The following is a 71,728-nucleotide window of genomic DNA, read 5'->3' as shown; positions in this document are numbered from 1 at the left end:
AATTACCCTCGTAGTTTCCTCCTTTGGCAAATATGCCACTCTTAGAGCTCTGATTTACATTTAAATGAACCTAAGTTCTTAAATAAAAAGCAATAGTTAAGTGTCAAATTGCCATTTTAGGCTCAGAAGTTTAGGTCATGTTTTTACACTGTGATGGGTATTTTAGTGGTTCTGCACTTCAAAATTCTCCCAAAATTCTCCATAACGTGTTGACTGAAAATAGCCGTCTGACAGGTGTCTGGGGGTGTCCTCCGCAGGCAGTGGGCTGTTCACACCGGAGGGACCTGCTGCCTACCATTACGACAGTGGGACGGAGGAGGGACGTCTCCTGATGGCAAAGCTGAGCGCACGCCCCCGTCTTTCCCCAACTTACCCCCCCGCTGTCAACTGGAGCTCGTATGCCACAAGCATCAAGAAATTTCCAGGAGAAAACGAGACGTTTTCAGGAGCTGTCCGGCGGGACATATTCACTTTCAATGAACTCAGACACAAAGCTGGAAATTATACAGTTTGTCAAGGAGATCTCTGCTGTCATTTGATCTATCGGATGTCAAACAAGAGCAAAGATGAAGTTTATGTCCTGGGTGCATTTGATGGGCTTCATGGTTCTCTCATAAAATACCACTGGCAGGTAATTGGTTTTGTAGGTTTGAGTGTGGGTTATATGATCCTACATCCCAGCCATCCCAAAACACTTGTCCATTCCTGCATCGTGAAAACTCTTTTTTGCTATCAAATCCAGCTCTTGATTGTTGAAAGCTTAGCAGTATTTTGCCTTTCTGTGTCCTCTTCCCCATAGATCTGCACACTGCTCAAGTGCAAGAGCACAGACCTGAACACATGTGGGCAACCAGTGGAGATTGCGCAGACAAAGTTTGAGATGTTCTCCCTCAGCGGCACGTTTGGCACCAGCTATGTCTTTCCAGAAGTCTTGTACAGCGAGGTGCAGCTGGCTCCTGGGGAGTTTGAGGTAATGGGACACCCTGGAGCTGTTTGACACAAGGTTTTCCAGGAGGTGGCAGTGGAAATCGATATGGTAGCAAAGTCCCATCCAAGAAACACTTTATTTGGTTCTGCAGACAGTAACTCAAGAGGACATTTAAATTGATTAATTAATTTAATCATTACTGATAAGAATGTACAAATGCTAAGGCCAAGAGTCTCTTCAGTGTTTTCTTTAGCAAATAAGCCTTTGTACTTCAGGTCCCAAACATATAAATGGCAGCTTTCAAGGAGATATTTTCTACATGTTTCTACTGATGGGCATTTTAGGAAACAAAGAAATCAAATACTCTGATAAATTGTCCAAGTAAGAAAAAATATTAATGAGTATCATGCATAATAGCAGAGATCCTGTGCTGTTAAGCATGTTGAAAGGGATCTTTTTAGGGGTTTGTGGGGTTTTGTTGTTTGTTTGTTTGTTTGTTTTTGTTTGTTTGTTTGTTTTGGTTTTATATATATATATTTTTAATCACATATTTTTGCCAGAACATGTTTTCATTCGTAAGCCTAAGATTACATCTATGTAAGAGGCTAGATGAAAACTTAATTGGTTTGGAAGAGGTATTTATTAGCTTATAAGAGATGATGAAGGCAGTGAAAAAGACTTGAAAAGTTTTAAGGGAAACAAGGGAAATTTATTTGTAAGGTAGAGAATGGAAAAGAATTGCTCATCCTGCATATTTGTTTTGAATGGGCCTTCTGTGAAAACATACACATCAAAGGATTTATTGGTATGCTACAATATGATCATGGCCTAATTAAAAAGAAAATATATTTTCTTAACAAATACATCTTTATTGTTTCTAACAGAGGCACTTAAAAAGTTGCAGATGTTCACAGTCTATGAACAACAGTGATTTCAAATTGATCTGTAAAAAGTAACTAAGAAAAGCAAAATATGGCCAATAACTTGAAATTCTCAACTTCAATCTGGAGATTGTTTTAGGGTCTAAGAATCAAAAAAGATTTCAAATTAATGTCCTAGATACATATATAACTTTTGCCACCATGTATGAGTACCTAATGAAAAAGTAACAAATCAGTTATTCTTGCTCTCACCTTCTTATGAGGTGAAGAAAGTGATCTTTTTTTTCCTGAAGATGGAGTTGAAGGAAGTTCTAAAGACTTCCAGGTCCATGGAAATGTGGGAAGGCTATGGCAGAGCTAGAGAGAATTCTGTTTTGTTTTGTTTTCATTCTCATGATTGTATTTTTAAAGTGCTGCATCAAAATATTCAACATCCAAGGCCTATCCTTTCTGTACCATGCAACATTGCTACTCTGTTAGTGGACTATGAGTATCATTCTTTCTCTTTTCAACTAGGTGCTACGTGATGGACGTTTGAAAAGTAAACATGCCACATCGAAACCGCTTGTAACAGCAACGCTTTTTGGAAGGCTTTATGAAAAGGACCCACCGCATCCCCTGCGAACCTCCCCATAACTCACTCCTCAGCTGTTACACAGTTACCACAGACAGGAGGGGAATTTCCCATAGTGATCCATCTCTTTGAGAGCTGTGGCAGTTATCCTGTATCATTCCTGTTCTGCAATCTTGCTCAGCAGCAGCAGTAGTTGAGTTTATTTAGAAGAAAGCAATGTGATCGCTATTGTGTACCTAGATATAGGTATATTTTTTTAATAGTGCTTGAGCCAGTGCAACTATTTTTTTTAGTTTGAATACTCTGTCACATGAAATCTTTAATTAGAAATTATTGTTTCCCCAAAGATATCAAGTAGATCGCCAGGATGACAGTAGAAAAAAGTCCAATACTGAAATGTGTGAAACGTGAAGTTTGCTAATGTACTGCAGAACAAATCTTTGCCAAGGAAGCTTTTTTGGTCCCTTTTGCCCCTTCCTGGTTTTTAGACTGCATAAGCACTAAGTATCCGTGTCTCTCAGCCTTACACACCAACCAATAAGGCCTTTCTAATGCTCAGTGGGCTTTAGTCTCATTCTGACCAAGGGACTTAAAAGGAAAAACAGATTTGAAATGGTTTTAGGTGCAACCTTAGAGAGAAAAAATAATCCTCTACAGTCCACCCAGGTGCTGAGTCTGGCTGAGCTCCGTACAGCATGTTCAGTTCTGCAGTCTCTCTTAGTTCACACCACTTTGTACATGGCAGATATGTACTGCGTCCAATGCATTTCAGATCAGACTTACTGTGTAAACGTAGTATGCCAGCACCTTCTCCTGGGCATTTGGAAAATTTCTTAAAGACTGTGAAAACATAGGAAATAGGCAATGTTTTAGTACCTGAAACATATTTTACTATGTAGTGTGAGAAGTGGGCATTATCTGGGACTTCTAGCCATGGTATGAAAAACTTGGCAGTCATGGGCCTGATTTCTTTCTGTCGTGTTCTGCAGCAAACAGACCTAATTTGCACCACATATGCCTTGGATTGGTCCTTGGCCCAATGCTTATCTCATGGTCTTTTATATCTACTGCCTTTCACATCACTGACTTGCAGCCTGCACCATGCGTAGCACTGAGCTGCCCAAAATGTGGCCCATAAGAAATGTGCTGTAGCTTCCCACACCATGCACACCAACAGATGTTATCCAGAAATCGCTGAAATCACATGATTTCTGTTTTCCCATGTGCTCTGCTTCTCAGCACACAACTTTGGATGTTCCTTCCAGGACTTGTTTCATCCTGTAAATAAAACAGGTGAGCTTGTACTCAGGGGAGGGACTGTACTGCTTGGGAATAGTTATTCGAGACAGATAGGGCCTCAAGGTCATGCTTGCTGGTGGCTTGTTCAGCCCCTCACCCTTTTTGCACCTGGCTTGTGGTTGGAACCCAGACTAGCCTTTCATTTTGGTCAAGAGAGATTATGACTAACCCATGTCAGTACTAATCCCATGTGACTGCTGGGTGTGTATTGGGCATGGGGTCCAGAATTTCAGATGGCCATGCTGAAGGGTGAGAGATGATCCCCACTCCCCAAGCCAGTCTGGTGTACTCCAGGAGCTCCTTGTCACACACGTGAGGAGCAACAGTTTGGGAAAGGCAAATGAGAATGGCAAATGAGACTGGGAAAGGCAAACGATGGGTGTGACAGTCTGCCATGTTATCCCATTGACCAGTCAGGTCTGTTGGTTTGCTCTGGGGTTGGCACAGTCAGACACGCACAGTGGAAAGTGTCTCTGCAGCAGAGCAGGCAGGAGGAGCTTAGCCCTGGGGATGGTCCCCGTGGTGGTGCTTCCCCATCCATCCTCAGTGCTGCTCGCTCAGCTGTCTGCCCTAGGAGATATCAAGGAAACACTCCAAGAAAGGCAAGAGCGACCCTGACATGTAAGTTCCATGAGAAAGATCCTAAAAAGGCTTTTAGCTTGAAAACACGATTATCCCTGCTACTGCTGAATCCTGCCTTTTCCCTGTCTGCCTCAGAGGTACCTCTGATACCTGTCTGTTCCAGTCATGGTCACTCCTTGAGCTAGCTTAGGCCATGGTTCCAGCAGGGGTAGGGCTGGAAGAGGGAGCACTAGTGTGGGGGATGGCCACTGCCTCCTGCAGCCCTCTGACCACACAGGAGTTGCAAGATCTGCGAACTCGGGCATGGAGCCAGCATTGCACCTCCTCCTGGCATGCCCTGTGGCTCACCTCTGTCTCCACTTGGCTACACTGCAGGTGAAATGTGCTTTTATTACCTGGCTTAGAACTGCTCGTGTGGAAAAAAAATAGCAGTAGCGTGTGAACACAGTTTGTCTTCTGTTTTTGCAGTCAAATCACTTGATTAAAATCTTCCTTGACTGGTTGGCATCAATAACTTTACATGCTAATCTGCAAAAATGAAGATTCTGAGGATATTTTAGGGAGAAATGCTTCACAGATGCATCAGTGCCGCTTGAAACAAACAAATACTTTGCAAGTTGCTGGTAGCCCAAGTATTTAATGGTTTCCAAATGGATGTGGAATTTACAAAAAATCTTTCTGAAGCTGAAGGGGAATGCAATCAGGAGACATAGACTGGACAGAATTGTAGACATTCAGTATATTATTACCAGATTTATCTTTATTTATCAGGTTAAACTTTCCTAAAGTATCTCTACCAAAAGAGTCAGAGTTTAGTCAAGCTCCTGAGTTAGCGTTGAGATAGGGCTTCTGGGGTGACACCTAGATTTTAAAATAAATATTTTCTCTTTATTCAAGTGTCGAGTTTATGCCACATTTTGCTCCCTTGTTACTATTCAGGCTGTAATGATCAAACATAAAAATCTCTCACATATCGCTTGCTGGAATTTCTGAAGTATGGAGAACTTCCCCGATCCATGCAGAGCTGACCGTCTTAGGCTGTCAGAGTTGGAAATGGGTAGGATACAATTGATATTACTAGTTAAGTAGCTTTTAGGATATCAGGAAAGGACTCTCAAACCTCATCCATTAGGATGCAGAAGTGCAAGATTCTTTGAAAATGACACTAAAACTTAATTTGAAGAATGGTTGACCTGTATTTTTCAAGTTTTGCTGCCCAGCTTTCCTCTCCCTGAGAGGGTATTGAGGGTGCCATACGATGGACCACTTATTAATCCTTTTCTCATTTCTGATAATAAAGCAAGAATTTAACCAAGTAGAGGATGAATTTACACAGATTGTTGCAGCAGTCTTTGAATAACTCCGTCATTTTAATGCACAAGAACAATGAACTCTGATTTTGGGAGGAATGCAAAAACCAACCACATCTTCAGCTGAGGAAGTTGGTGGTCACAGTGACTAGATGAAATTTAGTTTTAGGAAATGTGAATATTTGTAATAAAGGCCAATTTCAAATGATGCAAATTACAGAAACATTCAGAATACAGAAGCAGAAAGATAATTAATAACCAATGCAACAAATTGCATTCACCTAGAACAGTTCCTGTTGAATGCATCAAGTAAGACTTAAGTAAGACCGGCAACAAATTTAGCGAACATTTAACTCTGAGTAGAATCTAATGTATGTTATTGTACATATTGATTTAAAGCAAGTAGACCTTGAGCAAAAAGAGAGTGAGAGAATCTTTTTTTAAAGAGAGTGGGACACTACAGCCATATCCTTGTATACCTATTTTAGTCATCATAACCTCAAGTTATCCATTATATAACGTGGAACAGCAAGGTGCAGCCAGAGATTGTGCAACTATTAGACCCAGTAATACAATACTAAATGTTTATGAACAACTCCTGTTATCATAGGAAAATTACTGGTGGTATGGAACACTGTTCATAGGTACACAGAATCAGTGCAGATATAGTGAATGATAGAGAGAATGATCATGACTTGATATGGCTTGAAGAATTCATACGTTTCTAATTAACCAAAAACCAAATTATAACCCCACCTCATCCAGACAGTGTTTGCAATGTCATTGTCTACCATCAGGGCAGGAAAGCTGAAAAAGAAAAATAACTTGCACAAGTCAATAAAGACAGCAGCAATTGTTATGAAGCTTACCAGAGCTAACACAGGAATGCTTCTCAAGGGCTTCTGATGGACTATGTGGACATGGAGCCCAACAGGGATATAATTCCAGTATATCTTCTAAAAATTAACCTGGTGACACTGTATACAAACAATACCTCCTACTGAAGCCACAGAGAAACGTAACAGCATTACCCAGTGTTGTCTACCTGTGGGTCAGACATGGCTAGAAATGATTGGTCTTGGTGAAACAGAAAATTACCATGTTGACAACAATATGTTAATTTCTCTTTCAGTTTCTAAAAGAACTAAGAACTAGCAGAAGCACTTGTAGCCTCCATCTGCAAAAGTATTGAAATGTTTCTGTTAGTTATTAATTACCATAAAGTTGTAAGTGAAATACTCCATTGTACGTTCAGACATTCTCATGGCAGCAGTGCATTTCTATGACAAATATGTACAATATAAGAAGTGCATTGTAACTACATGATTTTAACTTTGCCTATCCATCTTCATTTGCTGCTTCTAATGTTAACTTTTATGAACTCGTAGTCTGGTAGCTGTGATTTTGTCATGATGCAAGAGCAGTGAGGAGTGTAGGAAGCAGTAATATCTTTTAATGTCAGAAAAAAAAAAAAAGTCAATCTTCAGGAAAGCCTTTTGCAGGAAAGAAAAAAAGGACAATAAATCTTTGCAGACAATTGGTTGTCCAGCTCACATACTGCAAAACATAATAACATAAATGAAAAAAAACAGACTACCTTAGAGATAATCCTCAAGATCAAGTTATGACTTTTTAAACATACATTTTTGAACATTTACTTCTAAATGAGTGTTAGGAGTATGAGACATACTTGAATTTATCAGAGTTGAGTACATGAAAACATTAAGGTGAGGTTTTGATAGGATGATTATTTTTCTATTCTACAGCTCACCTTACTGTGTTTTCCAGCCATTTCAGATTGCTTTTTTGTATGCTCAAAAAAGACTATTCAGTTATAGTTTTAGGGTTCTTTAAGGAAAAGATGTTGTTTTTTTCAGGTAAACCTTCTTAGCAATTCTTGTCAAATTTATGAAAGGTTCTGGAAAATCTAAACCTATTGTGCAACATTTGTGAAAATCTTGGGCAAAATATAATAATGATAAGCAATTTCAAAGCTTTAGCATCAACTCCATTAAGTTGAGCAAAGAGAATACAGTGAACATTAGGCCTATACCATTGCCAAGTTATAATACTTGCAGACTCTGTAGCATACAGTTCCCCATACTTGTTAGAGACCTTTCTGAGATTTCCATATAGCATTTATTACTGTGCTGGCTAAGCTCTGCTATCTAATACCTAAAGCTCTCTCTTTTCTTTTTTCATTTTGTCTCCACTAAGCCAGAAATCTTGACTTAATGCTTTTTTCATTGAAGTCCAATAAAGTCAAAGGAGGACAGTGAGTTTGCTATACTACTACTGAAATCAATGGTAGTACATCAGTTTACATCTGCTGATTGTGCATCTGCAGAGACAGAGGTGTTCTGCATTTAGTTGTGGATTCAAACAGTCATATTCTGTGTTTTGTTTTGTTTCTTTTCTGTATGCCCTGCATGGAGGCTTTTGCACCACTTGACTGGGTTTTGTTGGGGCTGGAAGTCATCAGCTCTTCCCGGGAGAGTTCATAGAAATGGTGATACATATCGCTCCTACCTCAGCAGAAGTCAGGTGCACTGGCCCTGTAAAATCCCCAGTATCTGGGTTTGTCAGCCAGCTGACAAACTGTGCAAAAATGGATCAAAAATGTACAAGCATTCGTTTTCTTTTCATCTCCTACTTCGTTAGTAGTTGTTTTTTCCAATTTTCTCAGAGATGTTCTTTGAATTGGCTGCAATAGCTAGCCTAACCAAATTGCAAAAGTGCATTATAATTCATTCATGGAAACCTATTGTTCAAAAGGAGAATTATACTTTCCTAGGTAGAAATCTAGCATATTTGACACTGAGATATAAAAGGGAAGAGCAAGCTGTAAAAACATGGCCATTAATGGACAGTCATGCACTTCCTGTCACCTAGGTTGAAAGACAGAAAGCTTTGGCAGGTGTGGGTAAAAATACATGTGTGGTGTCTTTCATAACAGATATACCTCAAGAGTATCAGATGGCTGTATGTATAAGGACCAGAGCTATTCAAAACAAACAAACAAACAAACAACAAAAAACAAGCTTAAGTTGGATCAATCAACATTACCCAGCAACAGGCTTAAACATTCACTTTGTTGAAGACTTTCTGAGCCTATCTTCAATGTCCCACTAGGCATTTTAGATTGTTTATTCTTGCTAACATAACTTCTGTTTGCAGTGAATCTTCCAAGGTCAATCTTAGACTAAACAAAAAGCAGGCACAAAACCTCTCACCTTTGAGGGTTGTGCAACACTTACTGTAACCATTTCTGTGTTTTGCCAAGGGAGTCTTACAAGGCCAGTTGTTTCCCGCTGAGGCTTTTCTTACAAATAATTCCTCTTGTCTCATTAGGGATGCAACCTGTATCTGTCTTTGATTTGCCAAGGCTAATCCTTAGAAAATATCTTGATATCTTACGAACATTTGCAATCAGAGCACTTCCGTGGAGCTATCCTATAATGTAGATGAGGAGATGAAGTGCAAAAAACCTGATGTTTACCATAAACACTAATTTAGGTGGCTAAATTGAGATGCCAAAATAATTCATATTACAAAAATATTGCATACAGTCAAAATATGATTGTCACTGGCTTCAGCTGCAAGTGCTGACTACCTGTAAAAATGAAGTCCTGTCATGCACCCAGAAAATGAGGAGCATGTGTTCAGTGAAAGCTTCAAAACTTGTGGTATGAAATGACCCACCTAACATCTTCTGCTAGCAGATGCCTATACAGCATGTTTGAAAGGAGGGAAAGGAAGAAAGGGACCTGTATAAGGGGGGCATTTAGGGTATTAGTCCATGTGGGCAGCTGGGGCAACAAGGCTTGCAAGGCGCAGAAGGAAGGAGCAGCAACAATTGCAGATAAGAACAAAATGGACTTTCTTTTCACCAGCCCTCACCTGCATGAAAAAGAAGTTATGCAGGTTGATAGAGGCACATTTACACAGCTAAACCTCCTGTTACTGCCATCTGTTCCCTCTCAGTCTCAGAGGTATTGGGCAGGAGACAGCTAGCAAGCAGGAACTTGATAACAAACAGTAAATAAAATTCAAATTTACTCCAGTGCACCCTTATCTCCCTTCTGGTGATGGAAAAGCATATTCAAATGACATACAACAGCTGTTGAGAAATTTATTTATTTTTTGCTGAAAAATCAGGCTGCCCATGCATGTCTTCCTAAGACTAGGCAGCAGAGGGTGGGCATGAAAAGGCACAGACTCTGACCCTGGTAGTTTCTGCACTGGTTGAGTTGCTGTTCCTGCAGTGTCATGGTGCCAGCAATGCTCACACACAGCAGTGCTGCTTTCTCCAGCAGCAAACAGCTATGAAAGCAAAGGATAACACCGGCAGGTCCCTCTCCTTAAAAACTGCCCCAATTGCAGCAGCACCAGCATCTGCAGTCTGTTGCAAATGGGCAATTACAAACAGTCAAGCTTGTTCAATATTTCTAGGAAGATAGCATGTGGTCAAATCCAGTGTTTGAAAAAGTCAACAGAGAGCAATGTGTGAGAGCAGAGGCTCCATCAGTTTGCTTACTGACATACAAGCCTTTATTGGCAATTCTAGGCTCAATGGCTTCCAGCAGAGTGGTAGCACTTCCAGATCAGAATGTGACATTTCAAAACATCAATTTCACCAAGAATTCTCCCTCTTGTTCAGCCTCACAACACCTGTGCCACCTTGCCAGGGCCATACTTGCCGATCTCCCAAGCACACCCCAACCCCAAATCCCCAGGGAGAAGCTGCAGCCTGAGCCATGCAGGTCCAGACCTCAGTGAAACCTCAGGGGAGCAGGAGCTGGAAGGCATGGCTCTCTACCAACGCTGTGCACTAACTGGTGCACACAAACTGACCCAAAGTGGGTAGGTTCTCCTTCCTGGGATTACTTCTTTCTGGAATGACTCTCCTCCTTGGGTTCCACAGCAATACTACAACTCTTACTGTTTGAAGATGTGGATGCTGGTCAATGAGTGGTGCTTTAAAAAGCAACAAGTTGTAGTTCGGCCGCTTGCTGATTTGTAATTTGGTCAAGTTTAGGTATAGTTCTTCTGGTATGGTAAAAGATATTCAAATAGGCAATCAACAACTCTTAAATCTCTGCTACAAAGCATATAAATACCAGAACATTGCAAATAAAAAACAAACAGCCTTTCTTAATTTAGAGGAAATAATTTCTTTTTAATTGGTCTTGTTCTCAGATCCTGTGGAAATATTGTGGGTGGACTTCTTTTGAAAATATCCAGTCTGGATTAGACAAGTCAAATCTTCGAAGATGATAACTGAAATTGCTAAAGTTTGGCAACATTACACAAAATGGAAAGAAGGGCAAGAAACATCAAACTATCTTAGTGCTGCTAGCTCCATCTGTACTTTGGCCATAATAAACATTTGTGTTTATTTTGTATGCTTCTTTCCATGAGCCTGGATTTAACTTAGTTCAAATACAGTCATCTTTGCATATTCTAGTAGCTTGTGACAGGATAGATTTATTATCTGCTTATATTTGCTGAATATTTAATGTTTACATCATCCTGTTGACAAGATTTTTCCAGCAGGCTGTAAACCAGAGTCAGACCAAGTGAGCAGCTGCTCAGCTGTGGGAATCATGTGGGATGAGCCACTATCATGCTGTATCCACAGGCTGAACCGCTTCAGGATGAGAAAACAACTCCTGAGCAGGTAACGTCTCTGTGTCACACAGTTTGAAATACAGTAAGCTGCTAATTTGCTAGTCTGGGATATTGTTTTGTTTCAGAGACAAATCTTCTATGGTCAGCAGTAAAGATAATAGTAATTGTTCTGCACAGATCGCTGTGTTTTTTCTGTAATGAACCGCAATGGTACCAACAGCAATGAGGTTTAGGTGGTGGCTGACAGGATGATTTTAGAAGACCTTAATTCCCAAGAGAAAGAGAAGCCTAGCTGGGAGCAAAACTCTTTTCAGGCACAGCTATAAACTCAGAGTGAGGGTCTTTACTTTCTGTGAGGTTATTCCAGGGCCATGAGGATGCAGAATGACAAAGCTGGGATTGTACTTGCTCGCTACTCACTGCCTCCTGCTGTCCTGCTTTCTTTTTTTTTTTTTTTTCCTTTTCATGATAACAGTTCTCATTCCTCAGCCCCATTCTGTTCCTTCCCATTTCCAGTGTCCCTTGCACAGTCTCATCTGAGAAGGACAGAATCATTTTTAACACATTGCTCAAATTGGTTAATGGGTTTAGTGTCTGGCAAAAGTGCTATTTTCATTCTCCTCTGTCAGGTTTTCCATTTAAATTATTTCACGTTTTAAAAACAAATGAACAAAAAGTGAAGATGACCCAAGGTGTGCTAGACAGTGTGACATCTCTTTTTCTTGGTTTTCCAAAAATCTGAAGATTAATTATTGCAGAAATATAAATTTTGCAGAAAAGAAAGCCACAGCAGCAGTTTTATAAACAATTCAAACATACTTTGAATTTTGATGTATAACTGCTTCACTATATTACAGACTCAAAAGACTGTTGAATACTATTTATATGTGCTCTGAGGCCTCTCAAGAATAGAGCTTGATGTATTTATATTTGATACTATGAATAGCAAGTTCGAGCTGTTTTCATGATCCACATCAGCATTAAGCATCAAGAAAATGCCTGTTTGAAGCATCTGCACCAAGAACATGAAAGCTTCTTACCAGAATGTTCCATTTTCATATAAATCAGTTACTAATTTCGCCTGCTTAGTTACTTAATTATCATGATATCTTACGTACTGCTACTTTACATTCATTGCAGTAAACATATCATTAAATAACATCATCCCCATGCTCACAGCTTCCTCTAGGTCTGTCGTTCCTTCCTTTCTGATGTGTGTGGGTCCTGCAGTACAAGCTGGTGTATTCAGAGATAGCGAAGGCTAAGTGCTGTGCCCATAGGTTGGTGTTTAGTAGAAGAGTGAAGGGCATCTCCAACAACAGTCTATACAGAGACATCCTGCTGTGTAGCTCTGGCCTTGGGCAGCCTCCTGCTGCTGTGGGGCAGCTGAAGGCACCTGCTGGTCCCCACACCTGTCCCATCCCTGCCACGGGCAGTCACGCTCACCAACCAGCCCCAGTCACTCTCTGCCCTACACTTTGCAAACTACATGGTTGGTGTTTTGCAGCCCTTGGCCCTGAGAGGATTTTGGTAGGAGCAGGAAGGCCAACCAGCCCCATAGATGAGCCTTTTCTTCTTCAGAAGTGAAGTCAAGGTGAGAGTCCAGCCACACTGATATCACAGACAAAATAGTGTCACCAGGTCCCTTTCTCTGAAAAAAAAAAACCAACCCAGAAGTCACAGCTGGGTGCTGCCTGCTCACCTGCAACAGAGCAGAGCTGCTGAGGGTGGGGGGATGGCTCCACAGCCTCAGCAGGTCCCCCACAGTATTGGCCAGCTGCTGCCAGGTATCTGCTTCTGAAACAAACACTCCAAAAACAGCTGCCTTTCCAGATCATCCCCTTGAGTTTTGGGTACTGTGTCACTTGAAGAGGGGACGTGACAGGAGAGCAGTGTGTGTGCACGCATGGATGTGCTTTGACTAAGTTCCCACAATGAGCTGGCTACCAGACTTCTTTGTAACTATGAGTTTTGTACATAGTGAGGGAACAAGGATTTGATCCCTAAACTTTACCTTCTTGTAATATGTATGTGTCAGGATAGTAACTACCAAGGCCTAAACCTTCACTCCTCACAGAGAATACCTGACTCTGAGGAAGATCCACAACTATGAATCTCAAATGGGTGAAGAACTCTCTCAGAGACCAGTATTTGAGTGTCTAACATCACTTTGATATTTCCTCAGCTCTGACCTGACTCTTCTCCTCAAAATATCCTCTTGACTACCTCCAGTGGTTTCTCACTCAGCCTGATAGTTGTTTCTGCAATTTTTTCGTTAGCAAATTTTCTCCCCAGAGCAAGGAGAACCTTGTACTCAACACCCCAGTCCATTTATGAGTACAACCTAAAAAAAAGAAAATAACTGAGTTGTTTGCATTCATTTAGATTTTTATACACATAATATAATGAAGTAGTTAACCCAGGTCATGCAGCAGAGTTTGCAAGAAGTAATATCTTAACCCACATTTTCACAAATGTCCCTGAGGCACCCAGCATAACTGGGCTTTAGCCAATGGTCACCATGTTAACAGTCCTTTATGTTCAGCCATGCCACTTGAAGAGGAGACGTGACAGGAGAGCAGTGTGTGTGCATGCATGGATGTGCTTTGACTAAGTTCCCACAATGAGCTGGCTGCCAGACTTCTTTGTAACTATGAGTTACACTGTTTTAAAAGGCTGTGTGGTCCTTTGTTGATCAGAATACTGATGCTCTTCATCTACGACTCCAGTATATCCAGTAATAGCTGTATACTTTAAACACCTTTGTAGTAACCATATCTTGCAAATAGCTTTTAACTGCTCAGGCTGTTAGATTAAACCTGTTGTTCAGTGGAGGAATCAGAGCTAGGCTGGTAAACACATACCATGTCACTCTGCACACAATATACCTTTTCAAGGAGATCTTGCACGCTGCTGTAAACTACCTATACTTATGTGTTTTGCTATATCTCAGAAGTTTACAGAAGGGCAAGAACATGATGGGTTTTGTTCTGGACCTAGATAATCTCAGGCTGCTGACAATGTGACCATAACATCTAATCAAACAAGTAAATGTACTTCAAATTAGTTAAATTTACCTATAAATAAGGCTTGTTAAGCAAATACGAGTGATACAGTCATGATTTTGTTCTTAAGTGGGTGACAAAATAAACAGTTTGAGCTACTATTCACATTAACAGCTGTTCCTCAGGTGAGGGGCCAAGAGCTCAATTCATTGCACCCAACATCCTCCAGCAATATGCTGGGGCTTCTGGAGGCTTCTCCAGCTGTGGATTAAGTACACATCCACTCAAAATTTGTGTTATCCGGAGCTGTTATGATGGTGAAGAGGCTCAGCTGTCTTTTGAGACGGTCTTTAAAAGGACAGGGTGCCACTCAATCAGTACAAAACAAATGAACATCAAGAGCAGACTTCTACCCAGCATAAGGGGAGAAAGGTAAGAGGACAGGCTTTTAAAAGGACATTTCTTCATATTTCCATTGTATCGAATTTTAAACTTCATAATTAATTATGGAAGAGAAATGTTCTTCTTTCTTACTGAAAACTTCTTCAGTGTTCAGCTCATTTGGACAGTTTGCCATGAGTTTTGATTTATTTTGTTTCCATTTCATGCAAAGCCACACAACTGATCTCAGTTTACTCAATATTTTGCTTGGCAGTTGGAGCTTCTTTCTGTTTAACAAAAAAACAAAATCCCCTGAAAATAAGTTTCAAAGGGAGATAATATTTCTTTAGCCTAAACCATTTCTCTACCAGAGAATAATAGGGGAGTTATTCCACTTCAAAGTAGAAAACTAGAGATAGCACCTTAATTCATTTTGGTTGTCTTTTAGCTTGTTTTACTATATTTATTTCAATTATTTACATATAAAGCAAATGAAGATCAAAATCTATGTGACACATTTATCACTTGGATGTGCTTAAAACTTTTATCATTATGTCCAGTATATACAGTTAAATTGCTGTTTAATTATTTCTGCTGTGAAAATTGAAAATTTGCGCTAATAAAGATCCAGTTGGCTGTGCTTTCTATCTTGTGTGTAAATGTGCCAAAAGAAAGAATAATAGTCAGGAAAAGAAATATGAAGAGGTGGACAAAAAGTGAAAAAAAAAAAAATGAAGTGAGAGTTAAAGTGAGGTGGAAAAGAGCAGAGATGGTGTTAAACATTAGTAGGCAGAAAAAAAGAGGTACCAAGAGGCACTCCAAACAGTAAATAAACATACTCATGTTCCATGTGTCCTGTTTTCCTGAAAGTGCCTCTGGATGCACCGTGTCCCTGGCACTCAGGTGCTACTGCCTGGCATTACTTGGAAATCCCTCTGTATAATGCAGGCTGTTAGTGGCAGCTGCCAGGGTTTCACAAGCTATAGTTTATCATCTATATTAAGCTTCCTTCCATTTAGCTTCTAATGATACGGTGCGCTTGTGATAACATTTGTTCTGATATCAGAAAAAAAAATATTCTATGTGTTCTATTGAGAATAACCAGAGGCAGCAGAGTCCTGAAGCAAATGGGTTAAATTAATACTGGTTAAATTGCTGTGTCAGTATTTTTCTGACTTTAACAACCATATTATACCATAATGATAATGCTAGTGAATAGCATACGTTAATATTGTTTATTTTTCACAATAGTACTATTTTTCTGTTAATTAAAAGAAAAACAGATCTCTCAACAATGAATATTGCTTGCCAAGTGCTTAAGTACTTTCATTAGATTCTTTTGTAAAAAGGGAGACTTGCAGAAGGGACACATTATTGCATACAAAAGAGAAGAACAGCAATATTTGTGTCCTCAGATGCAGACTAAACCAATGTTCGGGAAATGTTTCTCTTGATGTTTGTGTCTTGGCTAAAAACAGTATTAAAATAACTAATAAACATAGCAAGGCTAAACTCATAGCACTGAAATAAACTAGAGCCCAACAGAAAAGATATTTGCTTATACAGCAGCTAATGCTTCAGAGTAGTCAGGCTCTTCCACTATATTTTGGCAGCAAAAGGGCAGAAAACTTTACTCTCCTCTGAGATATTTTTCTTACATCTCTGTTTACATCTAGAGCCTACAAGAATTTTGTAGTAAGACTCGACTTGATGAGGTAGTGCCATCTGCCGAAAAACTGAGGGCTCATGGAAACTTTTTAGTTTTGACCAGCTGCACAGTTATTGCTATGAGGACACAGCTGGAGGAGAGGCTGAGCTTGGGCTCCTCAGATTTAGCCTTCTGGTTTAGACCCGTGGATCATAGATTTATGTAACAGAACACAAGTTGAGGGAGCTTCAGAATCTAAAATTACTGATTTTCAAGAGCTAAGTGAGAGATAGAGGACTCCAACAAAACTTGATGAAGAAAACCAGGACTGTTTAAACAGAAAATAAAGAAAAAGACTTCACATCTGCTCACTAGAACAAGACAGGGCCCAGTGCTGACCCCTGAGAGCCAATGCTGTTCTGGTGTGAGGACAGGCCATTATGCAGTTTACATCCTCATTTCAAGGAAAGTCCAATTATAAAAGTGTCTTTCTGTTAGAAGTTTAATTACAAAATTATTTCATCCTTCATAAATAATGAAATGTGAATTTCCTACACATCTAGATAAATGAAGATATTTACAATTGTTTCATTTTTTTTTTTTTTTTTTTTTTTTACACTTCTTGCAGATCTCTTCATATAGAAAAGAAAAAACAGCTGTAAATGTATCTCAGCATTAGGAAAATCAGTACCTGTGCTGCATACCTATGTGGACTTGAGACCTTAGTAAGGATGCAACTGTGCTGTGAATCCATAAATGGCTCTGTGTAAGGAACAGCTGGTCAGAAAGTATCCGTGTTTCCATGTATATCTTCATGGTTTGCATTATTCTGGCCACACTGGTTGGAAATTTGACAGTTATCATCTCAATATCACATTTCAATCACCTCCATACACCCACCAATTTCCTGCTGCTTTCTATGGCTACAGTAGACTTTCTGCTGGGATTCCTCATCATGACTTGTAGCATGGTGCGCTCTGTTGAGCACTGCTGGTATTTTGGGGAGCTCTTCTGCAAGATCCATATGAGCATGGACATTATGCTGAGCACAGCTTCCATCTTCCATCTTTCCTTCATATCCATTGACTGTTACTATGCTGTGTGTGACCCTCTAAGACACAAATTAAAAATAAATACTTTTATTATCTTGGTCATGATATTGGTAAATTGGATGATCCCTGCTGGTTTTGCTTTTGGAATGATCTTTCTAGACCTAAATTTGCGAGGGGCAGAAGAGATTTATAATCATGCCCGTTGTGCAGGAGAATGCTTTGTCTTTTTTAGTGAAACTTCAGGTGTTGAGTCCTCCATTGTGTCTTTTTACATTCCTGGATTTGTCATGCTGTATATTCACAGGAAAATATACTCTACAGCCAAGAGGCAAGCAAGATCCATTGACACAATTAGTCAAAAAAAGATGCATTTTGAAACGAAGAATGACATTTCATTTGGCAGAGAAAGGAAAGCTGCAAAGACATTAGGCATAATAATGGAAGTGTTCCTCATCTGCTGGAGTCCATTCTTCTTCTTTACAGCAACCAATCCATTTATGAATTACGTGATACCTCCTATTCTCATTGATGCATTGGTTTGGTTTGGTTATTTAAATTCTACATTTAACCCAATTTTTTATGCATTTTTTTACACGTGGTTTTGCAGGGCATTGAAGATGATTCTCTTTGGAAAAGTTTTTCAACAGGACTCTTCCAGGACTAATCTGTTTTTAGAGTAACATTCTTTAAAAGCTTGGATTCATGGCTTTGAATATTTGTCTGGCATCTGAACTCCCAGATGCACTCATTTACCAAATCCAGTTCAAGGAAATAAACAGTGATCATGCTTTACATCTTCTTTCATTCCAGACTGGTTTTTTAGTTATAGCTATTTATATGCAATGCACAGGAAACCAATACTTCAGTTTAAAAAACTTACAGCAGTTTATATCCCTGCTCTTAATTATTCTGATACAACTGATTAATTTTTTGAACAAGGGGTGTTTATATTTGCGTTTATTTATTGTCCTCTAGAAAGAGGAGAAAAACCTTTCTTATTCAATTTCTAGACATCTTTGAGTATTAACCCAAAGCTTTTAAGTTTTGTCCCTCCCCTACAATGTGTGTGTAGAGGTAAAAAAAGGCCCATAACCAGCACACTCTGTGAAGACGGGACAGAGGAAAGTCATGCTACTCCTTCTGTTTCCATTTCAGCTAGTGCTTGTCATTTTATGAGTATGTCACTTAAAGGCTTTGCTGCTTAATGACATCAAAAGCATGTTTAACTAGATCAAAGGCAAGGGAAAATATGATGTACATAATAAAAACAAAAGGGAAAAGCAATGTCAAACCTGACAATGTCAGAAAATGATGCTTATCTAATTATAGAATCGTTAAGGTTGGAAAAGACCTTTAAGATCATGAAGTCCAACTGTTAACTTACCACCGGCAAGTCCAGCTGCCATAAAGGTAGACTCCTTTAAACGTTCTTACTTTTCTCTTAATTAACTTTAAAACCTGTGTTCATTTTCTGCTCTGTTCTTATGACATGCTGTATATTGTATCAAAAATCCAGTTGCTGTTGAATAGCGGTCATTTACCCTTGGACTTGTAATGCACCTTCAATACATCTGCATCAGTATCAGCATTAAGTCTGAACATCCACCTTTGACCTCAGAGAATTCCATTTATTCACATTAATAGTGAACTAATTTTGTCTTTTCTTGTAAGAAAATCAATACTACCTTTCCTATTTGTATACCTTTATAAATAATAGATTATCCAATAACAATGATAAATTGACCTAAATTAATACTTCTTTTTATCTGTTCTGTAATGTATAGGGAAGATTTTCTGTAGAAATTTCTGTGAAAACTACATATACAGCCAGCATGACAAAAAGTATTATTTCAGCCCATTAAATTACAAGATCGTAATCTTCTTCAAGATTATTAAATATTTAATTTCTAAGTTTCATTATAAATTATAATTATTAAAAATAGGATAGATAGAATATACTGGCCACTAAAATAGGTTTACAAAACAACACCTGTTCTTCACCTTTACTTTTAGCCTCTCCTTTCAAACACTCTTTTTGATATGACATGTATCTACCTTAAGTCACTGCAATAGCTCACCCATACATGAGGACAAATGAACTAACAGAAACAAAAATAATAGCCTTGGGCATACAGACATCTGGCTTTGTTTATCTCCTATTGATGTAAACCCTTAAGTTATATATATATATACACACATATAACTCAAAATCTCCTGGGACTTAAATGTAATCTCATAAAAGAAATATAAATTCCCACCTTTCATTAGTGTGAGCCAAGTCACAGAGGGTGCCTTTTACAGGCATTGCAGTTTTGCAGAACAACAAAACAGGAAAACATCTACTTAAAGAATCTATTGGTGGTATTACTAAAACAGATGCAGGTAGAGTTCGCCTATAAAACTGACTTCCAAACATTCTTTTTGAACTTTGGATGCTCTGTTTCTGTATTTTCTTAATTTCAGTTTGATACCTATTGGAAAAAAATCAATGGACCAAGCTGTTTTCCAAGTTCTCTATAAGTGGGTTAAATTACTGTGGAGAAGAGTATTTTTTCTTCTATTTCTAAATATGCTATCAGTCTCAAACAAGTTCTCAGGAAAAGTGGTGGTAGAAATGGGTCTGTTTCTTCCCAGATAAATGGAGTTTTCTGACCCTTGAAAATATTCACAGGTGTTTAAATTTATAACTACTGCAGCTGGACCACAGTCTATTACAGGAGACAAGACTTGGCTTATCTCCATTCCCTTTCAGTCAGTGGAATTATAATGATAGAAAACAAGTGTGTTAGTAGGGAAAGAAAAGAATATTCCTAATCGTACCAATTTTACAACTGATTTCCTTCAGATGTGTTCATTGCTAGTACTTCATAATGCACAGCAGATGAGTTCAGAATCATAAATAATTTGGAAAAGGGGATTTTGGCAGCTGATATGTGACTCTTAAGATAAATGTTTAGGTGAGCAGTTCATTAACTGAAGTCTCCAAGAAAGCTGAGGTATGTGAGCTCACATAACCTTTCTGTTATAGAAAAAAGGTCAACATTCTAAGATTGAAGAGATTAATAAATCTTATACAATATTTACAGATGGAAATGAACTTGAGGGTTTTCTTTGTCTATGCATCTTTTTCTTCCACCACTTTAGAATTACTAATATTATGATGTATATGAAGTACAAGAACCATATTTTACAAAATGATCCAGATACAACAGAATGCACTAAATAAAATTGATGGTATAATATAATTCAGTTAATTTAAGAGGCAATTAAGTTAACTTTCAACTGCTTTGTTTTAAATACTATTTGCAATTAATTTTATAATAGCTTCCAGTTATCAGATTTAATGTACAATTTCAGAAAAACAATAGGTTGCGGTTGGTCCCTATTTAAGTCGAGAGTTTGCCTCTGAATTACTGCATTTCACACAGTAACTTAATTAATGTTCTTGACTTACTTAATTTATATTCTTGAAGTTTATATTTTCCCCTGAAAAGAACAGAATGGGGTTTGCAGCCCTTATCCTTCCTGGACCTTGTACCCAGGAATGAGAGAACTGCTCACACTCCAGGATGTGCTTGTCCTTTCTCAGTTTAGACATCAGGCTCCAGGTGTTATATTCTTACTGACAGCCAACCCCATATTCACCCCACCACACTTCATCAGTGAACTGTGGCCTTTACTTGAGGTCCTTGCCATGCTGATGGTTCCCTCTGATGTCAGTAAGAGTCACTGCCAGAGCCCACATTAACTACATAATAAGGTGTGGCTGAGCTGTTGTTACTGAACACAGCTACTGCAGGCTTTTTATTGTTAATTGTACATGTGACTTACCTTTTGTGGTATGCCTAAGTGTATACCCTTACAAAAGTCTGACTACTAAAAAGCCACCCACATGTTTATTCGCTTCTTGGCTTATCATGATCTTAATTCCAACAATTGCTGTATTTTGATTCTTAAATGGTTTGCAGCTCAGCAACTCACAGGTATTAGCTGCAAAGCCTGCTTGTGATCAGAATATTTAAATTCACTTTTTTTTTTTTTTTTAATCTTATCTGTCACAGCCTAATCTGTGAAAAAGGATTTCCTACCCCCTTGTGGAGTCCACAGGCAAAGGCAGCTTTAAAGAAAAAAGTCAACAACATCTATTACTAAGATAAGGGCAAAAAAAAAAAAAAAAGAAAAGAGGTGAAAATTTTTGAGAAAAAGGTTGATTTATTTGTGCAAGCTTGGTGCTGATTTTTATTTCATACCTTAATACTGCAGAGCACTCAACAAATATTTAGTGTGAAGTCACCAATATAACCATGGTTCTAAAGGCAAGCATGTTCTGGAGGTGAAGCAAGCGAGCAATAACACAGAACATCCAAATGACAATTCTTTGGAGACACTGCAGCAGTATTGCCAAAATAAATTTGTCAGGATTTAAATTAAAGGGTTTGGTTTATGGGCATTAATTTTTCTATTAAAAATGAAAATATATCTAAGTTGTCAGATAAGTTCAGGTGAAGTAATGCTCAATAGTCCATGTCCGATTTTCAGCTATGATGTTTTTTGACAAAAAACAATCAAACAAACACAAACCAAAACCAAACCCACAACACTTGAATCAGCTTTAGTGAAAAATAAATAAGTGAAAGTAACTGTTCCAAGAAATGCGTGACAAAAGTGCATATACAGCTGTAACTATAATATATTAAAATTATTTATTTATTCTTCTGTTTATATAACCTAATCAAATCATCTTCCCACTGGGTCAGCTCTGTGTCAGTCGTCAGGTCTGCAGCAGCAACAAGGCATCCATGAATTGTTACAGAGAAAACTGACATAGGAAAGGATGTGCAGTTTCTCAAGAGACAGCCATGAGTCTTTTTAGCTATATATAAACCAAGAACATTCTAGTTTTCTTGTAAGGAAGGAGGAGTATTTTCAGCTGTATTTTTAATTGCACATTTCCACCAAAATGCAGGATGGAGAAAATCTGAAGCAGCTTTGTATTTTAATGAGAGAATTAATATTTAAACACAATACCCCAATCTGGTAGTGCTCTGGGTTGTATACAGGAGATAGAGAGACAAGGGAAGGGAGCCCTCTGAGGCACGAGGGGAGAGGCAAACAGGCAGATATTTGTTTGGCTCTGATGGGGAGCAGGGAGCCGTCTTCCCTCGCTCCGTGCCTGCAAACAGAGGCTGTAGCTGCAGCATGTTGCAGGTGAGGCCAGCTGGGATGGGGGACAGCTGGCCTGTGCCACCAGCCCCCATCAACATTTCCATACTGGACAGACATGGACATCTGAGCTTCATCCTGGGCTTGGCATCCTGCCCTCAGACACCTCCATGTCAGAGTCCACGGCTGATGGTGGTGACACTGCACATGCTTGACATCAGTGGAGCTAAGGGACAGATTTTTGTCCCCTCATCCTTCAGCTCAGATGCCGAATGACAGAAATTACTATCACAGCACCTGATTTAAGCTGCCACAGGTAACTTACAGAGGTACTGCTTCTAAAACTGCTCATGTAGGTGTGTCCTATATGAGCATGTGAACAGACAGAACACTGTAACCAATGGCAGAAAAACAAAAGCAAAAGTTACATAAAAATGGGATGCAGCAGGTGGAACAACTTCTTGTGAGTGGCATGGACAAGTTTTCCATCACTGCAAAACTCAAGGCCAAATGCTGCTATTTGCTTAAGGAAAACGAACTCCAGGGAGACCTCCTGTCTGCACAGAGATGGGGTGCCCTACACCTAGCACAATTTTCAGCTGGACTCTGTGAGTGTGTACTCAACAAACATTTTCACCACTCTGCACTAATGATACACCACTCACATATGATACACTGACTTCTTCAGAGATGATCACTGCTCACTACCAGGAGGTAGAGCAAAAGGTTGCACTGTAGACCCTAAGGCTGTGAGACATATGACAGAAGACTGGAAGTTTAGGTTCACTTGCTCAATGTAGGCCATCAAGTAAGCCCATCACCTTCTCCTACTATTCTATTCTATTTAGGGATCCCAGACTGACTCTTTTGGAAGGTGTAAGGAAAAGTTTCACAGCAAAGGGGCACTGATGATGGCCCTGTTAGAAATTCCATAATTCTTTGAAACTGCCTTGTTCTATTTTAAGGAACTCAGACTGAGGTTACTTAGAAAAACTTACCTCTTAGAGGTTGTGTGAAACAATTTCAATGAAAAAGATATCAGCTATACACATCTTCACTGCAGATCAAAGCATATCAGATAGTGCATTTTTCCTTATATTTTTTGTGTGTTTTCCTGCTGGCAGTGCATTCAAAAATTTCATTTCGAGACTACATCCAGCAATTTTGTCTGGAGAAAGAAGGGTGAAGAGAAGGAACACCTCGAGTATGATGGGCATTTTTAATTTTATGATAGCATTCATACTTTCAAAGTTAATACAGATTGAAAAGCTCTTATTTCTCCAAAGTATAAAGACCTACATTGTCATTATCTGAGGCTTCCCTTAATTGTGAACTCATCTTTTCCATTGATCAGATGAGAAGAGGGGAAGATATGCAAAGTGATTCCAACAAGTAACATGTGCAGTAAGGGCGAGCTGAGATTTTTTTTGTTACATGTTGTTCCCTTTAGGGGTTGTCATAATCACTTCAGACGCATCACAATAGTTAGCTAGCTAGACAGAGTAAGTATTTTGACAAGGACATGATTTTACTTGGAATATGAATGACAAAGTACTTGGATAAGAATGATACTTAATTGCATATAAAATACAGGAAGAACGAAAACTAATGAAAATGTCAGAGTACCAAGGACAAAAGCCTTTAAGCTATCTAAAAGCCTCTGACAATCTTAATAAAAATGATCAATTATTAAAATGTGGAAATAGGAAAAGGAGAAACAAATGTCTCTGAATTTTTAAGGCAAGTGTCCAGCTAAGCACAATGTTTCAGAGAACTCTACCAAATTTATACTTTTTTGCACTGGGATTTTTAATATTGTGGAAATGTCAGCTTAAATTGTTGTTGAAGCAAAACTGAAAACCAAAACCAAAACAAAAAATATCTTGCTCTTGTAGCTCTTGTCTAAACAATTGCCTCAGCCTTACTCTAACAGCCTCTCTGCTGGGTGTCAGCAGCCTTTGGCACCCGGTGCCTCAAAGTCATCAAGAGGGAGGGGAGCTAGGCAGCAGGCAACTTCTTAAACAAAGAAACTCAAAGTAGGGAAGACGAGGAATGGCAGTGATACTGGAGAGCCTGTAAGAAACTAATTTCAGAGCAGAGAAGAAGACGAGCTCTGAGAGATGTACCATTGGAGTCCCTTAAGGTGGTGGTATGAGCTTGCTCTCACTGAGCAGGAGACAAGACTGGAGGATCTGAGCAGCAGGATTACTTTCATGGAAAAGTGAGAAGCTTGTTATAAAACCCTGTATCCTGTCTAATATGAAAAATCCAGGATTTTCCTTGGTGATATTTGTCTCTGTAATGTCCTTGTTAAAACTGACCATTCCATTGTGTCAAAGAAATATCACAAAATTATCCAGGAGTGAAGGCTGCTGCACCCACCTCTTCTGCCAGCTTATACTGTGGGATAGAAATGGGTTCCACTATGCAGGAAGGAAGGAAACTCCAGAGGTACCTGATGTACCTCCTTCCAGAGTGAAAGGTGTGGTTTTGGGGAGACTGAGGCTCAGGAGCAGGCAAGGGAGGCCTCCATGGGGAGAGGGTCACTGGTGCCCCAGGATGAGCTGGCATTAGCTGCAACTTCTTGTGGGAATACCCAAAGAAAGAAAATTCACAGCAAACTCTGATACAAATCTTCAGAGATTCAACTGCAGCTGAGCACAAGTACATTTTAACAACTCCTTAGTAAATGGCAATTTTTGCCCAATACACAAGAGTGTCTCTATGCCCTTATGGTGTATTAGACACCTACAGGGACTCCCCATCTGGTTTATATAACATTTCATGCTTTCCACTCAGACAGTAGATATATACTTAGAAAAGGATTTCAGTGCTCTGCAGTACAGGTCCCATTCTAAAAAAGGAGATATTTTACTACAAGTGTTCCTAATTTAAAAGTTTATGGAAATACAATTAAGAGAGATTTGCTATTGTGTTTTGTTGCTACTGGAAAGGATGGGAAAGGTGGGAATAATTTCTTGCTATTATACCAGTCATTTCAAGAACAAAAATACATATAGAAAAATGCCATGTATCTAACTGTAGTTGTCGTAGTGTTAAAAATCACACCATTCAGTAATCTGTTTTACTAAAAAGACTACTGGAATAATCCATTATAATCCATTAATATCAAGTATTTCTTATGGTTAAAATTACAAATTAAATAACTTAAAAATTAAATAGCCATTCCATAAGTAAAACCAGGTAGCAATCTTTAGGGCATATAACAATATTTCTGTTTCCCTTGCTGAATAGTTATGTCATCAGTACAATGGATATCCATATATACCCCCATAGCCAGAACACTGTAAAATTAACAACTTGCCCTGAGGGGTTTTGCTTGGCAATCAGATATTACTTGTTTTAGAATTATCACTTCACAGCTTCTACTTAATAAAAACAATCATAACTAAATTGGAGCTTAATTTCCAGGGAAATTCACAAGAACCAGTGCACCATTATACTAGAGTCAGATTTCAAATCCATTAAGGAGCTTTGGCTTCCAATGCCTGTTACTCAGCACTGGTTTTCCTTCTGTGGCAGATCTTCTCTTTATTCATTGCTTGCCCACACACCTCTGGATTTTCTGCATCTCCTGCACTACTCGTGATACTGGCTGAAAGAAAACTATAATATAAAAATGATGCCACAATAGTTGAATACACTGACCTGGAGCTTCTTTATTTCAGTAGAGATATAAAACAGATAAATCAGGCTTTTTTTTTTTTTTTTTCACCTGAAATACAGAAACTACCTGATGGCTTTAATGAAAGTATTTTATTAAAAGACATCTCTCCTTCTAGCCTTCATTCTCATTACGTTTTTGTCGCATTAGTCATCTGGCACCTCTGCTGGAAGGTGAATCCTTCTCCAGGCTTGTGGCAGAACTGGGGGAGGCAGCAGGACCTGGGAAGACTGAGACAAGCTCAGCCCAGGGCCCCAGTGCTGAGAAGGGAATGCTCATCATCTTGTGCTATGAGGTGAATGGCTCCTGCTATGGAACCCACCACATCTTTGGGATCCACCTGGCCTTTTATCTGGCCTGTGCCTTGGGCACACTGATCACAGTGCTGAGGAATCTGCCTGTCATAGCTGTCATTTTGCAATTCAAAGCTCCACCAACCAACCACCAACACACCTCCACCAGCCTCCAGCACCTCTCTCTCACCCTTGCTCCCCTCCTCCTGGGGCTGACCATGCTGCTCTTCAGCACCAATCAGTCCGTAAAGAGCTGCTGGTATTTCAGAGATGACTTCTGTAGGCTGCACACCTTTCTGGGCACACTCTTTAGGTTGACATATGCATTTCATCTGTATTTAATTTCCATTGATTAGTACTGTGCCATCTATGACCCTTTGCTCTACCCCACCGAGTTCACCATAAGAGTGGCGTGTGTTTACACTGGGGTGAGGTGGGCAGTGCCTATAGTTTACATGTCTCCCTTCCTCTGCACTAAAGTGATTGCAGAAGAACTGGGCCATTTTTTGCAAGACATGCCCTGTGTTGGCAGCTGTCAGCTGCTGTTCAACAAGCTCTGAGAGTGGCTGAACTTCCCAGTATTCTTCTTTCCTTGCCTCACAATTATGGTTTTGTATGTAAAACTATTTACTGTGGCTAACAAGAAAGCCAGGTTGATGAACAACATGAGTAGGAGTCTAGGGTCTCAGTTACATGTGGGAGCATTCAAGAGTGCTAAATGGTAAAACTATTTTCCCTCTTTTTTATCTTATTATGGTTTTTGCATGGCAAGAAGAGTTTCCTCTACTAGTACGAATGAGCTACAACTTTGGGATGTTGTAATCTGTTCTGACATATGTTTATCTCAAACCCTTTTTGGTTTCGTCCATAATCTTAAGATCCCAGTCAGAAAAAATATCAGTATTCAAAATACTTAAAGCTAAAGAATGTGTCTGAAGGAAGGAGAGGAGAAAGAGGGCTTATGTGTTATTTTCAGGGATGTCCTGAATAGCGAGTGACCATACAATGCTGGTGTTTTTAAACTGAGACATTTATGAAGCCTTATGCCTGGAATTGGAGTGTCATTCAATCTCACTTCATTCTCCTAGTGTCTGATATGCCCTCAGTTCCCTATATTAATCTTCACTGTTTCTTAAGACAGAAGCAAAGGCCTCCTACTGTTCCCCTGTCTACTCATGCTGTAGAAGAAGGTAAAAACCTGAACCTTACTGCATACAGCTTTAGATTTTCTATAATAAGGGTATCAAACCCAGGGGCCAGGCTAAACACTGAAAGGCATAATCAGATTCTTAGAACAATTCAGGTGTCAATTTACCACAGAAATATATAGGAAAGCTGTGGTACATCTTGAAAGACCTAGACTGTGGGATGAGTTTCAAGCTTAAGACTCAAATTTAATGTGTATAGATAGGTGTTTATAGTTGTGATAAATGTCTAAGCACTGATTATAGCTACAGCCAGAATGGCTGTTTAAGCTCAGGCTGTAGTCAGTGGATATTTAGGATATGAATCATTTGCCCAGTGCTACCTAAGGTGCCTTATGGAACCTGAGATGTCTACGTGGGCCTAGCATCCAGCATCAATGAAGCACCAGCTGAGAGCTAGCTGGGACACATCTGGGCATATAAAATGGCACTAGATACCCACCTGTGAGGCATCAAGCTTAAGAAAAGCATATAATAGAAGTTTGGACATTTAGCTATGTAGAAATCTGCAATTCTCACACTGAATCATGTCCCAGGGGCATATTAACAACATCTTTCATTGATACCTTTTGCTCTGAACTTGCTGCAGCCAAAGCAATAGAGAAAGGGAACTTCCACTGAGTTTCTAGCTGTTTTTTGAAGTATCTTCTACCAGTACTCAACAGATTACAGAGGATACATACCGTGAATGTATTCAACTATCCACTTCTTTTCCGAGTCACATTGCATAGTCTGTCTTTATAGTTTTCTTCTGTGAGCCTTATTCCCTCAAAGGGTTACCACTGCCTATGCCACAATATAAGGACTATGTCATGGCACTGGGTGATAGTTGCCACCTCCTTTTTGGCTAAACAGCAGGCTGGAATGGATAGAAAAGCAGAACCCAGACTACTGATATGTACAGTTTACATAGCCAATTTCTGTCAGGTTCCCTTTGTGTGGGGTTTTTTTGTTTGTTGTTTTTTGTTTGTTTGTTTGTTTTTCTCTCCATGGTTTAAAAAAGTAATGAAGGTAATTATGAATTATAAAATGATGATGATGTGATGATACGTTGTAAAATGATGAAGATTGATTGCTCAGCAATGACCTCATTTTCAAAATTACAGGCTATTGAATTCTGCCAGAGCTGGCTGCTGACCTCAAATTCCACAATTTTTTTTTTTTTTTAATACATTTCCTTCTGTAAAATTATATTTCTTTAGCTGGACAAAATATTGCTATTTTATGGCCCTTATGAATCTTCATCATCTTAAAACAGTTTGGTTGAAATTAGAAATATGTATTTGCAGGTACTTCTTAATTAAAGATGGGGCTTTGAAACAGTAACATCAGCTCATTGCACCAATGCAAATGAAATCATATTATGGTCTTTGAAAATTAAACAGAAAGGCAAAGAAAGATTTGAAAATAAGTAAACTTCATTTTCTTTGTTTTGGGGGGGTGGGGTGGGGAGAAGACAGGATCATTATTAATGTTGGGAACATAATTTTTCTCTATTTAAAATGTATGCTATCCCATTAATTACTACAGCTTGAGAGCAAGTAACAGTCAATACAATTTTTTTTTTAAACAAATAGGTTTTACAGGTTATTCTGTAATATAATTAATCCATAAGCTTGTTTAGGCTGGAAATCATCATCCATCATAATTTTGTACAGCATCGAGTGTAATAGGAACCTAATCTCATTTCAGGTTCTGGAGTAGATATTTTAATTAAATTAGCAAACAGAGATGATGACAACAATAACAGGAATTCTTCCAGATGGTCAGATGCATCAGTAACAACAGTATGGGAAGCTCTGCCAGCCAATTTGCCATTGGTAACAAATACTGTCGGCGTTGCTCTTCCTATCTAAAGTTAGAGGTGAGCAAGCGAAATGCAACAGCAGAGAATGAAATTTGCCCATTAGATAAATTACACAGCACTTAGGCATCGCTCACGCCTTGGAAAGAGGACACTCATCAGGAATATGAGGCCAGGGCTGGGCTGCTTCCTCTTTATTCAATTGTGCATCATACAGACCTGGGGAGTTGCACGGAAATGAGTGCCACATTCCTGTGTCACCAGTGGCCCCGATGCTTGTGCCACCCACACTACTGGGCCCATGTGCCTGACAGTTCAATGCCAGAGGGGAGCTGGAGGTGAGAGGCGGAAGCAGAGGGCCCGGGAGGTGGGGCAGCTTTGGATACCGGGCCAGGAGGAAGGCTTGCCCTTTTGAAATCTCACTATACTATAATAGTTTTGATTTCATTTCCAATTCTTCCAAGCTCTGGATGTCATACTGAGTACAGATCCTCAAACAACATGTGTTTGAAGTGACATCCCTATTATCTCAGTTTTACATACATCAACAGGAATATAAATGGTGTGTACTCTGATCTTCAGTTAGTGAATACACAAAGCATCCTCCATGGTATGCTGTACCTGTGAATAGCAGGGTCTCAACATTTCCCCCTTTGTTTCCCCAGAGATTTTCTTATTTCATTTAATCAACTGAAATCTGATCATGTTCCAAAAGCAACAGGAAAGGTCCATAAGCAGGTGAATATATGATTCCAAACTCAGTCCCTGGGTGACACTGGTGTGGGAGGTCTCAAAAAAGGCCACTTAAATTAGAGACAGAATTGTGTAGCAGCACTCCATTTCAGCATCTCTGATGAGAACACTTAGAGACAGCTTCTTTACAACTCCTGTCCATGCATCATTGAAAACAATCATATTTGCTAACAGAGGAAAGCACACAGGAACTGAAGGAACCCTGCTGTTTTGTCTAAGAAGGTGAAACTTTCTCCCAGCCAACCTGTTTTCTATAGGAATTAACAGAAAACCTTCAAGGGCATACTATGCTCTTAGCAATATCTGATCAATAAATAGGACTGTATGGCCAGTCTATTAGATGTATCTTCATCAATATTTTATGTTATTGTATTAAAGAGGCTATTTAAATATTTTCATAGTATGGATAACATTTTAGTGGAAAGTTTGGTTTATAATATAGTTTTTCCTCCCAGGCCGTAATGTATTTGCTGCAGCCAGTTACTTTAAAGAATAACATCACAAGCATTTTTAGGTATTGACCAATAAAAGGTGGATGCTGATGATAAATGAACTAACAGCAGGTGAGCACCAGCATTTTGTCCATAAAACATTGTGCATCTCTAGGAAAGTGTTTGCATACCTCTTTTCCACAGCATGAGAATGAACATCAATCAGTGATGACTGTGTATTCACCCCCAAGTGACAAAAAGAAGTACCCAAGCAGTGATCTGCAGACGAAGTATTCTCACTGACAATGGGTCACTTCTTTCAATTGGAAGCACATATCTGAAATCAGACAGCAAAAGATGTATTCTTTTCTGGAGAAATACTGACAGTGAGCTCAGCTGAGGCTTTATAAAGCAAGAGTGACTGCGCTCAATCAACAAAGATTATATGACAAACACTTGGAGATAAAAATCAAGGTGAGGCCTTAATTCAGAAGGGATGTGCATTGTACTCTAATTAGTGCACTGTCTAGTGGGATCATCTTGGATCAGTTTCAGTACAACAACAGCATGAGGGGCAAACACTTGCACATGCAGCAGCACTAAAATCATTGCTAATCAAAATAGCCTATTAAAACTAGAATGAAGATGTATACAGCAATCCTGCAGCAGGTGAAAGGACAGGTATATCAAAACGGGGTTTTCTTAATAACTTATGAAAGTGAGAAAAGGACATTTCTGAGCATCAGTTAACATAAGAACTATATGTAGACACACCAGCCTCAGAGGTTATGTTGTCTCTCCTTTCAGCATACTGTGAGAAACATCAAGAACCACCAATATAAAGGGTATTCTTTCTGTTTCAGGCCCTTAACTTCACTCTAATGATCTAGCATTTTATAGGACTACCCTGTTAGTGTTATTTGGTAAGGATGTTCTGAAGGTTTCCACTGCTCTGGTTATTTCTAAATCCTAGCAATGACCAAGATCTATGACATAGCAGAAATAAACTCGCACTTCCCAACTTCTACAGCTCTTCCCCAGCCAAGGCTGGGCTTTGCAGAGGAGACGGGTTCCCAGCAATCAGGTGTGACATGTTCTGTGGTATTTAATGTACATGGGGGCATCCTGCAGATGAAGCAGCTCAGCTCCAGGACCCTGGGGAGCATCTGGTCCTATAATTTTCCTTTTGAAGATCTGGGGAGGATGCAGAAGCGTCCCAGCCGCCATGCAGGCTCACCTGTCTCTTCTTGTCAGGGAGCTGGGTCAGGAGGAGACCAGATTTCCCCTGGTCTCTGCTCCCGCGGCTCCTGGGTACTGCAGCTGCTGCCCTCGCCCACTCCTCCAGCACCCTGAAACGCATGCCAGCAGCCCTGCAAATGCACCCCTCATTTTCCATTGTTCCTGGCATCACTTGCGCCCCCTCTCTCAGTTGCATATTATAAATCTCTTCGCTTCAAGACACCTTTAAATTTCTGTATCATTTCTCAGTCACTTTCTTCTAAGTGTCCATTCCCATCTAGAGACAAAGTGACCAAAACCGAAGGCAGTGCTTCTAGGCAGGATATTAACATAGTAACATCGTATTTTTCGCTGTAATATTGTTTCCTTACTCATGTTTCCCCCTTAATTCCTGATACAACAGTATCTTTTCCTTAAATTACACTCTCCCACGCATTTTTTCCACCCACGGAGGGCCGAGCGGCCGGCGAGGGGCCGGGGCTGCCCCGTCTCCCTTGGGAGCGGTCGGGGCGCGCCGTTGCGCACCGGCCGCCGCCGCCGCCCGCCAGAGGTCGGGGCACTGCCCGGCACCGCCCCGCACCGCCCCGCACCGCCCCGCCCCGCCCCACACCGCCCCACACCGCCCCACACCGCCCCCCGCCCCCTCGCTCCACCCGCCAGGCGGGACAGCGCCGCGGCACCGCCTCCTCACGCCTTTGCCGTCACGGCGGGACGGGGAGGGGACGGGGCTCGTCTGCCCCTCCCCGCCCTGCCGCTGTCGCCAGCCGCGCCCAGGGGGAGCAGGTTCGCCGGGGCCGGGTAAGGGCAGGGGGAGCTCCGCTGGGGTGTTTGCTGCCCGGGGTCGCCGTCCGCCCGGAGGAAGGGTCGGGCAGGGGGGTCTCCGGCCAGCCGGGACGGGGCTGCCAGGCACGGAGAACCTGTCAGCACCGCTGGGAGGGGCAGCAGCGCCCCGCGGGCCCTCGCTGGGGTCGGGGCCGCCCCCCGGCTCGGAGCTGCCACCCGGCCTGGGGTGAGCGGGGCGGCTGGGTGGCGGGGGGGGTGGGGTGTAACCGGCCCGTGGGGCGGGAAGGGTCGGGTAGGGACGGCGAGGCCGGCGCGGTTTTGGAGCGCGGTCGGTTGTGTCACCACCACCCTCTTTTCCGCGCACCCCTTCCCGTGACATCCCCGTGATATCACGGCTCCGGGCTTGATGCTGACCGTGGTGCTCAAGGGAGAGACTCGGGGCCTACAGCTGGTGTTTTGCAGCAGCTTGTGTCGAATTGTAGGGTAGGATGGTCCCTTTGCTGCATTGAAACGCTCTCCCCGCTGTTCCACATCGGAGGTGAGCAAAGCATGTCAGCAGGAGAAAGGGGGTTTATAAAAATCACCTACGTAAATAGCGAGCCGGGGCCTGGCGCGCCAGGCTCCCGGCCAGACCTTATCGCTGCTTTCTTGGTGAGCCGCTCGCTGCTGCAGCAGCAATGGGCACTTCTTGAAACTGTAGAAGGAAGTGGAAGGTTTCACTCCTCTTTGCATGAAATGCAAGGCACGGCATCTTAATTGAAGCTCAGTGATAAAATCCCGGGACGTTTATTGCCAGGAGTGATGTGCTCATGCGCTGCAACCCTCTCCACTGATGAACAAGGTGTGGAAAGGCAGAGCGCCGTGCCAGCAGGGTGAGCAGAGCCCTCCTGACTGGTTGTTGTCCAGGTCTGTGCTTTGCCGGCAGTGCAGCCCTTCTGCTTGGAGCTTGGGGTTTTGTGCAAGTGCTGTTAATAGAAAATAAGAAAAAGAGTCTTCTTCATGAAGACAACTTATGTAGTCTTAGATCAGAATATTAAGTAACACTCATTTGGTGGCTTACAGTGAAGTTAAACTCTTTTTGGAGGGGAGGAGGAGGCCATGAGCTGCATGTAGTCCTTAGCATCCTGGAAGACCTCAGAGAGACTCAGCATCCAGAGCAGGAAGATTTAGTGTAAAGATAACTTCTCCTTTGGTGTAATTGATCTGAGCATTTGGTTCAAAGTAAACAAGCTCCAGTGGAAGAGAACATGTAACATGCTAGACATCATGTGGTTCTGGTTGATCTTCATTTTCCCATAAGATGTTGTTTGTCTGCCAGCAGCACAAGAAACTTGGCACTTCAAAATGATCATCCCAGGTCCGTTTTTAGCCCTCCTATTTCCTCCCCTCCGCAATAGTTTCAGTACCCAGTGTTCATTTTTCCTATTCCTGCTACATTGCCAGGCCTGTAAATGCTTTGTGTGCTCCTAGGAAACAAAATTCCCTTTCTTAAGGCATTTTCCTGTGAACTACCATGTTGTGTTCAGCTTGTGAAAGCTATGTGCTTCCTTCATCTATTTCATTAGAAATATCGGTGTGGATGAACTGGGCAGCGATAAGCATATTGTTTTTTTAGCCATATATGCTGAGAGTTGGTGATGCGTTAGGCCTAATAGTATTTCATGCTTCCATAATTGAATTTTCCTTACTGTGCAGTTCTAAATGGCACCGCTTTAAATTACATCTTTGTTGAACAGAACTGTTTCTAGGGAAAATGACTAAAAAATGACTAAAACACTGACGAGTGGCACAAGGTATTTTTTTTTTCTTTCTAAAAAAAAAAAATACTGCTTGCCGGTACACCCTGTGAACTTGGTTATGGTGTGTTTCCACATGACTAATGTGGCAAAGCTGAGGGAATTGGGCAGAGTAGAATAGGAAATTACCTTTTGACAACTTTCATGTTAGTGTTGCTGCATTGGAGCAAAGAAAGTTTTAAATAAGCTTTGCTTTTCCCTACCCTATATGGAATTAAGTTTGAATTCTACTTGAAACCAGATGATAAAAGAAAATCTGGAAACTCTTTTTCTTTCAAGAAGGTAGGAAGGAATTAATTTTACTGCTATTTTGTTTGCATGTTTTTTATGCTTCATAGTTGGTTTTGTACAATGGGAGCGCCCAGCCTGTCTTTGCAGATGAGGATTCCAGCACATTAGGAGCTGCAAATGCACGAAGTGAAAAATATGATCTCTGTCTCTAAATATTTTAGCCTAAGGAGCAAAAATAGATAAAACTGGAAAAAACTTAACCTTCCTCACCCCCCCTAGAGGAAACAGTGACAGCTTTAATGCTCACCTGTATATTACTAAGTCAGTTGTTATGAGTCTGATATGAGAATCCCTCAGGTGCTATAGCAGGTTGTACTTATTTTACAGTGTGCAGTCTGCCCTTTATTCCAAGAGCTTTTATTTTTTTTTTTATTTTATTTTTTTATAAGATTAATTTTGCCCACTGCCAGTCTACTGCTGAAGTCAGCAGCAGATGCTGTCTGAAGATGGTAACGTGTTTTCAGTTGCCTTAGGCAGTTGCCAGAGTCACTCTGTAGATGCACCTTATCTTAGTATTTGGGTGGTAAAACCTACTGAGGTGAAATATATTCAGCAATGTCATATTGCTGAAATCTTAGTAATCATGGCTGTGTACCATGATACAAATTTTCTGCAGCTAAGATTGTGACTGGCTATATTTTTTTTTCTTGCCAAACTCTTTCAGCAGTTCATAATTTTTGCCTATGTTTTCACCCTTCTTGAAGGATTTTGCACCTTTTTTTTTGGCAGTAGTTTACAAAGGAAGTCACATTTAGGAGTTGTTTGGGAGAAGCTTTGTTTCTCTGATCTTAATTTAGAAAAAAAAAATGACATACATGAAAGCTCCATGACTTGTCTCTGGATATTTAAAGGCATAAAAATCCTAATTCAAATCAGATTTAAATTTTCAAGCATTTCTATGGAATGCAGCATGTACATTTTGCTTTCTGAAAGTTAAGGATCCATGTAAACATTTCTAGGTCCTGATGCTCAAACAGTAAAATTATCAGTTAAGGGTTCTCACCCTAATGTATATGGGCTAGATTTATAGTAGAAGGAAAACTCTTACAACATCTAAATGAGAAAGTACAAAATAGATTAGGTGCTTATTAACTGTAGCTGACTGGAACCTGCAAGATACTTAGGTGACCGCTGCTGGGGTCTAACATGTGCTGTGCTTGTTATGTCTCATTGTTTTGTACTCATGGAGCTTTCAAGAATGGCACTGAGGAGCTGCTCAGTTGTGGAGTTCCCACTTCTTATTTCTGCATTCAGCAGTGATCAGACTGGTAAAAGCCAAGGGAAAACTAGTTTTTTTCCATGCCTGACAAACACCTTTCTAGAAAACAAGCTGATACTAAAGTTCATGTTTTGCTTGGGTATGAAGGGACAGCGTGATGCAGGAGACAGTTAATGCAAAAACTAGGAAAAATATGTAGCAATTGTTTGAATTCTTTAAACTTCACGTGTGTACAGAGAGATCTTGCTTCAGCAAGCACTGATGGAGTGTTCTGATTCTTTATTTCGTTTGTGCCAGTAGGCTTGCTTTTCTGGACTTTTTTCAGTAGCTTGACAAGCTGAGTTGCCACTAAGTGTACGGCCATTCAGAGACAGAGACGCTGAGGGGAAGATAAAGGTACAATCAAAAAGCCCACACCCGACTGAACCTTTTAGAGGAACTGGAGACAACCACAGATGCAGCTCTGTTCCAGTTTGAATGCAAAGTGTACTTCTCTCAACTGCAGCTGATTATTAACTTTCCCATTTTGAAACTTCTGCGGGCAGTAATACCAAAATACATAATGACAGAGTCTTTAAATGCTGTGGCAGTGAAAAGGGGGAATTTTCTATGGAAATTCAGTCTTGATGGGTGCTCCTATCACCTTGATAAGAACAGAAATGCTTGGTGCACATATCTGTTTCTTTTTCTTGGTGGTTGAAACCCTGACCTTGTCAAAGCCATTAGCGAAACTCCTGTTGGCTTCCCAAGGGCTCAGCTATCCGTGTTTCCAGAGGAGTTTGAGTAACTCAGTGCTAACAAATGAAAGGTGTGTGAATGGAAGTGGGGTGTTGGTTTGGTTCAGACATTCGTGTTGCTGTGAGAACTAGAATGAGGAAGAAGTTTATGCTTCCCCTTGAAAAGTAGTAGTAAACAAAAACAAAATTTTCCTTCTCTTTGGGCTGTTCAGTTTGTTTTTTCTTGACTTGCGGAGTTTGTGGTGAAGATTAGGAAGGGATGAGAGCTGATGGCAAACTCCTTACCTCTCTGTGTTAGCCAGACCAGTAACTTACCCTGTCACCAACCTGTTTTATCAACATGCTCAGGAACAGCATTGCTGGTGGAAGAATTTGTATAGACTAAAACTGCTGTGAATTTACACTGCTATTCTACAAATTTGTGGTAAATCTCAATTTATTTATATATGTCAATACAAAGAATTGTATCAACAAATAGAGATGTACATGTGCAGATGAAAAGCTAAACTCTATCCTGTGAGTTTTGCAATCCATGATCTGAACATCCTTTCATAATGTGTTGTGTTTGGCTGCCCAACTCTGTAGCTAGAAAGTTGAAAACTCAAGGTCTTATGCATTGTACAATATGTACATTTCTCAGTATAGAGCAGTGTAACTTGTTCAAAGGTATGGTTAGCTGTAGAAATTTTCAAGACAAAAAAAGGAAATCAATCTCTGCTTTTGTCAAAACTCGGATGAAATATTCTGTGTCTGTCTCTTGATTGTAATGCTGTTGCTGAGAACAGAGTTACGGGCAGCTGTCTGGTGAATACAAATATGAACAGAGAACAATCATGAAGGACAATTTCTCTTAGTTCTGTAGCCTTCTTATACAAGGTAATTTGGTCTCTTGCTGTCTCTTCTCCCAAGTAGCTGCATTTTAATGTTTAACTTTCAATGGTAAATATAATATGTAACTAAAAAGTATTTTTAGCTAGTGCTAGTGTTGTAGTTAGCATGCTAGTAAGGTGTCTAGAAATAGTCTTAACCTTTAAAAGTTACAAACAATATTAACAGTACTGAGAAATCTTATTTTTCAAAGTAACTTCTTTTAGGTGGTTTCTTTGGATTTTATGCCTATGTTTATATTTTCCACTGTATTGATAGAACTTCCTTACTTAGCCCATACACCAAGGTGTAGAGACGTTTATTCACTATGGAGTCGTCATGAGTTTGGTCTTACAATACAAATTCAATGCAATATTGCCTAGGGTTTCCAAAAAGATGAAGGGTTGTTATGCCAGCCTTGGACCAGATAAGTGGGACTTAGGCTGTCTGGCTGACTGACTTCAAACTTCAGTCTGTCACCCAAAATAACTTGAATCTGCATGTGGTACAGACGACAGGAAACAACACTGCAGAGAGCCAGCACGGCTCATGGTGATGGTGCTGCAGGTAGGTAGAAGAGTGCAAATAGACTCCCTGCCACCTCATCTGCAGTCAGGTAGTTCATTACTAGGGGACACTTCAGAACCTGAAGACTCCAAGCAGGGTTTGAGATGCTGGTGCCTCAGCCATTTCAAAATCTTCCTTGTAGCAGCAGCTTGCTCATCTGGCACAGGTAAGGTAACCCCACTGAAGGTCTACTTGGATGTGTCTGACCAGTGCAATGGCTTGGCAGCTCCACTAGAGATCATTTCATATCACAGAGATAAGAAAACAATCACGTTTTAAAACAACCAGGGTGTAACTGCACTGTATTAATACAGGCATTTCTGAAGGTGAAAGAAAAGAACATTTGGCAACAAGGACTGTTAATTTTTTTTTTTTTTTTATGTTCATAAGGGCTTGAATTTGCAAACTGTAGCACAGCTGGTGTCACACTTGACAAATCAGTTGGCCTTTTTCATTTCCTCCTTTCCTCTTTAAACATTTAAATGTGCTTTCTTTCTCTCCCTGAAATTGAGTTTTAACAGTGTCTGTTAACCAGAAGCTGACAGGCCAAGAGAACAGGACATTGCTTGAAAGGCACGTGGCTGGGGTTGAACAGTGGAAGTGCAGGGAACTGGTGAGGTGAAAGTGTTGAACCCATGAAGGTGATGTACAGGAGAGCAGGAAGGATACAGTTAAGACTAAGCACAGCTTTGGTGAAACTGTGGGATTGCGTTGAATGCATGGGTGCTTGATTAGTCTGCATTCTCACTGCAGAACAGATAAATTGCCAGTTCGATTTGCACATGTGTCCTAAGCTGTGTCCTGTTAATTTACCTGTAGAGCAGGAGTGTTCAAACTCATTTTCACCAGGGGCCACATCAGACTCATGGTTGCCTTCAAAGGGCCGAATGTAATTTTAGGACTGTATAAACATGACTACTCCTACATTTATGAAGTCCTAAAATTACATATGGCCCCTGGTGAAAATGAGTTTGACATCCCTGATTCAGAGTATCCTTGAGTTAGTGCTGAAATTTGGTCTTTATGGATGGAAAGCAGGCTATGACATCTCTAGTAGTTACATGCTGCATGATCATGTATGTGTGCTTTTAGGGCAAGCTTATCTGTGAGTATTTGCGTTGTCAGATTTTGACCTTTTTAGATAACATATGACAGTTCTGGGTGAAAAAAACACCCCTAAAAATGCACTTGTTTACCCAAGTTGTTGAAAAATTAGTTCAGATTGAAAAACTCAGCAACTGAAACAGGATAAAGTGGCAATTCATAGAACTGGATTACTACTAAAACTGAAGTTGATACAAATGATTGGTGTTCAGAGAGAATTAGGCGCTTTCTTCATTCCGATATCTTGTGCAATATCTGCTGGGATTTTTTCCAGGGGTTTATGTATGCTAGGTTGTGTCTGTGGGATGGGTGATACGTGGTATGGAAATAACCATAATTGGTTTGGGACATAAATCATCAGATGATTTGACATTGACAGATTAAACATATCGTATTTTTCTGGAATGGCAACAAATGAAAATGCATACTTTTTCTTTGCTTACAGTGGGGAAAATGTGTAAGAATTTTGACAAAGGATGTAGTTTGTGATGTAGCTGCTGTTAAACAATTGCAGCTATTAAGCCATGTGTATTACCAAGAATCTTAATAGTAAGAGTTATTGTAGGAAATTTAAAAAGGATTTCATAATCTATTCAACACTTCTTTAAGAAAGCATTCCATTAAATGCCGTCTTTGAGGTACTGTTTTTTTTTTGAGAGGGTAAACATTAGCTTATGGAGTTTTCTTTAATCTTTTCCTGTGTTTTCTTCTATAAGACGATGAAGATCATTGTAAATCAATGACCAAGACATAACTCTGTTTTCTGGGGGTGGGTTTAGTTGTCTTTACTAGGTGGAGACTGTCTGACTTGTTCCTGTCGTGGATGATCTTGACAACAAATCTGCTCAGCCATGTCGTACGGTGCAGGTTTTGGAGATCCTAATCAACTAGCCCAACGCATAACTTCTAACATCCAGAAGATTACACAATGCTGTAAGTTGCATTTATGCATGTTTTATATAAAACTTTAATAATTGTAGGGCCCCCTGTTTGAGGTGGGGTTTTCAGAGTCGTTCATGGGAATTCACTCTTTGACTTCACCTGCTCATTTGACAGGTTTGTGGCACCTCACACAGCAGGTCCAGTCCTTTGTATGTATGGCGGTGATCTATCCTGGGAAAGTATAGTTTCACTCTGTACTCACCAAATGAATAAATTATTAGTAAGGTGTCTGCTGGTAATAAGCCATTTTTGTCCTGGCTCTTTATGTGGCACCTTAAGATGATAGGCCGAGATGTTTGCTAAGCAAGGATTGCATTAAATATTTGCTGGAGCTAGAATTATTTAGCAGGGATGAAGTTTTGGCCTTGCAACTTGCCCTTGGAAGTACATATTTGATATGTAAATAAGATTGTGCAAGTTTCAATATACCTATGCTTAGATTCATGCCAATTGACTGGGATGTTCAAGTTAAAGGTAAGTTAGGCTGCTAGAGTTTTCAGTCCTTTTCCCTTTTTCCCCATTTTCCATTATGTTTTTAATATGTGTGTGTATATAGAGCAAATACAACTTGATCGCACAAATTACACAAAGTATAGTGTTCATCAGAAGGGAGATAGCTGTGGACAGCATATGGCTGGATTTTGGCATGCATGTTTTTAGTGTTGTGTAGCACATACTGTGCATGTAGAAATTGGTATTTTATTAGTATTAAAACTTCAAATTAATTCTGATCAGTTAAGTATTTGAGTTTTTATTAAAACTCTTATCTCTGTTTTGCCAGACAAGTTTTAGACATTTGTATTTGTAGCACAGATGAATGACACTGATTGGGCTTTTGCCTAGTTTTTCAGCTACATTTTGCATTTTCTTCCCCAAATAATTTATTTATATCTCAACAGACAGGAAGAAAAAAATCTTAATTTTACATTATTGGGAAGTTTCTGTACAGCAGGGTAGTATTTCCTCAACCTAAAATTAACAAACTGGCTCTGTAAAAGCCCTTTTGCTCAGTGAATTTAGTCAGTCTTTTGACTTCCAACTCTGCCTTCCAGAGACACCTGTCAACCTGTGACAGACACTGAGACTCCAACATGCACAAAAGAAGTCTTGGTTACCAGGTGAAAATGTAAAGTGAAATCAACGGTTGCAAGTGGAGCACTTTGGTTACTGAACATAATTAACCATCTTGTGCTAGACTCAGCAAGTCCTTAGTCTCAGCCTGCCTCTTCCATCTACTCTCTTGCTTCTGCTCTATGTCCCTTCCTCTCGTGACAAATGAGGCGTACTAAAAGCAAACTGCCCAGGCTTAGATAGGAGACATGGCACATCTGCTCTCCTTCCCATTTTGAAATTTACAGGGCTGAAGTCTGAGCAACAAGTGGGTGCTTCTGCCATTCCAAAACCCAAGTCTCAATCTTTCTTAGCCCTACTACTGCATGGCTTCAGAAACAGGAGCTTTGCCCTCAAAAGCTCCAGCCAGGCACTTCTCTAGGACTGGTAGGTGCACAGCTGGATTCTATCCCTCGCTTTTCTGTAGGTCTGACTGAACTGTGACCACTCAGTTACTATTGTAGTCCATTCTCCTCTGGCAGATGTTATGAGGATCTGGATCCTATGGGCATGCTGAACATGTTTCCTGCACTGAGCTCTCTAAGGGCTTATGTACACTTCTCCAACTGTTTTGTTACCAGGTGTAGTACCTGTCCAGCTGTCTAGCTTTCTGTGTGAAGGTGTGAGCTGCAGGAACTTCCACACCAAATGGGCAGAAACCTGCAAACCTAAGGATCTAGAGCTAGTCAGCTGCTGAGCAGGTCTCTCTGAGACTGCAACTTGTGATCTTGGTTAGGGAGGAAGGGGGAGAGAAACAGGAGTCTTGACCCCAAATCCATGTTTTTCCTTCTAAACAGTTGGCTTGATTTTGCACTTCTGTCCAGAAATGCTTTGCATTTGTGAGATGTGTCAACACATTGGAAATCTTTTTGATTAACTTGGAGTTGTATAGATACTCTGGTTTTCTGAGTGAGATTAATAGAGTAAGACAGTTTTGTTTCCAATTATGAAAGTCTATCTTCTCTGGAATCTGGTCCAGAGTAACTGTGATTCTCTTTCCACGCCTTTCTTATACCTACTTATAAAATCTAGATGACACACTTTCTATTGGACTTTTGAAATGCGAATTTAAAGATGGTTGAGATTTGTCCTTGACTTGCTGAATATGAAGAACAGGTTTATAGAGAACATAGTATAAGGAACCATGCAGGTTGTAGAGCTCAAACCTTTCTGGGTTTTGCAGATGGAGAACCTACTATCAAGGTGTTCTTATCAGTGTTTACTAAAGGAGCAGTAGTTCCAGAACTGGGTTTCATAGGTTGCACTCTCACTTCTGTGGCAGCTTAATGGCAGCTGCTATTGACTTGAGAGAAATTCTTTCAATATTACCTTGAAGTATTTCCTGTTGGTCACTCATTTACAGCAACTGGATAGACAAGGAATGAGTGTGATGCACAGAAACAAGATGAGCTAGCAAAAAATATTTATTTGTGACAAAACAAGTCCTGCCTGCTTACAAATCTGTATTCCTACTGGGCATGTTGATTCACAATACTAGGGATATGTCTAGCATGATGAGAGCACTGAGTCCATGTTGTATTTTTTTCCTTTATTTTTCCTCCTCCTCTTCTAGAAAAACAGATAGCAAATTGTACAAGAGGAAATCTGATCTTTCAAGAAATGGAAAGGTGAAAGTAGAATCAGTAAAAGAAACAAGCAGCCGGATTTAAAAGCTTTAAAATATGTTAATTTCAGACTTCTTACAACTGTGAAGATGAGGGGGAGCAGTCCTTTGAAATCTGACAGTTTTCTGCATTTTAAATAACTGATTATCTGTGTGTAGCAAAAAGAGGAAAAGCATTTTGTTTAAAGATGTTCCCAAGAGAGAGCAAAATGGGAATTGAATTCATCTACAGGGACAACTCCAGTTACAGGAGTAGGAAGGGTATGGTTAGAGGAGTGGTGGCCTCTTCTACTCAACTGGAAAGATTTGACTTGTGTCTCTGACAGGAACTGTGCAAGAAGAAGTAACCAGCTGTGTTTTTTCTTCCCTCCACGTACTTCTTCTCAAGTCTCTCTCCCATGTGTGGGTCATTGAGGAAGCAGATTTGTATGCCTTTGTTTTCCTTTGCTCCTAATGTTTCCTTTGTAGCTACCAAATATATCATGCAGTGCAATCCGAGAAGAGAAGCAGGGATGATACAAGTAAGATAAAAACTATCGTGTCACCACTGGCATCTTAAACCAGGCTTCAGGAGCTGCCTTGTGCTTGGGAACACACAACAAAGCCTGGCATTGGTAAAATAAAATATCTTTGAGTTTTAGAGAATTTCAGGTTTGCAGACTGTAATCAAACAGTTACAGAACCTACACTAACTGAAGTGGGGCATTCATATTCCCTCCCTACTTCTCCTTTCCCAGCTTCCTCAGGTTAGAAAGGTCATGGCAGAATTTTGTGCAGTGGTAGTTGCAAAGTCAGTAAGAATGGCATAATCTACCCTTGCTCAGTACTGGCAAGGTCAGTGATATTTTGACTTGTTCATGCACACTGAAAATCAGTGCAGCTGGAGAAACACATGCTCTGCATGCTGCAAGATAATAAAATTAAAATAAAATTCAGTAGCTGCAATACACATATGGCTAGAGGGAGTCTGCCTGACTTTGAGAGATTCTTTCTCATAAGGGCTCTTGCTTTCTTTTCTGTTCATTTGGGTAGCACAAGCATCAATTCATAGAGAGCACATTCCCAGAAGGTCAGCTTCAGCCAGCAGAGTTCCCTCTGTCGTGTGATACCTCTCTTGTGACAGCAAGTTTATCCAGTTTCTGTTGCATCCCAAGTTTTCTGTAAACCAGTATTTTCCTTGAATATTGTTCAAGTGGGAGTTGAATTACATCAATCATATGACTTTCCCTTTCACTTTATGTAGCTGCAGAAAATCATCAACACAGATTAAACCCTGAAGAATATTAGAGTTCTAATATATGCCTTTTTGTTGTGGTTGAAGCCTGCTAAGTAGCTAAAATGTTCAGCTAAAAGTGGCTCAAACATCCATGAAAATGTATGTCTGCCAATATGTTTGTAGAACCAACAGATTTGCATCATTATTCTTTGGCTGAAGAAGGATGCAGATGAACGAGTTAAAAGTAAATGAAATCACTGAGCTGTTGAAATCAGAGCCTGTAAGAGAACAAGATTATATTCTGTCTATATTTAAAGCGTGGTTTTATACAGGTGTGATTTTAAAGCAAATAAGCTTACAGTAGAGTTTGTTGAGTCTTTCAGTGATGATATTGTCAGAAATTTCCAGTTAAGCTACAATTGAGCAGAATTTAAGTTTGTGGGAACATCCTAGTTGGAACAATTTATTATTGTTGTTGTTGTTGTCAGGAAGGTTTCTTGGATATAGGATGAAGTTTCAGTGAAATCTGGGAAAGGCTGGTGTTTTAGGGGTTTTAAGCACCACTATCATCTTCCACATTCTATTTAGTGGACTTTTCCAAGGCTGAGGAATTGAATGTGAATATATCCAATTTATAACCTGAATATGAAGGATAATAGGAGGAGGAATTCAAATATTTGGGTTTTTTCTAAATGCCTGTCTTTCTGTAAGGAGGAGAAGTCATAAAGCCCATGGTTCTTTTAGAAATAAACTATTTTTGAAAACTTCAAGCCTGAATTATTTGCATGCTGTAACTAAAGACTTTTTTCCCGTGTAAAATAACATACATATTTAAGGTACCATGCATTGCAGATTTTTTTCTGAATTTGAAGAGTTCTGTGAATGTTTTTTTGTGTTTTGTCTTGTTGTTAAAAATGTTTTAGTTCCATGGAAAATGACATATGAAACAGTGTCTTATGTAGATGACATTGCACGAGAGGGGCAGGGATTTATTTATGTTAGCAGCAGAACAGAGTGAAAAATGGGTCTCCCATGTACACCCCAGCCAGCTATTTGTGCTAGTATGTGCAGAAAAGGCAGAATTTGTCCTTGTCCTACACTGTTTTGCATTACCTTAGTTAACTAGTCTGGGTAATGTGGGGTGGAAAGAGCTCTGTAAATGAAGGCATCTTAGTTTAAGAGCGGTTTAAACAATAATTGTAAAAGTACTGTGCAATTTGCAAATAGCAAAGTGACCAGTGAAGACATCCACAATTTTGTCTGCAACTGTTGCTGATGGAGCAAGTATGAATGGACTCAGGTAGACAAGAGAACTTTTGCAAAACAGCATACCTTTGTAGCAGAGAGGGGCACGGATGTGGCCTGGGGCCTCATGTTCCTTCCTATCTCTAGATAGTTACATTTCAGAGCTTCTGTAAGGTACTTTATTACCTATTCCAGGTCAATTCTGTTGGATTTTCCTCCTTGCCGGCAGGAGGGGATTGCATGGCTGTTTGATTAGCCAGAGAGCCCCCTCTGAAATCTCCTGTAGAACTGCTGTGTTGGAGGCTGCCACTCCAGTTAGGGCTCAGAATAAACCTGGGTCAGTGATTGACGGCAAGTGACCCACAGAGTAACAGCTACTTGCACTTAATGATGTGTATTTAGTGTGTTCTACACCTGCATCAGAAGGAGCAGGCGCTACTTCAGTCCCACTTCCAGTGTCCTTGGAAGACCACTGTAAATCGTAGTACAATAGCATGAAATAATTACAGCTGCACTGAAAAAAATGAAGGTGGGTCCTGGACTCCAAATATTATTACTAGTGTTCCTGATCATCTGGGGGCATGATTCAATTTAGAAATGCTGGAAGCTATAATAAAATTCAACAGGAAAACTTACAAGACGTGGTGTTTTCACACTTGTATGTATTTACTGACTCTTTAGTCCTTAGAGGTGTGAGAACAATTTTCATCCTAATTTTATTTTCTTCTTCCCATACATACTTCAGTTACTGTTTGTGTCAATGTATCGTCCTGTTTTAGATTAATCAGTATTATACATTGATTTAAGACAGAATAAAGCAAATCACTTAAAGCCAAATCACTGACATGTTTAGATACTTAATTCCAATTAGGTGAGCTGTTACATGTGGGGTTGCTTTTTACTAAGTTGGAGTCTTTTGACTGGTGTCCTGGATTTGATTCCACTACTGAACTGTCACACTTGGTTGAAGTAAGAATAGTAAGGTGTACAGCTCAGCAGCGCTGTGATTTATTTAAAATCTCCAGTGAGTATGAACTATACTAGTAGCTTTAAAGAGGTACTTAAACTCACACAGTAAATTCCAATGTGCTGGATTTATTGCAACTACATTAGGTTGCTGTATGTCACAGCTTTTACGAAAGATTGATCCGGGAATGTTTTCTGCAGTGTCTGTCCATCTTTAGTCAAGTATTTTCAATCGAAGTGCAGAAGGAAAACACATTGAATTGAATTTGAATAAATTGAGGAAGCCTGTCATCTCCAGGCAAAAGCAGTTTGAATTCGTATAAATTTTACAAATAATTATTCTGTTCCAGTAACCTGCTCTGAAGTGACTCTGACATTTATTAGATTCCACACAACTTAATCTGTAACTGGATATGCTGTTTGGTGACTCACTTGCTCGGCTGGAAAAAAGGAGGAGATTTCTTCATAGTTATCCAACTGGTGGCAGCATATTTAAGGTCTTTGATGAAGCATTTCTGAATGGTGACTGTTCTGGTGTTGTATACACTGCTTATTTGTCATACGAAGCCATAGCTCAGCCTGAGTCTCACGTGGAGCAGACTTTGTGTTTGGTGCACACCAAGGAACGCTTTGCTGATTCTGTTTATTCTACTTGGACTCAGGAGCTAGGAAAAAGTCTGAAAATCAATGGCTTTTAAATCCCCGTTGTTAGTTTTAGTCCTGTCAACCTTAGGCAGTGACTAAAACTCTTGTGCCCCTTTTTAAGTAAAAGATGGTGACATGGAGCAGGGGGACTCTCACCATCACAGTTAATATTCAGTGCTCTGCACCTTAGTCCTGTGACAGGTCCCAAGCTTTGCTGTTCTGTAAGGCAGGTTTCGTCGTACTCACCCTGCCTGCTTAGCTGGTTCTTGTTCTCTGCAGTACAATGTCCTCGTGCTTGGTGTTCCTGTTGCTGCCGGTGTTTTCCCAAGCACACCCAGTGGGTGCCGCGTTTCCTGTGGGAGCATCAACCCCGAGCTTTTAAGAAACCAGGCAATGTGGGGGATCTGAAGGAAACTGCTGCTGCATGGCTATAGCGCAATCTTGTGTGATCTGAGTAAGGTTCCAGGCTGCAAAGAGGTAATAAGCAGCACTCATTAAATGTATTTTTTCCTCTCAATTTCATGCTTCTGTGTTGTGACCTTCTTTTTAGAACTCTGTGGATTACATGTGGATTCACCTCACTTTCCAGCTGTAGAGCTGCAACAAGCTAGGCCATGGCCATTTGGGGGTTTAAAGTTTGGTTTTCCAAATCTTAAATAGAACGGAGGTTGAGGTAGGGAGACAGCTAATTGCAGGTAACCTGGGAAAGCGTCTCTCCTGTAGCTGAAGTTACTGGTAAGTGTTCCAAAGACCATCCTCAGTTTCTCTTGTCTCACGCTGGGGATGAATGTGGTGCTTCGATACTTCTCAGCCCTGCCAGAGGAGGTGGGTGACCTACAGCCCAGTCTTCATATCTCTCCTTTTAATTAATTCTCTGCCTTTCAAATATAAAGATTTTACTGAAGGGTTTGGGACTTTTTTCACATTTTCTCCTGTAGTAAGACTATGGTGTTAGAGCCTATATGGTGTTTACTGATTCTCTACTGGAGACAGCATTGTTTGCTCCTGTATTCTTAGGGGCAAGAAGTTGTTTATGTTTTGATCCTCATTGTATTAATTTAAGCATTTGTATCTTTATTTTAAGTTTGAAACTTCCTGTGTGATCTTAAACATTTTCATGTTCAAGGAGCAGAACAAGCAGTTATGTCAACATAGATTTACTTCTGGTAACGGAACAGCTTTGCAGACTTGGCTGAAAAACAAGAGAATATGAGAAGAAAGGAATTGAAACTTCTTTCTTTCCCAGCCAGCTAACAGCAAACTGTTAAGCAAGGCTAATATATGATCCAATATGTGAAATATGTATCTATGGAAAAGATAGTACATATTGCAGATCTGGCCAGAAGATGTTTCTCAAATATTTCTACCTGTTAAAAAATGTAAACATTTCCACTGTAAATCTCAACACTTCTGTAACTCATGTAGAGAAAAGGAGGCCTTTTGTGTGAGACAGTATTACTCTTTTTTTTTTCTGTGTCCCTGTTATTTTTTTTTGTTGTTCTGTTTAAGTAGCAAGAGAGTTTCCACTGACTAGAAAAGAAACCACTGCTTGACTAAGTAAAAGTAAACATGAGCTGACTGTTAAATAATTTTCTCTGTAGGAATACAGGTTAGGTCTTAATTGTTTTTCTGGCTCATCATTAACCATGTCTGACCTGTTCCTGAGCATGTGACTGGTCTGAGAGTAGCCGAGTAGCTTTCATCAGCTGATAGTTATGTATTATGAGAGAGAGAGATAAGGAATGCTGCAAAGAAGTGAAAAGTCTTCTTACTAATAGAGTGTTGCTTCTTTCTAATACAAAACTCATTTTCAGGAGGAATAAGTGAGATTCTTTTGCACATGAGACAGTGATTGCTTGGAGAAAATGCATTTTGCTTGCATGATATCACACACCCAGCTTCCCACTGGGGGACTGCACTGCCTGGTTCCCGACGGGGACTGGCCTCCTGTGGTGGCTCACTGACAGACCACAGCTGGCCAGGTGCTGCTCTGGCAGGGTTGCAGTATGAGCCATGAAAGAGGTGTTGATTTTCATTATATGCAACACCTACCCTGATCTTCACTGTAGAAGTGAGAGTCCAGCACAGAACCACAAAGATGATTAAGGGAGTGGAGTATCTCCGTTATGAGAAAGGGCTGAGGGGGCTGGGTCTCTTTAGCTTGGTGAAGAGGAGACTGAGGGGTGACCTCATTAATGTTCATAAATGTGTAAAGGGTGAGTGTCACGAGGATGGAGCCAGGCTCTTCTCGGTGACAACCAATGGTAGGACAAGGGGCAATGGGTACAAAATGGAACACAGGATGTTCCACTTAAATTTGAGAAGAAACTTCTGCACAGTGAGGGTACCAGAACACTGGAACAGGCTGCCCAGGGGGATTGTGGAGTCTCCTTCTCTGGAGACATTCAAAACCCACCTGGACACCTTCCTGTGTAACCTCATCTAGGTGTTCCTGCTCCGGCAGGGGGATTGGACTAGATGATCTTTTGAGGTCCCTTCCAATCCCTAACATTCTGTGATTCTGTGAAGTGGCTGCAGGAGCTGGCGCGCCTCTGGTTGAGGCTGTTGCTGTATCCCGGTGACTCTGGTGAAGAATGCCGGTGTGCACTCTGTATGTGCCCTTCTGCAGCTCCTGAGCAAAGTCCAGCTGCTAGCTGTATGTACTCGAGGAAGCTGAGCTAAAGTGTGAGACTTTGCACTGAAATAGATTAAAATTGTACACAAGATCCAGTCAGGCTCTTTTGCAGAATTGGTGATGCCCAGAAGAACAGGAGAGACTTCTGGTAGTTGTGTTAACTCTGATCTTTCAGAGCTCCTTGGGAAGCTGGAAGAACTGGGAAGTGGGGAAGGAAAAATGATAAAGGGTGAGGTAACCTAGGAACCCATCAAAACTGTGCTCTGATCTTTGGTCCCTGACTGTTAGCAGTATGTTGGCATTGCAGAGCTAGGACTTCGTGAGCTGGGCCTATGCCTTTGGCTCTCTGGGACATTTGAGTGTTACTGATGGATTGAGAGGCACCAAAGCATGTGCCAGGTACCTGTATGTGCCAACCTGAACGCCCCGCACAGAGGTGAAAGGCTGGTTAAATGAGGGAGGCAGTGCCCTTCTAAATACCACCATCAGCAGTGAAGCCAGGAATTTAGGGACCTCTGTTTTATGAAAAGTAATCCCAGGTTTCCAGTGGCTTTGCTCTCCCTCTTCAGTGCCAAGATCCTCTCCCTGCTTGTTTCCCAAATGTGGCAGTGGAGGGAGCCAGCAGAAATGTTTCTACAGTCTTGCCTTCAGGAGGAGAGGCTAAGGCTACCCTACTTTTCCTTAGAGCAAAGGAAAGGATATTGACTTCTGTCTAAGAAGTTTCAAAGCCAGTTCTTGCTTTGAATCAAATTCTGTAATGTCTCTATGTGTAAATGTGAGGCAACAAGGCGCTTCACCTCTGTGATCCAAGTGATAATGTCTTAAAGCCTATTTTAAATTTTGTTTTTGTCAATAAAGCTGTATGAGTTTGTGAGTCTGGACAAATGCCTGTGTTTTAGGTGGTTTTGTTATTATTTGTATATTATCATATAAAATGTTTGAACAAGTAGTAGCTACAGTAAGAAATCCAAAAAATGAACAAAACAATGAAAAAAAACCCACAAAACAAAACAAAATGTCAAATGAATTACTAGGATGTATAAGAAATATTCTTTTTAGCTGGTATGCACTCTATCTTGTTTATATTAATATGAAGGAGCACAAAGGATGGATTTCTTTTAACTCATCAACTGGTTATATGTACTGTAAATCAAGATTTCAGGAATGTCAGTTTCTCTGCTTCCTGTGTTATACTGGTCCTACCAACTTGATTTTGGTTGGTTGGTTGTTTTTTTATGAAGACAGCTTCAGGGGTGCTGCTGAAGGCCACTGGCAAAAATTTACATTTACTGGTCTGCCTTTTTTCTGTTTGCTGACTTGAATAAGCAATGCATGAACAAAAACAAACAAACAAAAAAAAAACTGAAAAGAGAAAGGCTATTTCTTTCTACATAATATCCTTATTGTGAAAGCTTAAGGTGCAATGTGCTAAATTACAGGAAACCCAGAAAAAAATGTGACAGTTCAGTTCTCAGTTCTTGTTTGTTTGTTTCTTTTTTTTTTCCCCTTGAGGTTTGAAAACCCCTTAGCACTTGGCAATTTTGATGCATACTTACAGACTTCTTGGTAAAAGTTGTTTTAATTTCGTGCTAAATTATTGAATCACAAGAGTTAAACTGGGATGAACTTCCTTTTGCCTGGATTTGAGTAGCTGACCAGCTACTCTGTTCTGGCTTTTAATTTCCCCTTATTAACTTAGAATGCAAATATTTTAAGTATAGGCTTTGTTTTAGAGAGTTTTTCATGTGAGAGCCTTTATTTAAAACACAAACCTTATTTTCTTAATTTGCAGTTAAACAATGTATCTCTAGGTGGCGGTAGGACACACTGGTCCTTTTTCTGTCTTCAAACCCGCTGTTAACAAGAGTGCCTGTAGTTGGTTTCGTTCTGTTTTTCTCCCTGTAAAAACAAAAGCAGAATAACTGAGAATCTTGTCTCTGAATCAGAGGGGAGCCTGTCTTTGAACAAACAAAACTTCGGGTTAATTTGTATTTGGTTTTACAGATACTAAACCTTCACACTGTTGAATTCCAAAGGTAACACCAGACAGTTGCCTTTTTGTTTGTTTTAAAACAATGCATTATACCAAACATAAAAAGAAGGCTTAATGACCCAGAGTGGGTATTTATCGGGATGTGTTGGGGCTCCTGGCCCCAGCAGGTGGGAGAATCCCCGCAGGCAGGGATGGGCTGGTGCTCGGCAGCAGCTGGTGACCGTAGGTAAAATTCAAACATTTTCACCCATGTTTTGCTGATTTTCAGCAAAATTAAAATAGAAGTTGTGTGAAACCCATCTTATACTGCTGTTCACCTCAATAATTCTTACAGTAGCTTACGTACGCTCAGTCCCTCCAAAGATTTCTGCTTTAAAGGGTTTGATTACTACCTCATGCGAAACTTAGGTACTAAGTTTTTGATATCTTCATTACCTCTGTGTACACAGCAGGAATTTGCTATAGCAGTTGTTGACATGGGGACATTATGTAAAGCAGTGCAAAATATCCAATATAATCTAATTCACTGGGGACTTGCTATGAAACAAAGATTCAAATTACTATCGTTACTAAAAGTGTTCTCAGGAATTCCAGCTTTATCTAACTGCTTAACAAAAGTCACATGTAACTTTCTCCTTGTAACTGAAGTTCTGTCTGTTGCAGATCTCTTCCATGGTAAATATGGAAAAATAACTTTTTTTTTTTTTTAATGTGTTTATTCACTACTTAGAGATGCCATTTGCTGCAATTTTAAATATATTTAGGAAAAAAAAAAAAAAGAAAAAGGTGTGCTACTAAAGCGAGTATCCTACATACTATCACACAGTCATATTTTCTGCTGACTGTGTGGTACACCAGTTTGCCTGGAGAGGGCCACAGAATACAGGGACAAGTCTACTTCTAGCTGAGGTCAAGCAAAAATAAGTTATTTTGCATATGTATGCTTTCATTTTAGGAGATGTGAGGGTGTTAAGCTGAGATAAAGCACATTTAGGATATTAGTTTTGCAGTGTCTGTCCATTTTTCTCCTTGCTTTCTCATGTGACAGTAAAACATATTAAGCTGAAAATAAGGCTCAGATGATGTGTCACATTTTGCAGTTCAAAACTAGTAGATTTTATTAAACACACTTAAAAAAACACTGGTGGTTTATATTCCACATTTAAAAATGTGAAGATCTCAAAATTACAATTAAAATCTGGACATCTGACTTTTTTTTTTTAATGTACTGTAAGCTCACGAATGCTTTGTTGCTGTCTTTTCACTGATGCACTGGTTCTCAAATATTTGTGTATGACTATGTCATGGCAGTTTTTTGTATGGCTTTCCAAAATGACGTGTAAAATATGATTAAACCAGAGTTGTGCTGCTTATTTTAAAAATATTAAAAGGCCTGATTTATACTTACTACAGTGAAACTATTAACTGATCTTTAAATTGCCCATTTCTACCTAGGCACGTTAATACATTACCTTACTTAATAAGAAATCGTGAGTTTTGTCTTCAACTTGGCAAAAACCATTCACTAAATGTTCTAGGACTTCTTCAGCGGAATCTTTGTAGTAGGTTGAAAAAGTTTTGAGTATCAGTTTCTGTCAACTTTTATGGCTTTAGAATTGTCAAGTAAAAGTGCATAAAATTAAGTGAGAGTTGTCTGTGTCCCATTAAAAGTTCTCTTCCTCTTCACAAACAGCTGCCGAAATACAAAGAATACTACATCAGCTTGGAACACCGCAAGACACGCCTGAGTTGAGGCAACAGCTGTGAGTACTTCACATGAAAACGTTTAATTTCATTGCATTGTAAACAATCTCCTGGGAAGTGATGTGGTGTTTTTTTGTTAGGCAGAGTTCTTGATCTCACCAAGAAAAGAAAGGATAGAGAAACACAGTCTGTAAACTATAGTTGGCTGATTTTCCTGTCTACATTGCCTGCAGTATCAGTACATCTATAAAACTTATGCTGTATGTCAGCAAATGGAAAGTGGCAGGACCAAAAAGTAATATCACAAACATTTGCACGCCTCCACTCCAGTCAACAATTCAAATCTGTCGATGTGATTTTCACAAGGTAATGAATATACTGGGGAGAGGTTTGTGAGTTGCGATACTGGGTGAGAGAGGGGACTGCCTTTTTGGTGATGAAAGCTACGGTAAGGGATAACATTACAGAATAAATATATACCAGAAATACTAAAATAGCCAAAGTGAAATAAGGCTCCAAGGCAGATGCTGTGTGGCAGTTCAGTCACATGAAGGTGAATTTTCATTAATATGGCACTAGCAGAGACAGTCAGCAGCTCTCCACTTTTCTGCACTGTCCGAGGAGCCAGTATGTTTTGTTATGTTTTTTTTTTTTTTTTCTTTCCATTAAACTCCTTTAGTGAATTAATCTTAAGATCCTAAATGCACATAAGCAGAGTGTTGTGCCAGCCCTGTGGCTAAGAGAGTTGGCATCCTCAGTGTGGTTAATGCTGCACTGTGACCATTGAATAGGAGGTGCAGGCATGTGTTGGACCAAAGGCGTCACCTTCCTTTCGTGTGAAAAGCCAAATTGCTTTATAATAGCTTGAGTTCAGGGCCCATAACATTAGCCAAGTACAATCCACAGTGGATGTCCTACTGGTGACTCTGAATAGGGGAAGAACAGCATATACAGTTTATGCAATAACCAGACAGGATCTTGGCATAAATTCACAGAACCTGTTGTGAAGGACACATTCCAGTCCCTTTCTGGAGGCAGTATATATAGTAAGCTTCCTTGAGTTTTCATTGTCCATTTTTCACTTGTCTGAATGTTTGGCCCTTCCTTTTATGTTGGTGTTTGTCTGAAGAGTCATTTGATTATTTTAAATATTGGTGTTGATTGTTTTCTAATAGCTTTCCAGGTAAAATCTTTTCATATGCTTTGGGGAGGAGGATGCAAAAGCAGGTAAAGAGTTTGAGTTGCTTCAGAAAAAAAATATGAAAATATGAGTGTGTGATAATATCAGAATCAAAGAGACAAAAAAAAAAAAAAAAGAAATTAAAAAAAGCCAAAAAAAGTGCAACGCTGTTGAAGATGAGGCTCTTTTTTGAGCACTGTTAAAGTAATTAGTAAATAGTGAAGCTTTCAGCCAAGTTTGCAGCTATTGTATCGTGGGAGAATATAGATCTCTTTGGATAAGCTTCCCAGTAACTACCAGGAATTGACCTTTCATGCACTATGGTATCGGAATTATATTTAAGCCATGGCGTGTTCTTCCGCACAGAAAAAAACTTGGTCTTTTCTACACTTTTTCTGAACTCAGAAGTGACCAGATGTTTCCAACTATTGTTAACCTCAAAATGATTATGAAAAGCATGTTTAGATATTTGTAATAACTAGAAACATATTGCTGTGCATTAGGAAAATAGAAGAAACCTTGGTGGCAGGGGAAGAAAGAAAGGTGAATAATGAGATGCTGTCACACTGAGGAACACATGTTCTTCAGCATCTGTCCCACCTGAAATCAATGGTGTCATGCCTTTTGTCATGTCTTCACAGTGAAGAACAGAATAAAGATGACTTCATGGACTTCAGAGAGGCATTTTGTACTGCTGCTTTCCTGAGAATCAGCAGAATTTGCACAAAGTAACCCAATGGTCTCTAATGAAACTTTGCATTTGGTTGTAGGCAGCAGAAGCAGCAATACACCAACCAGCTTGCCAAAGAGACTGACAAATACATTAAGGAGTTTGGATCTTTGCCGGCAACAAGTGAACAGGTATAAAACCAAGGAGCGTGGTTTGTTTGATGATCGTGTTGGCTCATGTAGAGTGTTTGAGTGACTTCAGTTCTGCACGCCTATTTTTGTGCTCCTCACGAGGCTTTCAAAGCGCTGTTTAGTTAGTCAACACATTGACTCAACAGGGACACTTACAATGTAAGAATATTTCGTTGCAGTCCAGACTTGTTCCGAAGCCGGGTTTTTTTGTTTATCAGGAATTAAGGTAGTTTGATTGACATGGTAGGAATCAAGGCAGCGTGCTGTGCCTGTGATTTCAGGTCTCTGTGCACTTTGTAATCTGTGTCAGTGATGCTAAGTCTGACTTCACAGATGCTCTGACTGTGTCCAGGGTCAAGGAGCTGTGTGCCAGAACTGCTTGCAGGGCAGGTGGTCAGACATGTTCACCCACTGTCTGAATAATTTGATTACACACATTAGGTCTGTTCTGTGTCACTCAGATCAGAATTTGTGCTGTGCTTTTCCTTTCTTAAGGGGAGTGCACAGGACCTGTTACTGAAACAACTTGTGCAGTCTTTAAAATGCTTATTTCCCAGGTCTGTGTAAAATCTTGTCAGGAGGTAACACGAAGTGGCTGTTGTTGTTAGCGCACTCCTGCCTGCCATCCTGGGGTTTCTTATCCTAGTGAAATTTGTCATTTAAGTAAGGGAAGAGCAACAGGAGCTCAGGAAACATGAATTCAGGTTATCATCACTCAAACAACGTGGCTGCTCTGTGGCTGGTTACCACAGAGCCTTTAGAAAAACAAATTATCCTGAAACACTGAATTCAAATGGCAAGCCATTATTTATGTGTGCTCATCCTGTTGAGTTGTAAACTTCTAATAGGGGTGTTAAAACTTGGTCTTGGTGTATAACCTCTAGTTCAGGCAAAGTATGTTTTTTATTTTAATGGTTTCTCTATTTCTTTATCTTGGAGCAGAAAAGTTGGCAGTGAGGTGTTTTATTGTTTAATTTTACCCCTTTTATCATGAGCATCTTCTTCAAAGGTACCTCCCAATGAGATGCATAAGTGACAGATTGATGAATAGTAAATTATAGCCTCTCAGAAATTTGGAAGGAAGGATTGATACGATTAGCGAAATATGGCAGAGGCTCTCCTGCGTGCCCACTATTCCTCTTCCCTTCCCTACATCTAAAAAAAAAAAAAAAAGGCTTGAAGGTTAGGACAGGTGTATTTGTACCAGCTCTTAAACACTTAAGGGAGAATGTGAACCTACTTCTGGATGGAGCTCGATATGTATTTCCAGAATTTATGTAAAATACATGTGAAGTGCCGTGTTATTTCTTTTCTGCACCCTTCCCCCCATTCAGTCACCTTTGCTTAAACAGTAGATTTTATAATCAACAGATAATAAGGAAGGTAGAAGCTTTCTTATTCCTGCCCATTTCTCACTTCCAGCTGTTAAATGAAAATAAATACATTGATTTCCTCTTTAACTGCCTAAAACTGTGCAGAGTTATGTGATCCTAGAGGGAAGGAAAGTTTGTCCATGCAGTTGCAAATGGTTTTGTAGACAGCCTTCCCTTACACCTACTTAGAAAAAAATTATTATATGCCTTAGCATTGAGCAGCCTGGAAATGTCAGAGCCTTGAAAAGCTGGAGCTCATTTGACTTGGTAAAACTTTTTCCCCTATAGCGTCAAAGAAAAATACAGAAAGACCGTCTTGTGGGGGAGTTCACCACAGCACTAACAAATTTCCAAAGACTCCAAAGGCAAGCTGCTGAGAAAGAAAAAGACTTTGTAGCCAGAGTAAGAGCCAGCTCAAGGGTATCTGTAAGTATCAGAAAATGTGCCATTATACTTTGTTTACAATGGTGTTGGTGGTGTTCAGTGTCAAATTTGCCTCCCTGGTGCTACTTACAAGAGCTCATATCTGACTCCAGATACTGCAGAATATGTGCTATATGGTTATAAGTATATAATTATAAGCGTTCTTTGCTCACTTTTAGGCCTAGCTGAATTGCACAGCTCATTATAGTAAAGGCTGAATTACATTGTAATAACGCCAACCAAGAACTTTTACTTTGTCCTTGCCTTTCTCACACAAAGGCATGAACTGCCCCTGGGTTCATGCTGTAATCTGGCAAAAGCAATTTTTAGGAGATTTTTGAATTGCTTTTGCTGGGCCTTTGGATATCAACAGATTTTTCCTATAGGAAAGAATCACTTGCCAGATTTCTATGCAATATTAAAGTGGAGAAGTGCTCAGGAGCCTGAGATGTCGAGCTTTTCCTTGTTAGCATATCAATTTTGCTTTTCACTCTACCAAATACACATTGCTGTACTTGTACATTTTAGCAAGCAGTTACCAAGCTGAATGTTTTTGCTTGTGTTTCAGCTATATGCATAAAGGAAAATCAGGATGAGAACAAGTTAAATCATGTTTCAGTTTGAAGTTTGCTTACTATGAACCTTGCAATATTGACTCATTATAGAAATGCTGACAGTGCTTCTTTTGGGACCATAATGGTTAATTTGTATTTTTAAATACTGATCATGTAGGGTGGTGCTCCTGAAGATAGCTACAAGGAAGGAACACTTGTCTCTTGGGACAGGTAGGCTGAATTTGTTAATAAGTCTTAACGTAGCTAAGAATAATAAATGGCCTGCAGGGAAGCCAGCTGCTGATTTTATTTATTTTTTTTTTTTTTCACCTCTGACCAATTGCCTTTTTCTGGAGGGAGCTGGGATACGTTGTTCAGTTCAGCTTTCTTCCATAGGATGAATGTAGAAAAGAGGCTTTGATGGGATAGGTGGAAAGAAAAAGGAGCAGTTCGTATCATTTCCCTCTTTCTTCCACATGCTTCAGCTTTAATCATGTCCTTGAGCTGCCCTAAGTCTATATTTGGGCTTTCTGAGGCTCAAACTTAGGTAAGCAGAGTCCAACCTGTGAACAGAGTAAAAATGTTGTGATAAGGGTCCAATGTTTACTGGGATCTCCCATTGCTTTCATACTCTCCAAGAACAGCTTCTCAGTCTCAGATTCTGTTTTCTTGGCTAGCTCACTTTTGCCTCAGATGGATATAAACTCTGCAGTTTATAATTCAGGAGAATGTTTGCTCTTGTATTCATACTTGGAATATCCAATCGGTTAGCTCAATTCGATGTGCAACGTTGCTACAGCAGCAGCCTCCTATACTGAAAGTGTGACTTTTGGACCTTCCCTGTTAGCTAGATGGGTAAAAATGTATATTTCATTAACTGCTAATGTGAAGTATGTGTTACCTACGTAACTGTCATTTTATTCTTCTGAGTTACTTCTCATCACACCTGTTAAATTCTGGGTGTTGGTTTTTTTGTTGTTTGATAGTCAACCGCAAGCACAAGTGCAAGATGAAGAAATTACAGAAGATGACCTCCGTCTTATTGAGGAGAGAGAATCTTCCATTAGGCAGCTTGAGGTAAGTGCAAGCTGTTTTAAAGCAGAATGTGCTTTTCATGTTTCCAGAGAAAAAAACATTTTATAGTGGCCTGAACATTGATTGCAGATGTTAATCTTGAGGAGTTAGGATTTGTTTGGGGTTGTGTTTGTGTTTTTTTTTTTTTTTTCTTCAAAACTACAAATTTTACCTTTAGGTGTGAAATGTGCATTAGAAATATACTGTATGAAAGCCATGCTTTGGTACTGTGTTCAACTTCAGTTGTTCGGCTATGGAATAAGAAAGTACTCATGTGACTACAAGAAAAAATACAAATCATTTTTTTCCAATGTAGTGGTCATGTTATATAACCTTTTTTAACAGGGACTGTAAATGAAACAAAATTATACCTTTCCTCCCAGGTATTCACAATGTATTGTTTAACATCTTAATTTTGTAAGCAGCTTATTTGAAGGCATCTGCAAATACAGATACTTTGTTTCATGCAAACTTTTGTAATTGAAGGTTTGTCAAAAAGTTAAAAACATTTAAAAACAAGATGTAAACTACACAAAAAATTGACATTGAGAGAGTTCTGTAAAGACAAAATGATTTTTTCCAGCCAGTCTGGAATCCACATCTCTACATCCATCAGCAAGAAAGGTGCGGAACTGGAGTTTGTCAGGAAGGCTTGCTGATTCACGTGGCAAAATCCATTCTATGTATAATTTTTTCACTAATCTCTCCCTTTCCACCCATACTTCAGTGTGCAGTAGATTGAACTAAATATGTATCACTCATTAGTTACAAAGAGATCATATGCACAGTGGAAAGGTGGCATCTACAGTGTCCTGTAGTAATAGGACAGTGTAATACAGGTGCAATAGCTTGGCCATATTATAGAGATAATTTCTGTAAAACATGACGCTTATGAAATTTGTGTGTGTTTAATTTCATAGATGTACTAAAACTAATGCAGAATACTTTCTGCACATGCTTTTGTTAATTTGGCTTAAATGCATACCTTGTAAGCAACATTGGCATAAGCCTTTCCTTTCAGTTAAACTAATACAAGTATGTGTGCCAACAAGCCCTCAGCAATGAGAGATCTTGTTTGTGATGTGGTGGTAAGTGTACTTCACATAGTCCTCTTCAGTTAGTTTGATTAGAAAAAACTTGGTCTCATAGTGTCAAAAAAGCCTTCCAAATAAACATAGCAAGTTGGGTTTTTTTATCCTGTAGTGTAGCATCATGGATGCTTACTTGGGGGAGAGAAGGAGCATTATTTGTATCTAAATGCAGAGAGATGCTGGAATATGTTATGTCAATTACTGCAATGCTTGTTTCCTTGTAGGCAGATATTATGGACATCAATGAAATTTTTAAAGATCTAGGAATGATGATTCATGAACAGGGTGATGTGATAGGTAAGTCAAATGAAAATCTTTTATTCTGTTTCTCTGGAGAGCAGTGATGTAGAACTTCCTTTTGCTGGAAAAATTCCTCTAATGCAAATATCAATGCTAGAGCAAATCATCTGCAACTTAATAATGGGTACACTGGCTGATATAACTGTGAATACATAACAAATTGTGTTTAAAATGTAGTTGAAAACATTATGTAGTCTTTAATGTGTATAAAATGTCTTTAAAAGTAGTTTTTTGAACTATTTGTCTATACAATTGGAGTTCATGTTGACAGTTTTACTATATTGACTAGTGATGTAAGTGTGCAGATTCAGCAAAGGTTCCTGCCTGGCCCTCCATGCAAGCATGTGTTTTTTTTTAAATGAAATGTGATTGGAAAATACATGTTCTGACTCTGATGCTAAGTCACGCTGTTGTATATGTCCAACATATATTTGCAGGACCTTTTCTAACACCTTAGCCCATAATCCATTCATATTTTTTCAGGTAAAAAAGATAATTCTGCGTCAGTATGATAAAATACCAAACCAGACACGTGCCTCTTGGGGTGTTTTGTGTGTCTGTTTCTCCTGATTTCACAGGTCTTAGGACCTTTTAAATCTGAGCAGAGGACAGACAGTAGCAAGTTGCAGGACAAGTAAAAGCAAGCAAACAAACAAACACAACACCACACACACACAAAAAAAAAAAAAAAAAAAAAGAAAAAAAAGGTCTCTACCCTCTCTACCCTCGTTGATATCTAAGGTTCAGTCTTGCTTCTAGGGCAGAGGAGCTGTTACTGACACGAATTCAGCTGCTCATTGCTTGGCTGGTTCAGAAATGAACTCAGGCGTAAGTATAGGATGGGTTAGACTTCCATGAGAAAGGTATTGATGGGTATTGATGAAGACACCAGCAGTTTGGAGGCAGTTATTACATGTGTTCTCAAGTGTATTTCAGCATTCCAAACCTTTGGCTGGGGTATGACTAATCAAAATTTGAAATCTTTTATTTTAAAATAAAGACAGCATAGAAGCCAATGTGGAAAATGCAGAAGTACATGTGCAGCAAGCAAACCAGCAGCTGTCAAGAGCAGCAAACTACCAGGTAATGTTAATGCCAACTGCCAGCTGTGTGTAACTCTCCTGTCTCAGTAGTCCTGACTTCTACTTTCTTATGCAGTTCCAATTTTGCTTATCCATTTCCTCAAGGCTTGGAGACGTAGTTAGAGGTTTATGTTAGACCATGATGGTATTTCTAGGTGACGATGAAACAAAAGCCAGTGACCTCTGCAAGCTTTGGGTTTCTTGTAAAATTAGCCAGGCTCTTCCAGAGCACTGGGAGTGTTATGCCTTTATAAAAAAAAAACAAACAAAAAACCCAACAAACAACAAAACCCCTCCTTTTACAACTCTGGAAGTCAAAGTTTCTTGTCTATTGAGAGCAAACTGCTAAACATCACTGAAAGAGTAGGGAAGATAGGCAGGGAAGTCTTCTGAAGGTGCTGCCAGTTAGCAACAATTTTTGCTGTCTAAAATCTTCTCCCAGCTCTATATATCCGGCTTCTGTTAATTGCTACCCTGATGCTAAAAACATATTTCAAACTCTCAAACTTTTTGAAAAGCCTTTTAAATACCTTTAAATGCTGCCTCTTTATAACATTTTTGGAACTTGTTAGAAATAATCTTATTAGTAATAAATCTTCCCTCTTAAGTCAGAGTCAGTCCTTAGGCTTTTTTATTTTATTAATCCTCTTATGTGTGTTAGTAGTAGCCAGGAAAGTAAATCAATGACAAAATGTCTGAAGGACTGCCTGATGATTTCAGAAGTGAGAGAATGAAAGGGGTGGAAGCATCTTTGAACTGTATTCTAGGTGGCACTAACTGGCACACCAAATGTGGTTGATGTGTCCTATTTTGATAGTGAGAAAGTTCAGGGAAAAAAATAGTAACAGACAAAGTTTTCTGTGAAAGGTTTCTGGTTGAAATTTAAAATTTAAAACTTTGCATTTTATCTTGAGGAGGAAAGGATGAATGTCTTCTGATCTCAGAGGAAGGTTTTGATACTTGACAAGCTTTTGTTTGGTGGGTCTTGCAGCAGAGACCAAACACTCGTCAGAGCTGGACTATGTTTGAAAGGATTGTGTAGTTTGCTTTGAATTTGAACTTTCCACTGCTTGAAAATTCATCTGTGTTCTAAGATGTTGAAAAATTGTTTCCACTTCCAGCAGACTTTTAATTTCAGCAGCTATTACATCTGCATGCCCTGGCTCCCTCAAGGAAATGTTAGAGGCCCAGATGTGGTGGCAGGAATGAGGCTGTGCATGGTTGGCACCCTCACAGCTCCTGTTTGTGGTGAGACCACGTGTGTGAGACAATCTGCCATGGGTGCAGAGCTGTTTGGGCAAAGATAGGCTCCTCTCCTTTCTTTCCACCTTTACCACTGCCACTTTAGCACTTGCAGAAATGATGATCAAATGTAGGAGGAAATAGGATCTCCATGTCTTTAGTCTACTACCTTGCTTTAGCAGTGTTACAGGGGAAATGTTTGGCTTCACTGCAGTCTTGGCAAGAGTTGGTCTCCAGGATGAAAATGCACATGGCCACAGATTTAAAAAAAGGAAGGTGCTCCAGCAAATGGATTGAGTGTGAGCAAGTAAAATGATGAAATGAAGAAATCTTAGGCTGACCATGGGAAAAGTAGCAGCAAGATAGTAAAACTAGAAGAAAAGAGTTAAGAAACTTGATAGTCTGGGTGGTACTGGGCAGAGAACTGGCAGCTCCACCGAAGAACTGACACAGATGTAGTTCTTCAGGGCAGGGGGAAAACCAAAATCACCCAGGCAGAAGAACCTCTGCCAAGAGAGCAAAGCCTGGCTTTGCTTCTGGAGCTGTGGCCTAGAATCCCAAGATCTGAGTGTTACTATGACTTGGCTATCAGCAAAAGCCTGTGAAACCCACTGGTAATTTCTTTTCCTGTTGTGAAGGACATTCTCATGACTTACACTTTATTGTAGTGACATCTATATAACTGTCTACTCAGGTCTCTTCTCAGGTCTCTTATTTTTATCTCCTTCTCTTTTTTTTCCTCTTTTTTTTTTTTTTTTTTCCCCTAGGAGAAAGATGTACCTAAGAAACTTCACAAAAACAACTTGACAATAACTCTGTGAATAAATGCAAAATCAATCTTCCAGAAGTCTAAAATTGCAGTCCTCTGTCCCCTTCTGTATATACATTAATAGTCTTTAAATATTTTTTCTTTTCTAGCAGACTATTTCTGCCTCCTCTACTATGCAGGTTGTTTGTCCATTTTCTGTTGTATGTGGTCACCTGCTCTCTCACATTTTCTTTCCCTCAGTGTTCTAATTATATCCATTCATTAAGTTACTGCATTTTCTTTCATTATTTTATTATGTGTACCAGAAAATACCACTGAAATAATTCTGTTGAATGATATATCCATGCAAGTAAGTCATGGATACACTAGCTCTCTGATTTTTTTTCCTTTTTTGTTTTGAACAACCTTATATGACTTGTTAGCAAGGACACAATTTAGTTAGATTACATGATCAGTAGGACCGTAAAAGCATTTGAATAGTCTTCTGATGTGGTGGTGGAGTTTTTGATCAACTTGGTTATTTCTCTATTGGCAGCAAAGGTCCCGAAAGAAGATGTGCATCCTCATGATTATACTTGCTGTTGGAGTATTGCTTCTTGGACTCATCATATGGTTGTCTATAAGATAAGTCTCTGGAGAAAGCATTGTAACTGGTATTTAAATTATGGAAGGAAATTCCTAGTTATGGTTTGCTCATTGTGATGCTGAGTAAAATAATGATTCTGTACTTCATCACATTTTTTTTTTATAAGACTTTCTGTTTTAACCTGAGAAGTAACATTCTCAGTACTGCTGTCACTATGACTGCCTGCCCTCTTGGATGTGAGTGTTCTTACCAGAAAAAGAGTCAACATCATAAACTGTTCCGTTAACTTACACATATAAACCCCTTAAGATTTAGGGGCGCTGATCAAAATCCTGATAATTTGATTTGAAGGGGTGGGTGGTTATCTTTTGGGATGTTGCTTGAGGCAACAAATTCATATATCAGAATCTATTTTTAAGTTAGAAATGTCTTTCTGTCTCTTACCCTTCCATCCCACTCACCTGCCCATTTGATATGGGTGGTTCAAAAATAAAATGTAGGTTGCTGAAGTTGATGTGATCTCTCTTTTATAACTGAAGCCTTTTGAATTAAGCCTTCAGTTTGCCTGAAAACTTTTAGATGCTTCATATATCTCTCTATATGGTGTTGAACATGGTTATGCCTGGAAACCTCCTGCAAAGATTGGTAGGGTGGATGGTGTAATTATGTGGATTTTTTTGTTTCAATTCTTGCATTAAGAAATACTGTGTTTTATGTGCACATGTCCAGTATCTTTGCATCTGAAGTGTGCGTTGATGAGCTTGGGTACACGAAAATAAGCTCTAGTCTGTGAATTCTTAGATTTACTGGGAAGAATAGAAATTCCCAACTTCCTAACTGCACTTGAATGTCACTGTTCTGAAACTGCTGTGATTCAGTTTCCATGAACAAATCCAAAGTTATATGTGAGGTCTTTCAAACAGCTGAAGAAAAGAAGATTACAAGTTCAATTGCAAGTTCAACAGTAGTATTTGAAATTAAGTTGCAATCGGTTGAACTGATTCAAACTTTTTAAGACGTTTGCTTTATAGCCTTTAAAATGACTTTTTTCCTTTTGTGCCATTTTGTACTAATATATTAAAAATGTAACAACACTTCTTTTTTTGCCAATTAATCTAGTTGCCTTTTTAATTGATGAACTAATCAGAAAAGTGTACAGATTAAAAGGTCACTTAATCTTTATTTTATAAAGTTGTTGTACACTAGACTGATAGAGAATGCACTGTTTACATGGTGAGCTGTGAAACATTATTTGGGAACAACCTAACTGTAAGCATCTATGGACTCCAGAATTGTAACCATGCAACCAAAATAAAGGTCTTTTAAAGAGTATATTTTCTTCTAGCAGTTCCTTTTTTCCAAGGATCGGTCTTTACAAGTACAGCTGTTGTCTTCGCCTTTATGTGAATGATTTAAGCTTCTTTGAATTTCTGAGCATCTGTTCCTGTGCTGTGCTTCACGTTTTTAATGAAACTGCCCCTGGGTTTTGCATTCCCACCTGTGTGAGCCCAGTCTCGGGAGGACAGGCGGCTTTGCTTGGTGTTGCTGCTGATGGCGGGTGCTGAGTCGGGGCTGGTACTGGCTCTCCTTCAGCATATCATGAAACTTTTAAGGGATGGGAATCCATGATGCAGGAAGGAGGCTTGTGCTGCTGCATTTGGATTCTCAAAAGCAATGGAGGAAAAATAAGTCTGGTGGAGCTGCATGATTATATTCCATGTAATGTGGAAGACATCTCTGAGATTAAAAGAAGAGTTTACTTTTCATGTAAGTTGCAGTGTGAACTCTTGTGTGTTGAGATCCTAGTGATAGTGTTCCTGTGGCTACCTTTGTGCTGTGAGTGAGGCTGGGACTCCTTACATGTTAAATAACTATCAATCAAGTATGCCCTGGGCTACCACCAGCCATGGTAAGGCTGGCACTAGTAATGCTAATGCCTTTTTTGTTGTTTCCAGGCTACACTAGTCTGAACGAGAAGAGCAGTCCGCATTTTGGCTGAGTAGCTTTCTCACCAGTGAACTGTCTAAAACTGACTTTAGAATTTTCCTGGCCTTAATGTTTAACAAACTCTTACACCATTGCACACAGGCACAGAAGAATGGCCTGATCCTACTTGCCCAGGAGATCCTTTTCTCTGTTGCAATATCTCATACCTGCTTCTGTCAGTGACTGACTGATTCCATTGACATGCTTGGGAAGGAAAAGCAGCATTTCAGCAGCAGGTCTTCACCTCTGACTCCTAACAGATCAGAAATTCTATTTGTGCTTCATACTTGACACATTTTGTATGCATTGCAATTTACCTGTTTGTTTTTCTACTATGAAAGGGTTTAAGCTGAAGAATATTGCTCATTTTGGGATTAAATGGTACATTTTATGATTGCTTATTTACCCATTAAAGGGATCAGTACCTTCCTTATTGAGTTTCTCCAGCAGTGACTGCAAAGCAGCATAGCCAGTACATACAGCTTCAACCATCAGGAGCTTCTGAGAATCAGGCTGGGGCAGCAATTTCAAGTGACTTAGGAATTCTGCGAGTTGCATAGCACTGCATTTCCCAAAGCCCTGCTGCAACTCGCTGCCTCTCTTCTTGTTCTTCTGTGTCTGATTTGTCTGCATGTCTTTATTTCCCACATGTGATCAGCTCTTTCTTTTTAGACACTCATGTGCACTATCCATTCAGCTGCTCGTGGTGGTGGTTTGGGCACTGTCAGGGAGAAGAACGCTGCTGAGAGCCACGGTGTCGGCATTGCTTGTGTTCTCATTCATGATCTCCTACTCATAAACACTGCTTACGGGGTGGGGGTGCCTCCCCTCAAACAAAAGATTTCTTCCTTTCTGGAATCCCAGTGGAAGGAGGATGTTGGAGCCCTTTACCTCTGGAAGAGTTGAAGGGCCAGCTGGAAGAAGTCATGGGGATGTCCCCACCTGGGCAACCAGATGGGGTTGGCTGGTTCCAGCAGCCCAGGCGGCCGGCTGTGGGGCAGGGGGTGGCAGGGCAATCAGGGCTGGAGTGTTTACACACAAGCTCCTGGACCTGTTGGAGAGAGCAGCCTGCAAGGTCCTAATTGCTCATTAAGAATCTTGGTGCTATTAATTTTCAAACTTGATTAGGCAGAAACAAACTGTTGAACTTTTTTATATTTAGAGTGTCCACAAAGAGGGGCATAAATGCTCCTTTTTAAGCTGCTCTTAATGGAGCTCCTCTCTATCTTTCCCTCCTCTGCATGCGTGCTTAAACATATAAAATACAGTTTCCAAGTATTTAAAGAAAGCTTTGATATCTATTAGAAACCCAGTAGAACATCTGGATGTAACATGTTTTAGAACAAAGATTTTGGCTGTTCCAAGTTATCCATCAACATCTGTCAGATTAGCAAGGCCAAAAATGCAGTCAAAGCACCCTTCATTTTACTGAAGGAACCTGCTAAGAATAGTTCTTTTGTAGTTATCTTAACCACACACCAGGGGTGCTTTATCTGTTCTTTCTTGCTTTTTCAAAGAACTGCAAATCACAGGGGCAGGCAGCTTTGTAAAGGCCTTTTTTTTTTCCCCTGCACCTCCCCCTTCGGAAATTGTTCTTGGTAATCAGCAGGATATACAATATCCCCAAACCAACTTCATACCTGAGGGCCTTCTTAAATCACACACACTGTGTACGTATAGTCAGCAAATACGTTTGAAGTCAGAGGTATGGGCTAGATTTGGGGCATCAAAAGTAGTTCAAAACCATGAAAAAAAAAAAAAATCTTGGGAAGTAAGGGGTCAAAAGGTGGGGAGGAAGGGAGGTAATGACATAATCTGTTAATAAAGTTGGAAAGATCAAACACCCTTGTAGCTGATCATCAGTTTGGGATGTTTCGAAGACTGTTGGAAGAGATGACTCACTTTGCTTTTGTTTATTTCTGGTTGAACCTATTTGATGCTTTCAGGAGAAGCAGGTTAGTGAGAGAGGATCATAGAATGTTCTGAGCTGGAAGGGACCCACATTGTCAGGCTCGGGCCATGACACCTCCCTGGGGAGCCTGTTCCAGTGCTCCACCACCCTCTGGGAGAAGAATCTTTTCCTAATGTCCAACCTAAACCTCCGCTGGCACATCTTCCTGCTGTTCCCTCAGGTTCTGTCATTGCTCACTAAGGAGGAGGGTTCGGCACTTGTCCTTCCTCCTATCTTTGTGAGGAAGCCGTAGACCATTATGAGATCTCAGATTAGTCTCCTTCAGGCTGAACAAACCAAGTGACTCAGGCTGCTCCTCATACAGCTTCCCCTCCAAACCCTTCACCAACTTCCTAGCCCTCTTCTGGACTCTCTCTAGTAGCTTAATATCTTTTGTATCCTGTGGCGCCCAGAACTGCACACAGAGCTCCAGGTGAGGCTGCACCAGTGCAGAGCAGAGCGGGACAATCACCCCCCTCGCCCGGCTGGCAATGCTGTGCTTGATGCACCCCAGGACATGGTTGGCCCTCTTGGCTGCCAGGGCACACTGTTGGAAAGGAAAAAGCAGAGATCTCCTTGCTGTTGGATATCAACATTTTATGACTTTCTGTTTCTTATGATACCTATGGTGCAAAGTGGTGCTTAAGTGCATAGCACACAGTTTTCCTTTTCAGCTTGCAATTAAGTCCAAATCTCTCACCTGAAGCTGTTGGGAAGTGAGGAATGATTGTTCTCTGATGAGGTGCCCACCTGCAGAGCCATCCTAGATGCTACATCAACACAGAGTTGCAAGAATATATATCTGAAAGCGATCAGCTTTCAGGCTTTTTTGCCTTTGTACATGTCTCTGATGGTTCTTCTGAAGCTGCAGAAGTTTCTGTACCTTAAGAATGCAGGTAACAGGGTGTTTGTTTTGTTCTTTATCTGTCCTGAACATATTCACTGGTAAAGGAAACCAAGTGCTTGCACAGCAGCAAGGAACACTACAAACCCAGAAATAACCAGAAAAAGTATCAAAATGTTCATTTTTGAAAGGTGTGCATACTCAAGGTAAGGGAATGCATCACACTTTTTGATATTTGCAAGAACATTCTGAAGAAATACTATAAGCATCTGCTCAATAATTATGTCGTGCCTCAGTCCACAAAACAGCATGTTTCTGCTACTGCTGATAAAATAGATTTTTCTGACTCAATAAAAGAAAATAACCTAGATTACAAGGATTGTTAGCATAATAATATTAAAATATAACATATCAAAATGTCTTGCAAAAAGTGGGGAAAAAAGTAAAAGAAATTGGAGGTCACTAGGGTGATTGTGCACACCCACTCCCCCATCCAAGTTCTTTAAGATTTATCATGGTCTGAGTTATGATCATGTTTTTCCTTCATTTAATGTTTGAGCAGAAAATGTTTGTCCTTTGGCAGTGCAGACTGAAGTCTGAAGAGGTAATAAGTATGGGAAGGAGCAGGCAAACTGCATAATCCAGGTTTTATAAATGATAATATACCTTTCTACCTCTACTCAGAAAAGGAAAAAGCTGCTAGAGCTATTGCTGTAGCTGCGGGGCTGGTGGTTTAGGAGGGAGGACTTGACTATGCTCCAGACCTGCTGCGAGTTCCTCAGCTTCAGCTTCTCTCAAGCCCTGCCCACAGGATGGACCTTCATCTCAAGGAGTTGAGGAGGGACAAGGAGTGGATCTTCTCTGCTCTAAGGGAGAATATCAGCCAGCAACTCGCAGAGAGGATAGATAAATATATTCCCTGCCATCTGTGCCATGTTTGCTCCTTCCCACCCACGCTTGCATACGCCTGGATGTTCTCTCTGCAGAGGGAACTGAAAAACCAAAACTGGGTTCCCAGAGCCTAGCACACCTTCATATCTGGTGCTCTTCAAGAACTTCTCTGCCACAAAGCGTCACTGAAATAGTGAGAAGCCTCATTGCCTGATACGCTGTTCCCTGACCACTCTTCTTCCACGGGATAAAGAATAAATATAATCTTGGAGACTAGGCACTGTGTTGGCAGGGAGAATTAGGCTGAAGAGGCTTGGAGGATTAGAAATCTGTATTTAAAAAGTAGATTTAAGCTGTCTTTGTCAGATGACAGAAACAAGTTGAGGCTTTCTTATCCTGTGTCAGCCTTGGTTTTGACATCTACAGCAAATCATTATTTAAAATAATGAAAAGAGAACTTTAAATGGAGAAGGAAACTAGAGCATTTGTCCCTGATCTACATTGTTTCTAGTAGTTTATAAACTGGTTTGTGAATTCCCAAGCAGGGAATCTCAAACCTTGATGCTCTAGTGGGACAAGAGCTGTCTCAGCAACAACGAGCCACCATCATCCTTCCATGGCAGATCCACAGTGGTGTCCCTGGAAAAAGGCAGTCTGGCACCTGAGTGACCAGACAAAAGCACAGGGCATCATCAGTTTTCAGGTCTTGAGGCAAATAGCAGGTTTTCCATGTAATGTATTAAATACTCCTAAATGCTAGCTTTTGCAAGAAGAACAGGTGCATGCCTCTCTGATGCCTGAGCTTTAGAGTCAGAGAAATGGCTCTTCTGCAGCCTGGTCAGCCAAGACATACTGGGATGGGATGCGGTAGTTATATAAGCTTGCCTGCTTGCAAACAGGAATATAGTCAGGTATTTGAACACCTGAAGTGTCTGAAATTACAGTGAGAAAATGTGGCTGGATTACCGGCAAGAGCCACTTGAGAATCTCTTAGCAGTTGCTCTGCAGATGAGTGTTGGACTGGCTCTTGTTAAAGTCTGAGGTGCCTTGAGATAAGTATAGAATTTGTTGTTCCTTTTGTGAAAGTTTCTTTTATAGTTTTGGTATCTGAATGTGCTAATGAAGGGTAGAAATCACCTTTTAATCTCTTTTGAGGAGTACTGATTTTTTGTTAAAAATATTTGGAGTATAAAATACATTTTGGAATACACAGATTTGCTTTCAGTGCCGTTTAAACTGAGAGTAGTGGATTATACAATATTCTAGATTTATTCAGGAAAAATACCCAGTACAGTTCTGTAAGATGTGAGAGATATTCTATTGGTTGCTCATTGTACTAAACTAAACAAACAGCTACCTGGAAAGATGGGCTGATTCAAAAGGGATTTTCACATACCTTAGTTTAGGACAGATTGTGACTGTCTGCATGGACTGAGACCCTGTCAGCTGCTGCTGGGCTGTTCTGCTTAACCATGTACTGTTCCTGTCCCTTTGAAACTGTCTCCATGAAGCATCACTTCCAATTTATCCTTGCAAAAACTTAACAGGAGAAGCAAAAAGGGTTTTGCAAGAAATTTTTCATCAATTTCACAAATGGAGTGCAGGATGTGCACAAACCAGCACAGAGAAGGCAACGAACTCTACAATCCACGTCCTGGGCTTTGCCACCCTTGGAGTGGTGCCCTCAGAACCCAAGGACTCAGGCTTGCCTCCTCTGACATCTTCCCTGTGCTCCCCACACCAACTTGCTCTTACAGGAGACAGGTTTTTTTTTTAAAAAAAGCAACTCTTTGCACACTTTATCCTGGTCTTGTTTTTCCTACTGGCAGCTTTTCCCCTGCTCCAGCCTTCGTCTGGCAGCCTGTACAGGCAGAACCAGCTCTGCTTTAAGGTTCTGCCTCCCCCATTGTGCCGACTTTCATTCGGCAAACAAGGTCATTTAGGTTGGCTACATGATTGCTATGCAAGTCAGTAGTTCTAGGCTGGGAACAAGCATTTTATTCACTCCGTGTCAAAGGCATTCAGTGATGGAGCAATTTGACATCATCAATTCAGTAACTTCCATGAACTCAACCACTTGTAGCCTCGATCTCAGTGTAGCTCTTCCCAGTGGAGATGAAAATTCAGTTTCTTTCTTTTGGCAGACACTAGAAGGAGAGGTTTTTTCTTTTTCAATCCTTATAGTTCTAATTTTACAATGGAACTGCACCTGA

General features: G+C 40.1%; 4 protein-coding genes across 7 annotated transcripts in view; all 4 read left to right on the top strand.

Moving 5' to 3' along the window:
• Positions 1-3,691, top strand: part of LOC102083923 (pantetheinase) — a 7,010-nt gene extending 3,319 nt beyond the window's left edge. The window contains exons 5-7 of the mRNA XM_005509427.3: positions 258-631; positions 800-970; positions 2,326-3,691. Coding sequence (XP_005509484.1) covers positions 258-631; positions 800-970; positions 2,326-2,445 — 665 coding nt within the window. The 3' untranslated portion in view covers positions 2,446-3,691. The remainder of the gene's footprint in view (positions 1-257; positions 632-799; positions 971-2,325) is intronic.
• A 2,141-nt stretch (positions 3,692-5,832) lies between these two features.
• On the top strand, positions 5,833-18,073 carry LOC102092916 (trace amine-associated receptor 1). The gene is given in 3 exon segments (XM_065057002.1): positions 5,833-11,254; positions 16,868-16,998; positions 17,001-18,073. Coding segments are annotated over 2 exon segments (1,068 nt in total). The 5' UTR covers positions 5,833-11,254; positions 16,868-16,901; the 3' UTR covers positions 17,972-18,073.
• A 7,806-nt stretch (positions 18,074-25,879) lies between these two features.
• On the top strand, positions 25,880-27,157 carry TAAR5 (trace amine associated receptor 5). Its single transcript, XM_013369330.3, is given in 1 exon segment — positions 25,880-27,157. A coding segment is annotated over 1 exon segment (747 nt). The 5' UTR covers positions 25,880-26,410.
• A 5,366-nt stretch (positions 27,158-32,523) lies between these two features.
• Positions 32,524-65,175, top strand: STX7 (syntaxin 7). Of its 4 annotated transcripts, none has more exons than XM_065056997.1 (10): positions 32,524-32,662; positions 40,008-40,161; positions 53,298-53,367; positions 55,259-55,349; positions 57,011-57,148; positions 57,878-57,930; positions 58,686-58,776; positions 60,089-60,161; positions 61,165-61,247; positions 63,793-65,175. In XM_065056997.1, the coding sequence occupies exons 2-10, from the start codon at positions 40,080-40,082 to the stop codon at positions 63,883-63,885; spliced, it is 774 nt and encodes a 257-aa protein (XP_064913069.1). In that variant the 5' UTR covers positions 32,524-32,662; positions 40,008-40,079; the 3' UTR covers positions 63,886-65,175. The 4 variants fall into 4 exon arrangements, with proteins under 4 accessions (XP_064913069.1, XP_064913070.1, XP_064913072.1 ...); XM_065056998.1 differs by lacking the exon at positions 32,524-32,662 and adding an exon at positions 32,676-32,873; XM_065057000.1 differs by lacking the exon at positions 32,524-32,662 and adding an exon at positions 32,937-33,185.
• The last annotated feature ends 6,553 nt before the right edge of the window (positions 65,176-71,728 follow it).

The sequence above is a fragment of the Columba livia genome, chromosome 3 (genome assembly GCF_036013475.1).
Source record: "Columba livia isolate bColLiv1 breed racing homer chromosome 3, bColLiv1.pat.W.v2, whole genome shotgun sequence".
Taxonomy (NCBI): domain Eukaryota; kingdom Metazoa; phylum Chordata; class Aves; order Columbiformes; family Columbidae; genus Columba; species Columba livia.
This window is presented reverse-complemented; position numbering and strand designations above follow the sequence as displayed.

Excerpts from the sequence above, each read along its gene's own strand:
- STX7 (XM_065056997.1), top strand. The coding sequence starts at position 40,080 with ATGTCGTACGGTGCAGGTTTTGGAGATCCTAATCAACTAGCCCAACGC. Across the intron at positions 55,350-57,010 it reads TGCCGGCAACAAGTGAACAG|CGTCAAAGAAAAATACAGAA; the intron begins GTATAAAACCAA and ends TTTCCCCTATAG. Across the intron at positions 58,777-60,088 it reads CTTCCATTAGGCAGCTTGAG|GCAGATATTATGGACATCAA; the intron begins GTAAGTGCAAGC and ends GTTTCCTTGTAG.